The sequence below is a fragment of the Muntiacus reevesi genome, chromosome 1 (genome assembly GCF_963930625.1).
Source record: "Muntiacus reevesi chromosome 1, mMunRee1.1, whole genome shotgun sequence".
NCBI classification, from domain to species: Eukaryota; Metazoa; Chordata; class Mammalia; order Artiodactyla; family Cervidae; genus Muntiacus; species Muntiacus reevesi.
In genome coordinates, this window is record NC_089249.1 from 180,844,584 (window position 1) to 180,916,672 (window position 72,089).

At 43.5% G+C, this 72,089-nt stretch overlaps 1 pseudogene; it reads left to right on the forward strand.

Moving 5' to 3' along the window:
- The first annotated feature begins 30,962 nt into the window (after positions 1-30,962).
- On the forward strand, positions 30,963-31,729 carry LOC136155703 (small ribosomal subunit protein eS4, X isoform-like; annotated as a pseudogene).
- The last annotated feature ends 40,360 nt before the right edge of the window (positions 31,730-72,089 follow it).

A 72,089-nucleotide genomic window follows, 5' to 3' on the forward strand; every position in this document is an offset into this window, starting at 1 on the left:
TTATGTTGAGGTATGTTCCTTCTATTCCTGCTTTCTGGAGGGTTTTAATCATAAATGAGTGTTGAATTTTGTCAAAGGCTTTCTCTGCATCTATTGAGATAATCATATGGTTTTTATCTTCCAATTTGTTAATGAGGTGTATTACGTTGATTGATTTGTGGATATTAAAGAATCCTTGCATTCCTGGGATAAAGCCCACTTGGTCATGGTGTATGATTTTTTTAATATATTGTTGGATTCTGTTTGCTAGAATCTTGTTAAGGATTTTTGCATCTATGTTCATCAGTGATATTGGCTTGTAGTTTTCTTTTTTTGTGGCATCTTTGTCTGGTTTTGGAATTAGGGTGATGGTGGCCTCATAGAATGAGTTTGGAAGTTTACCTTCATCTGCAATTTTCTGGAAGAGTTTGAGTAAGATAGGTGTTAGCTCTTCTCTAAATTTTTGGTAGAATTCAGCTGTGAAGCCATCTGGTCCTGGGCTTTTGTTTGCTGGAAGATTTTTGATTACAGTTTCGATTTCCTTGCTTGTGATGGTTCTGTTAAGATCTTCTATTTCTTCCTGGTTCAGTTTTGGAAAGTTATACTTTTCTAAGAATTTGTCCATTTCATCCAAGTTGTCCATTTTATTGGCATAGAGCTGCTGGTAGTAGTCTCTTATGATCCTTTGGATTTCAGTGTTGTCTGTTGTGATCTCACCCTTTTCATTTCTTATTTTGTTAATTTGGTTCTTCTCTCTTTGTTTCTTAATGAGTCTTGCTAATGGTTTGTCAATTTTGTTTATTTTTTCAAAAAACAAGCTTTTAGCTTTGTTGATTTTTGCTATGGTCTCTTTAGTTTCTTTTGCATTTATTTCTGCCCTAATTTTTAAGATTTCTTTCCTTCTGCTAAAAGCAGCAAGGGAGAAACAACAAATAACACACAAAGAGATTCCTATAAGGATAACAGCTGATCTATCAATAGAAACCCTCCAGGCCAGAAGGGAATGGCAGGACATACTGAAAGTAATGAAAGAGAATAACCTACAACCTAGATTACTGTACCCAGCAAGGATCTCATTCAGATATGAAGGAGAATTCAAAAGCTTTACAGACAAGCAAAAGCTGAGAGAATTCAGCACCACCAAACCAGCTCTTCAACAAATGCTAAAGGATCTTCTCTAGACAGGAAATGCAGAAAGGTTGTATAAACGTGAACCCAAAACAACAAAGTAAATGGCAACGGCTCCACACCTATCAATAACTACCTTAAATGTAAATGGGTTGAATGCCCCAACCAAAAGACAAAGATTGGCTGAATGGATACAAAAACAAGACCCCTATATATGCTGTCTACAAGAGACCCACCTCAAAACCAGAGACACATACAGACTAAAAGTGAAGGGCTGGAAAAAAATATTTCACGCAAACGGAGACCAAAAGAAAGCAGGAGTCGCAATACTCATATCAGATAAAATAGACTTTCAAATAAAGGATGTGAAAAGAGACAAAGAAGGACACTACATAATGATCAAAGGATCAATCCAAGAAGAAGATATAACAATTATAAATATATATGCACCCAACATAGGAGCACCGCAATATGTACGGCAAACGCTAACGTGTATGAAAGAGGAAATTAATAGTAACACAATAATAGTGGGAGATTTTAGTACCCCACTCACAACTATGGATAGATCAACTAAACAGAAAGTCAATAAGGAAACACAAACCTTAAATGATACAATGGACCAGCTAGACCTAACTGATATCTATAGGACATTTCACCCCAAAACAATCAACTTCACCTTTTTCTCAAGTGCACACAGAACCTTCTCCAGAATAGATCACATCCTGGGCCATAAATCTGGTCTTGGAAAATTCAAAAAAAATGAAATCATTCCAGTCATCTTTTCTGACCACAGTGCAGTAAGATTAGATCTCAATTACAGGAAAAAAATTGTTAAAAATTCCAACATATGGAGGCTAAATAACACACTTCTGAATAACCAACAAATCATAGGAGAAATCAAAAAAGAAATCAAAATATGTATAGAAATGAATGAAAATGAAAACACAACAACCCCAAACCTATGGGACACTATAAAAGCAGTGCTAAGGGGAAGGTTCATAGCATTACAGGCTTACATCAAGAAACAAGAAAAAAGTCAAATAAATAACCTAACTATACACCTAAAGCAATTAGAGAAGGAAGAAATGAAACTTTTAATTAAATGTATTTCTAGCAAGTATGGATAGCTGGTTTCTAAAATGGAAGAGTTGAGAAGCAGCAAATTTGTGTGTGTGTGTGTGTGTGTGTGTGTGTGTGTGTGTGAGTATGCCTGTGAGGTATGAGTATATAGGCCTGGGACATGCTACCCCAACCCATACCCTCCCCTCTCCCCACAACCCTGTTATCCTCATATTGGATTCAGGGAGTGGCACTGGGTCCTTCGATTCCTCTGTGCCTTCCCCAGGATCCTGCCAATAGTAGCTCATCTGAGAATATCTATAGAGTAAATGAGTCAATGAACACATATGTTAATAATTACAGCAAAAAGGGGAAAGTAGCAGTCTGATATGTGAGAAAGAAAATAAAAGGAAAAAATCCAATAAAGCAGATGCCGCCGCTGCTGCTAAGTCGCTTCAGTCGTGTCTGACTCTGTGCGACCCCATAGACGGCAGCCCACCAGGCTCCGCCGTCCCTGGGAGTCTCCAGGCAGGAACACTGGAGTGGGTTGCCATTTCCTTCTCCAATGCAGGTAAGTGAAAAGTGAAAGTGAAATCGCTCAGTCGTGTCCGACTCTTCGAGACCCCACGGACTGCAGCCTACTAGGCTCTTCCGTCCATGGGATTTTCCAGGCAAGAGTACTGGAGCGGGTTGCAATTGCCCCCTCCAAAAAGCAGATGAGAGAAATGCAAAGGCCATTACAACATGAGGCCGCTTGGAGCAGAAGTCAAACATTCTATACAGCTGGAAGGATCCCAAGATAGGCCTCGTTAAGCATTGGATTGATGGTCAGATGGAAGCCATATTTCATTGCCTCCTCCGTCTCTCCTGCCTCTTTCATTTGGTTCTCAGACATGCTCACTTCTTCCTTATGGTCTGAAAATGCCAGCAGTTTCTTGTTATCTGGCTGCTGATCGTGCTGTTCCTTCTATGTGGCATATCCTGCCTTGCTGACCTTGTAAATCCTCCTTTAAGATCCAGTCAAATGCCCTCTCCATTGTAGAATACGGCTCCCACTCCCTGTTCATTCTTCCCCTGGGGCCCCGCCACGAACTTATGCCTACTGCAGCAACTTAGACTTCTAGCCAGGCATTTCCACAACTCATTGCAATTGTCTGGTTTTGTGTCCCCCTCCCAGGAGTTCTTCAAGGGCAAGGGCAACATCTTACTCTTTTTGTAGAAATGCAACAAGTTTGTTGAAGCAAATTGAAGTTTGGCTATTCAAAGTGTCAAATCTTTCAGACATTTGGCTAGTGAGAGAACCATGCCCCAAGTATCCAATGTATTTGAAGTTTTCTTTCAAAGGTTTAGGACATAAGATCCGTAAAGAACAGGCTTACACCGTTTGAAGGGAATTTGTCCAACATTAGACCAAGATGCCTTACAGGAAAGAACTATATTTCAATAGAAGGAACTTCCTGAACTGTTAAACTGCGCATGCTGGAAGCCCAAGGTCACTCACGTCAGTTTTATTTTCTTCCTCTCTCATTCCCTGGCTTTTAAGAGTCATCCATTGTCGTTAAGTTTAAAGTAGTTTCCAACCTTCACGCAGTTGAGTTCAGTCAGTGTTTACTGGGTCCTGAGTCGGGCCTGCTCTGGATGTTGAGCCTAGAGGTGTGGGAGGCCAGCCTCTGGCAAAGGGCTGCTCACCCTCAGCTGGGGAGCTGGAGCTGTGGTGGGCAGCGGTGGGTGAGCACACACTGGCTCAGGGTAGCCTTCGAAGGCCGAGTTGTCTGGGCCTCTGAAGTCTGGGAGGCCGTGGTGGTTGCTGGCTGCAGGAGGCAGCATGGTGTGGGTGCGGTGCAGAAGCTGGACTCAGGAAGTCACAGGTTCAAAGCCTGGCTCCCAGGCTGCTGGCTGGTTGAGGCGACTGCTCTCTGCTCTGCCTCGGTGTCATCCTCTCTAAAGAGAGTGAATGTGGCGGAGAACTTAGCACAGGGCTGGCACCAGGCCGGGCTCAGCACACACGGCTGTGCTTGTTATGCAGCTCTCCGGGATGACGTCACCTGGAGGTGGCCTGAAGCTCACTGTAGCCTGAACGGAGGCCACGTGCTCGGCCCGGCTCCGTGGCCCTGCGCAGCCCCTCGCCTCCCACCCTCAAGCCAAGCCCTGGTGCCAGGGCTCTGGGGCAGGGTCAGTCCTGCTGGGACCCAGGCCTTCACCCTAAAGCGAATGGCAGTCTCTGAGTGTGTCCGTGCTTTGGGCCCTCTGGTGTTCAGGCTTCGGGGAGGCTGTGAGAGGATCTACTTAGGCCTTCAGAGAGGGTGAGGAGGAGGCCAGGCTGGAGGAGTTTCTGGGGCCCGGCTTAGTGTATGTCACAGCCAAGACTTCCCTCTCCGAGATGCCATCAGGAACCCCCAGGGCTTCTGCCTCATCCCTGGCCACGCTTGCTCAGAGGCCCTGGCTGGCTTCTCCCCTTCTGGAGTCCCTGCAGTGCTCAGACCCGACTGGAGGGGAGCGCCTGCTGTCCTTGCCAGCTAGGGTCTCAGGCTTCCTGTGGGTGAGCCTGATGCTGCAACCCTCCTGCGTGTTGGGGCTTCGGAGTCTGTGGTCTTCCCAAGATAGGTCTCTGAGGGTGGCTGTCAGTGATGGAGAAACTTTTTTTCTTTTTTTTTTTATTTTACAGATGGAAGCACTAATTAAGACATTTGAATGTCTTCCATATTCCTAATTCTTTGTTCTTTTCCTTTATGTAATAGAGAAGATCCTGCTTAGCTCATTACCAGCTGGTCTAGTAAACATCTAGAGACTATAAGGATATTTTATTTTAATTGCCTGAGCCTCAGGATTATGGAAACAAGATGGTGGGGGGAAGGGCTCTGCAATGAGGCTGGAAAGAAATGCTCTTCAAGAAGTAGTCCCTTGGAAGCAAGTGGTCAGGTTACTTTGTTGGAATGATTTAGAGGTTTTGACCTGGACCCAGGAAAGATTGAGACCAACTTGAAGGAACACATGGGTGGAGCCTGAGCTGGGGCCCAGTTGATGGAAGGCAGGTTTGAGCCAGTCAATTCAACACATTTCTCCTTAATAAATGTGGCAAAACTACATGAAAATATGTCTTATTTTCTAGGTTGCATGAATCAAAGTCTGGCAAGGGGCCTGAGAGGCGAGAGCTGTTTGCTCTGTGACAGACATGCACACAGCCTCTGTGCCGGCGCCGGGTCTCACTTGCACAGGGAACGTGGCCTGCTTTTCAGAACAGGGCTCCCAAGGCAGTCAGAGGAGCCGGGGAGGGAGTGGATGCTGACCCTCAGGCCAGCAGAGGAAGGGCGGGTTCCGTGGCAGGAGTAAGGCTGCCCGCTGAGAGGAGCCGTGGATGGAGGGTTACAGGCAGGCCTGGCCCAGCTCAGCTACATGGATCCCATCAGGGTGAGGTCTTGAGGCCACCTGTCCTGGGCCCAGGGCTTGCCCTACCAATATGTCCAAGAGGCACAGCTTTTCCAATGCAGGCTGAGGGGGGCATGCAGAGGCCCAGCGAGAGGGCAGAGGCCAGCAGCTTCCCCCGTTTCCTCCTCGCCAGCCACTCCCAGTCTGACCCCCTTGCTGGGAGAGCTGCCTCTGGCAGCAGCCTGCTCTCCTAACATCCAAGAGGAGTGAGGCTGTCCTACCTCCCTTGGTCCAGCAGCAAGAGCCAACCCCATGACCCGGTGTTTGGAAGGTTCTGGTACCTCTCTGACCAACCCTGACATGTTGGACACCCTTAGGATGTCACTACCCAGAGGGGAAGCAGGCTCAGCAACTCCTGGGCCCCTCTGTTGCATCCCCGTCTCACCGGCTATGAGTGCTCCCTGGAGACACCCAGCCCTCTGCACCCAGCCCCGTAGCTCCAGGAGGGAGGTAGGGCTGGGACTCCTGCCCACACTGCCGTGGGGTCGGGGCTGGCTCCTGCATGGGAGAAGCCAGAGGTGCTATGAGCTGTCCCACTCCACTCCCCACTGGTGGCATTGCTCTCTGCTTAGCTGGCTGTGGAGTGCAGGCTTGGCCTTATTAAAAACTGGCCAACCATAAATGCCAATTCCTTGCTCTTAACTCACAGCGTAGTGTTTATAGCAGAGAGAAACTCATTAGGGCCAAGCACTTCCCAGGCTGAGGAAGTGCAGGTCTCATTATGGAGGCCAGATCTGTCTTGGTGGTTCTAATGAGCTGTGAAAACCACTCAGGACCAGGAGGATTAGCAGAAAAGGTGTCTTCAAATTCCCGTAGGAGAGTTTTCTGCCTAGTTTTGGAGTCTGCAGGCCACGGCATTTTATGGGAAGGGAGCTAAGAAACCTGGCCCTACCTTTCTGTACATCTGCATTGAGCCTTGGGGACAAAATTCTCCCACAGAGGAGTGCCACTACCCTGGGTTTCCCAGCTTTTGGTAGGGAAGGAGAGATGAGGTGGGTGGGGATGCGGGCCAGGCAGGGGGGCTGCCAGGTCCTCAGAATAAGGTGGAGCACTCCAACATTGGGATGAGGAATGGTACTTGGGTAGGGATATGGCTGGGGGCCATTAGGAGTGCAGACACTGCCTGCCTGGCCAGACTAGGGCTCTGGTCAGCTCCTGGGTCAAGGTCAAGGAGGTGGGTCCAGAGGGAGAGAGTTCCCAAACGGCAGAGTGTGACATCTGTGTCAGCTTATTCTCAGAGACCTGTCGCTGATGACCTTAAGGGGGAAATGTGAGCCAGTAACAGGAGAGGCTGGTGTAGCCAAGCCACGTCTTCTCCTTTGTTAGCATGGCTCAGTTACCTGGTCCTTCTCAGCCCCTTGAACCTGAACTCTCTGCAGCTTCTTCAGGGATACGCTCCCCATGTTGGACCTTGGGAGCTCTGGCTCCTGCTCCTGCCTTACTCAACCCAGTGGGTGGAGAGGGCCTCTTGCTTAGAACTTCAGGAAATGTCCCAATCAACGAGACTCATCCCCTAACTGGGGCCACTGGCCATGCCCTCCCTCATCTGGGGGCCAAGCTCAGTCACACTATTGATTCTCATCTGGAAGGGAGGGGACCGTGCACACTGGTGAACCAACCCAAAGTGACCCTTTAGTGAAACACTGAAGTCCATGCAGGACATCTGGTTCTCCCCCTACAGCCTGCAGGTAGGGGCCCACAGGACCTGGGTAACCAGGCATGCAGGGGGCGGGTCTCATTCCTGGGAGGCAGGCAGCTATGTTCCAAATGCGGGTGGCCTCCTCCCTTACCCGGGGCAATGGTCTGTACCCCTTGGCCCAGGTCAGCATGGACAGGTGTCTATGGGTCTTGTGACCAGAAGGCCGTGTGCTCCCCCATGTATAAGTGACGGCCAGTCTCCAACTCATAGACCCATCTGTGACCTCTTGTTTCTCAGCTCATAGACCCTCCACGGAATCTCTCAGCTCACAGACCCTCTGCAGAGTTTTTCCCTTTATTCTCCTGGTGTCCCTGACATAGTATCCTACTGTGTTCCTTTCCACTCTGCTGACTGCTCCTTCTCAGTCTCCCTTTCTACCTCTTCTTCCTTTATGCAGCTTTAAAATGAGCCTAGTCCTTGGTTCTCTTTAAACCATCCCCAGGCAAAGCTGTCCAGGTGTGACAGTAAGACAGTAAGACCGTCTATAGGCTGATGACCCTTTGAGCTTTGGACTCACCCACTGGACATCTCAACTGGTCCCAAACTGGAACTTGCTTTCCCCTGTCCCATCTGCTCCTCTTCCTGTCCTCCCCTCCAGTTGCTCCCTCTGGGCCCTTCCCCTCTGTGAGCTGGCTGGAGCTGCCCGCCTGGAGCCGAGTGCTGCAGTGTTCCTAGGTATGCACAGACATGGCCCCAGACAGACCTGCCCTGGGGTGGAGCTTTCCAGGCTCATCCCTCCTAGCTTCTATCACCTTACTAGCACCTCCAACAGGCCACTGAGGTAGGGGATTCTGAATGCAAGCAGCTGAAACAGGAAAAGAATCCAGAGGGCTGGGGGCTTCTTGGTACCCAAGTGAGGACATATTGACTTGTCAGTGCTGGCTCTTCCCCTTGGTCCTGTCACAGAGGTTGCCAGAGTTTACCAGGAAGTCACCGTGGACACTTGTGCAACTGCCCACATCCAGCCAATCCCATGTTCTGTTTATCTTACCTTTTGGATGGATCTCAGACTCACCCTTTTATCTCCTCTCCTTGTGACCTCTGGGCCAAGTCATCATTCTGTCTCTCCTGGATTCTGCAGTGGCCTCCAACTCATCTCCCTGTGTCTTCTTCAGTCTGCTTTCCACTTAGCAGTGAGCACAGTCCCTGGCACCTGGTGGCCCTCACTTGGTGTTTATGCCTCAGAGGACAACACTGCTCTCTGTAAGGTCAGCAGGACCAAGCGGATGAGCTTTGCTGCTCGAGGTGTATATCATGCCCCTAGATGGTGGGGATTATTGTTACTATTTTTGGCTAGGAGGAAAAAGAACAGCTCTTTGTTATTAAAACCAGAGAGGAACTGCTGGTTTGTCAGAGCAGCAGGAATTCCAATGAGGACACTTGGTGTGTGATCCACAGGTCTACCATGTTTGTGGCTGGTGATTGTAATGATATCAGCACATGTCTTGTCCTATGCTGTTTTAACTTTAAATTTTGAAATAATTAACAGGAAGTTGCAAAAATTGTAAATCCTCGTGGGATTGTCTCAGCTTCCCCCAATGGTAACGTCTTATATAACTGCAGTGCAATCTCAAAACCAAGGAACTGACGTTGGTATAACACTGTTAACTAGACTACAGACCTTATTCAGTTCTGACTACTAAACACCGAATAAAGTCTGTAGTTTTTACTATACCTTGCAATAATCTGTGTGTGTGTGTGTAGCTCAGTAAACACCACCAGAGTATCACCACTGTCAAGACACAGAACTATGAGACGCCAGTAGCTGTAGTCTCGGGCATACAACACAAGTCACTGAAGGAATTTTCTCCATGTTAGCATTACCAAGAGAAGACCAGAAGCTACAGAGTTCATGGAAATGAAGACAGGTTCCCATGCAGAGAGTCGTCTGTTAAAATAACTGCTAACTTTGCCTGAGAATGAGATACTCATTTTCATGCTGTTTTTCAGATAATCATATTCTCTTCCTTCAGCTGCATCATTTGATGCATAGCCAGAGGATGTGTGTATGAAAGAGAAGAAAAATACATGGTAAAAATATCTTTATTATAATTATTGTGGGGGAAAATGCTTTACAAAAAAAATAATAATAGTGAATACCTAGTAGTGTTTACTCGGAGAAGGCAATGGCACCCCTCTCCAGTACTCTTGCCTGGAAAATCCCATGGACGGAGGAGCCTGGTGGGCTGCAGTCCATGGGGTTGCGAAGAGTCGGACATGACTGAGCGACTTCACTTTCACTTTTCACTTTTATGTATTGGAGAAGGAAATGGCAACCCACTCCAGTGTTCTTGCCTGGAGACCCCAGATGGGGTCGCACAGAGTCAGACACGACTGAAGTGACTTAGCAGCAGCAGCAGTAGTGTTCACTGTGTATTCAGGCACAGTAAAGTATAAAACACCCGTCATCACGAAAGAGCTCCCTTGCATCACCTCTCAGTACTCACACCCCTGACTCACCTCTCCGTTTGTGTCCCCAGTAACTACTGGTCTGCCCTCCTTCTCTATGGTTCTGTCATTTGGGAATGTTATATAAATGGAATCATATAGTGTGTACATTTTGAGATTAACTTTTTTTGCACTTAGCATGATTATCTTGAGACCTATCAGGCTGTTGCACAGGTCAATAGTTTATTCCTTTCATGACTGAATAATGTTCCTTTGTATGGATGTATCAGAATTCATTCAATCATTGAAAATAAAAGGTTCTATGGACCAGAAAGAAAACTGAGTGCTGAAGAATTGATGTTTTTGAACTGCGGTGTTGGAGAAGACTCTTTGAGAGTCCCCTGGACTCAAGGAGATCCAGCCAGTCAATGCTAAAGGAAATCACTTCTGAATATTCATTGGAAGGACTGACGCTGAAGCTGAAACTCTAATACTTTGGCCATCTGATGTGAAGAACTGACTCATTGGAAAAGTCCCTAATGCTGGGAAAGATTGAAGGCAGGAGCAGAAGGGGACAACAGAGGATGAGGAGGTTGGATGGCATCACCAGCTCGATGGACATGAGTTTGAGCAAGCTCCACGAATTGGTGATGGATAGGGAAGCCTGGCGTGCTGCAGTCCATAGGGTCACAAAGAGTTGGACACAACTGAGTGACTAAACTCAATTGATGACTATTTATGTACAGATTTTTGTGCAAACATAAGTTTTCATTTCTCCAATATAAATGTCCAAGTATGCAAGGGCTGGGTTTTTGCTAAGTGCATGTTTAGTTTTGTGAGTAACTGACAATTTTCCAGTGGTTGTACCATTTTACATTCTCACCAGCAATGGATGAGAGATCCATTTCTCTGCTTTTTGTTAGCATTTGGTATTATCACTGTTTTTAATGTAGTGTTAATACGTATAGAGTGATGTCTCACTCTGATTTTAACTTACATTTCCTCAATGGATAGTGGTGCTGAACATTTTTTTTTTTTCATACTCTCACTTGCCATCTCTGTCTTTGGCAAAATATCTATTCATGTTTTTTACCCATTTTGTGATTGGGTTGTTTGTTCTTTTACTGTTGAGATTTTTTGTAGTGAAATATACATACCAATAAGCAATAAACTTTTCTTCTTTCTTTTGATATTTTTTGCAGAGATATAAGTTGATACACACCCAGAAATGTGTGTAACATGCTCATATCAGGGATTATTTAGGGTGAGTATTGGTAGCTGATATAATAAATAACTCCCAGTTTGAGAGTTAGACACAATGAACATTTATTTCTTACTCACACAAAGCCAGAAGGGTGTTGTGTGATTCTTTTTAACAGATTTTGCCAAAAGGTGACTGTGGAATCTGGGTACCTTCCATCCCAAGACTCTGTTAGCTGGATCACATGGCCTCCAAGGTAGCTGTGGAGAAGCAGAGAGAAGGGAAATACACGGGAGGTTTTATTTTTTATGACCAGTTCTAGAGGTTGTGTACATTCCTCCAACTTATAACTCATTGGCTCAGTCTCACCTGATCGCTAACCAGCTTCCTGTGAGACTGGGCCTGTTCTTCCTGTGTGTCCCAGAAGACATGGAAGGGTGGGTGCGCATTGGGCCCATTCCCGTCATTATTGAGGCATAAGACGGCACATTGTGGGACACACCTTCTTGTTCAGGTGATACATGACTCACAGTTCTAAGGCGACTGAGGCATCAAGTCTTGGGTGAAAGAGGTTATCCTGATCCATCTACCACTTTTTTTAAAAAAGTGCTTTTATCCATATAAGTTTATATTTTATTTTACCTTTAAAGCATTTATTTTATATTGGAGTAGAGTTAATTTATAATTTTATTTTCAAATGTACAGCAAAGTGATTCAGCTGTACATGTATCTATTCTTTTTCAAATTCTTTTCATGTATAAGTTTTTACAGAGTGTTGAATAGAGTTTCTTGTGCCATACAGTAGGTCCTCATTGATTAGATATGTAATATATATCTTATGCACAGTAGTGTATATATGTTAATCTCAGGCTACTAATTTATCCCTTTCTCCACCTTCCCCTTTTGTAATCATAAATTTGTTTTCTAAGTCTGTGAGTCTGTTTCTGTTTTGTAAATAAGTTCATTTGTATCATTTCTTAAAGATCCCACATGTAAGTGATAGCATATGATATTTGATTTTGTCTGACTTACTTCATTTAGTGTGATAATCTTGAGGTGCATTCATGTTGCTGAAATGGCTTTATCTCATTCTTTTTAATGGCAGAATAATATTCCATTGTATATATGTACCTCATTCATTCATCTGTCAGTGGATATTGAGTTACTTACGTGTCCTGGCTTTTGTAAATGAACATAGGGGTGCGTGTACCTTTTCAAATTATATCTTTTCCCCAAGATACGTGCCCAGGAGTGAGGTTGCTGGATAATGTGTGTGCATGTGTGCTGTTTCTTCAGCCTTGTCCGACTCTGTACAACCCTACGGACTATAGCCCACAGGGTCTTCTGTCCATGGAATACTGGAGTGGGTTTCCATGCCCTCCTCCCGGGGATCTTCCCAACCCAGGGATCAAACCCACATCTCTTATGTCTCATGCATAGGCTGGCAGATTCTTTAGCCCTAACACCACCCGGGAATCCCTTGCTGGATCACATGGTAGCTCTACTTTTAGTTTCTTAAGAAACCTCCCTATCGTTCTCCATAGTAGCTATAATGACTTACATCCCCACCAACAGTGTAGGAGGGTTCCCTTTTCTCCACATCCTCTCCAACATTTATTGTTTGTATATTTTTTTGATGATGGCCATCCTCACTGGTGTAAGGTGATAACTCATTTTGGCTTGCATTTCTCTAGTAATTAGCGATTCTAAGCATGTTTTTATGTGCTTTTTGGTCATCTTAAAGTCTTTTTTGGAAAAGTGTCTATTTAGATCTTCTGCCCATTTTCTGAATGGGTTGTTTATTTTTTTGACATAGAGCTGCATGAGCTGTTTATATATTTTGGAGATTAATCCCTTATTGATGGCATAATTTGCAAATATTTTCTGCCATTCTGCGAGTCACCTTTTCATTTTGTTTCTGGTTTCCTGTGTTGTGCAAAAGCTTTCACATTTAATTAGATTCCATTTGTTTATTTTTTCATTACTCTGTGAGATGGATCCAAAAATAAATGCTTCAACTTATGTCAAAGAGTGTTCTGCCTATGTTTTCCTCTAAGAGTTTAGGTTTTGAATTTATTTTGAGTTTATTTTTGTATATGATGTTAGGGAATGTTCTAATTTCATTCTTTTACATAAGGCTGTTCATTTTCCCTAGTCCCACTTATTGAAGAAACTATCTTTTCTCCATTTTATACTCTTATCTCCTTTGTTGTAGATTAATTGACCATGGATGCCAGGGTTTATTTCTAGGCTTTCTATCCTGTTCTGTTGATCTAGAAGTCTGTCCTTGTGCCAGTTCTGTACTGTTTTGTTTACTGTAATTTTATAATATAGTCTGAAGTAAGGGAGCCTGATTTCTCCAGCTCTGCTTTTCTTTCTCAGGATTGCTTTGGCTATTTGGGATCTTTTGTTTTCATACAAGTTAAAAGTTTTTTTGTTCTAGTTCTGTGAAAAAATGCATGGGCAGTTTGATAAAGACTCCATTGAATCTGTAGATGTCCTTGGAAAGTATAGTCATTTGACAATATTAATTCTTCCAATACAACAACATGGTGTATCTTTCCACCTATTTATATCATATTTAATTATTTTCATCAGTGTTATATAGTATTCACAGTACAGGTCTTTTGTACCCATAAGTAGACTTATTCCTAGGTATTTTATTCTTTTTGATGCAGTGGTAAATGGAACTGTTTCCTTAATTTCTCTTTTTGATCTTTTATTGTTAATGTATAGGGATGCGAGATATTACTGAGTATTAATTTTATATCCTGCAACCTTACCAAATTTATTGATGAGTTCTATAGTTTTCTGGCAGTGTCTTTAAGATTTTCTATGTGTACTATCATGTCATCTGCAAACAGTGACAATTTTACTTCTCTTCCAATTTGGATTCCTTTTATTTCAGTTTATTCTCTGATTGCCTTGGCTAGCACTTCCAAACCTATGTTGAAAGTGGACATCCTTGTCTTGTTCCTGATTTAGAGGACATGCTTTCAGTTTTTCACTGCTGCATATGATGTTAGCTGTAGGTTTGCTGTATGTGTCCTTTGTTATATTGAGGTATATTCCTGAGGTATAAGCTTTTTCTGAAGAGTTTTTTTTTTAAATCATAAACGGGTGTTGAATTTTGTCAAAAGTTTTTTCTGCATATATTGAGATGATCATATGGTTTTTATTCTTCAATTTGTTGATGAGGTTTATCACACTGATTGATTTGCAGATATTGAAAAATGCTCATATCCCTGGGATAAATCACACTTAAATCATAAGTCATGGTTTGTGATTTTTTTAACATATTGTTGGATTTGGTTTGCTAGTATTTTGTTGAGGATTTTTGTGTCTATATTTATCAGTGATGTTGGCCTTTTATTTTGTGTGTGTGTGTACGTGATATTTTTGTCTGGTTTTGTTATCAGGGTGATGGTGGACTTATAGAATGAGTTAGGGAGTCTTCCTTCCTCTGCAATTTTTAGAAAAAGTTTCAAAAGGATAGATGTTAGCTCTTCTTTAAATGTTGGATAGAATTTGCCTTGGAAGCCATATGGTCCTGGTCTTTTGTTTATTGAGAGTTGTAAAATCACAGTTTCAATTTCAATGTTTTTCAATATTTCAATATTTTTTTATTTTATTTTATTTTTTATTTGTATTTTTTATTTCTTTCTGATTCAGTCTTGGGAGAGTGTACGTTTCTAAGAATTTGTCCTTTTTTTCTAGGTTGTCCATTTTATTGCCATATAGTTGTTTATAGCAGTCTCTTATGATCTTTTATATTTCTGTGGTGTTTGTTGTAACTTTTCCTTTTTCATTTTTAATTTTATTGGTTTGAGCCCTCTCTCTTTTTTTCTTGATGAGTTTGGTGAAGGGTTTATGAGTTTTATTTATCTTTTCAAAGAGCCTGCTTTTAGTTTCATTGATCTTTCCTGTTGCTTTTTCTTCATCTCGATTTCATTCATTTCTGCTATGATCTTTATGATTTCTTTCCTTCTAGTAATTTTAGATTTTGTTTGTTCTTTTTTCTCTAGTTGCTTTAGGTGTGATGTTAGGTTTATTTGACATTTTTTGACATTTTGCTTCCCAGGGTAAGATTATATAGCTGTAAACTTCCTTTTTAGATATTATCTCTTCAAATGTTTTCTCAAGTCCTTTCTCTCTCTCTTTTCTTCTCCTGGGACCCCTGTAATGTGAATGTTGGTGCATTTAGTGTTGTTCCAGAGGTTTCTTCAGTTCAGTTCAGTCGCTCAGTTGTGTCTGATTCTTTGCCACCCCATGGAGCGCAGCACACCAGGCTTCCCTGTCCATCACCAACACCTGTAGCTTGCTCAAACTCATGTCCGTCGAGTTGATAATGCCATCCAACCATCTCATCCTCTGTCATAACCTTCTCCTCCTGCCTTCAGTCTTTCCCAGCATTAGGGTCTTTTCCAATGAGTCAGTTCTTCACATCAGATGGTCAAATTATTGGAGCTTCAGCGTCAGTCCTTCCAATGAATATTCAGGACTGATTTCCTTTAGGATGAACTGGCTTGATCTCCTTGCTGTCCACGGGACTCTCAAGAGTCTTCTCCAACACCACAGTTCAAAAGCACCAATTCTTTGGTGCTCAGCTTTCTTTATAGTCCAACTCTCACATCCACACATGACTATTGGAAAAACTAAAGCTTTGACTAGACAGACCTTTGTTGGCAAAATAATGTCTCTGCTTTTTAATATGCTATCTAATTTGGTCATAGCTTTTCTTCTAAGGAGCAAGCGTCTCTTAAATTGCCTTAATTTCTTTTCCTTCTTTTTCTTTATTCTGTTCTGTGACTGTGATTTCCCCCATTCTATCTTCCAGGTCACTTATACATTTTTCTACCTCAGTTATTCACTATTGATTCCTTCTAGTGTGTTTTTCATTTCAGTTACTGTATTATTCACCTCTGTTCATCTTTTTATTTTTTCTAGGTGTTTGTTAATGTTTCTTGCATCTTCTCAATCATTGCCTCCATTCTTTTCCTGAGACCCTGGATCATCTTCACTACCATTATTCTGAATTCTTTTTTTGTATATTGCCCATCTCCACTTCACTTAGTTGTTTTTCTGGATTTTATCTTATTTTTTCATCTGGGGCATATTCCTCTGTAATTTCATTTAAAAAAAATTTAATTTGCTATGATATAGTTTCTGTTCCAAGGCTGCAGGATTGTAGTTCTTCCTTCTGCTGCCTGCCCTCTAGTGAATGAGGCTGTCTAAGAGGCTTGTGCAAGCTTCTTGATGGGAGGGACTGTTGGTAGGTGGAGCTGAGTCTTATCCGTCTTGTGGGCAGGGCAGTGCTCAGGAAAATTTTTATCTACTTGCTTGATAATGCGTTCCCGCCATGTTGGTTGTTTAACCTGAGGTGAGGCAGCACTGAAGCCTATAAGCGCTGGTTGGGCTCACAGTGGCCCTTGGGAGGGCCCAAGTTAGTGAGTGTGCTTCCGAACTATTTCCGCCAGTGTCTTTGTTCCCACCGTGAGCTGCAGCTCCCCCACCTTGGTAGGAGGCCCCCTAGTGCTAAAAGATAGGCCTGGCCCCATCTCTTATGGGGTCATTGCTTTTTTCCCCTGACCTAGTACACATGAGACTTTATGTATTTTCCAAGAATGGAGTTTCTGTTTCCCCAAGTCCTGTGGAAGTCCTGCAGTCAAAGCCTTCTGGCCTTCAAAGCCAGATTCTCTGGGCACTCCATCTGTGGCTGGACCCCTAGGCTGGGAAGCCTGACTTGGGGCTCAGAACTCTCAATTCTGTGGGATAATTTCTGTGGTATAATCGTTTTCTGGTTTGTGGGTTGCCCGTCTGGTGGTATGGGGATTGATTTTATCGTGATATCATGATAACACCAGGCTGTTGTGGCTTCTTTTTTGTTTTTGGACGCAGGGTAATATTTTTTTTTTTGGGGGGGGTAAGTTCCAGCATTTTGGGCTAGTGGTTGTTCAGCAGTTGTGATTTTGGTGCTTCTGTAAGAAGGGGGTGAGCTCACATCCCTTGACCCCATCATCTTGAGACCAGTCCTCTTAAAGAGTCTGGGAAGAGTATTTGTAGTTGCAGGTTTCCCCCTTTCATCAGCTTAAATGTATTGCGCCACTCCCTTCTAGCCTACAGAGTTTCTGCTGAGAAATCAGTTGATAATCTTACAGGAATTCCTTTGTAGGTTATGTGTTGCTTTTAATATCTTTTCTTTGCTTTTAATTTTTGCCAGTTTGATTACTGTGTGCCTTGGGGTGTTCCTCCTTGGGTTTATCTGGACTGGGACTCTCTATGCTTCCTATACTTGGGTGACTGTTTCCCACATTATGGAAAATTTCAGCTATTGCCTCTTCAGATATTTTCTCTGGTCCTCTCCCTCTCTCTCTTTCTTTTCCTATAACTCCTAAAATTTGAATGTTGGTACATTTAACGTTGTACCAAAGGTCCCTTACACTGTCTTCATTTCTTTTCATTCTTTTTTCTTTATTTTGTTCTGCAGCAGTAATTTCCACTATTCTGTCTTCTGGCTCTCTTACCCATTCTTCTGCCTCATTTATTTTGCCATTGATTCCTTCCAGTGTATTTTTAATTTCAGTTATTGTGTTGCTTGACTCTATTTACTCTTTATGTCTTCTTTGTCAAACATGTCTTCTATCTGTGCCTCCACTCTTTTTTCCAAAATCTTGGATCTTCTTCACTATCATTACTCTGAATTCTTTTTCAATACTGATGTATTGCCTGTTTCTACTCACTTAGTTGTTCTTCTGGGGTTTTATCTTGTTCCTTCTTCTGGGACATGTTACTCTGCTGTCTCATTTCATTTAACTTTCTCTGTTTGCAGTCTCTCTTCCACAGGCTGCAGGATTGTATTTCCTCTTGCTTCTTATGTTTGCTCCCAGTGGGTGAAGCTGATCTAAGGGTGTTCTGCAGGCTTCCTGGTGGGAGGGACTCATGCTTGCTCACTGGGATGGAGCTGGGTTGTGTCCCTCTGATGGGCAGGGCTGTGTTAAGGAGTTCATTTAGAGGTGGTTGTGGACTCAGGAATATTTTAGGAAGCCTGTTTTCTGATGGGTGGGGCTCTGGTGCTGCTCTGCTGATTGCTTGGCCTGAGGCACTCCAGCACTGAGGATATTTTTTGTCACCAGATTTTGCTGTCAAAATGGCAGCCACCAGGAGAGTTCACACTGATGAATATTCCCTAGTACGTTTTCCACCTGTGTCCTCGTCCCCACGGTGTCATAGCTGCCCCTGCACCCCATGAGGCCCTCCAAGACCAGCAGACAGGTCTGGTCCAGGCTCCTATGAAGTCAGTGCTTTTCTTCCAGTTCCTAGTGTGCATGAAACCTTGTATGCACCCTCCAAGAGCGGCGTTCCTTTCCCCTCCAGTCCTGTGTAACTCCTGTGATCAACCTCACTGGCCTGGGGGATCCTCTTCCCAATGCCAGACCCCTAGACTGGAAGAACCTGATGTGGGGCACAGAATTCTAACTCCTTTGAGGAGAACCTCTGTGATATATTTATTTTCCAGTTTCTGGGTTGACCTCCTGGCTGGTATGCGATTTGATTGTATCATAAATGTGTTCCTCCTACCTCTCATTGAGGCTTCTTTGTCTGTGAACATAGTATATCTTTTTTGGTAGGTTCCAGTATTTTTTCTTTTTTTTTTTGATGACTGTTCAGCAGTTAGTTGTGGTTGTGATGTTTACACGAGAGGAGGTGATCTCTTTTACTCTGCCATCTTGTCTTTAACCTCCACTTCTTGTTGTACTAGTTCCCAGAGAGGATGACGGGCCTGGAAAAGGGCCTTTATTGAACCAAATAAGGAGTTGGGAAGATGGTCATCGGTGTCATTGTTTTCTTCCTTTTTCTGGTATCTATATCCAATAAAGAGCCTTAAAAATGCATCTGTTCCTAAGAACATATAATGCAACCATCCAACTTGTGTGGGATCAGAAGGGTTGGGGAGTGCTGTTCCTCATTCCACTGATTCTCTAGCTCGGTTTGCAAACTAGTAGCACATAAGTGTCATGTAGTTAACACGTATGCTTTATGTGTCCTATTTGTGTGTTTATATACCTGTAACTCCAGAAATAGCAAAATTAGAACCACCAGATTAGTAAAATTGTATTTAGTAAGCATTTATTGTGCATATAAGAGCAGTTTGTGAACCTGGGTCTCTCTAACAATGGAATGAGGCACAGAGGTATGTTATATGACAGTTTACATAGTGAAATGCAGAGGGTGCTTATGATTTATGACGATTTGTTATATAACTTACAGTTTTCTGCCAATTGTGGGTGACAGTCTAAGTTTCATTCATGCGCTTCAGGGTGAAGAGTCTGCCTGTAATGCGAGAGACCCAGGTTCAATCTCTGGGTCGGGAAGATCCCCTGGAGAAGGAAATGGCATCCCACTCCAGTATTCTTGCCTGGAAAATCCCATGGACAGGAGCCTGCCAATCCAAGGGGTCTCAAAGTTTCGGACACGACTGAGTGACTAACACTTCACTATACTCTTCAGAGACATTATAAGAAGTGGCCCAGTTTGTTTTTACCTATTGTCTAGAATAAGATTAATGTTTTTTTCTGCTCAGGAAATTTACAAGTTTGCTTTGCATTTTGTATTTTACTTTGTATCTATCTACCTACAATTATTATTTATTTGTTTATACACCCGTGTAATTGCCATCTCAATCAAAAGAGAACATTTCCATTATCCCAAGAAGTTTCCACATATCACTTCCCAACTAAACTGAGTTAAACTCCATTTTTCCAAGGCAAGAACTGTTCTGACATCTACATCACAGCTTAGTTTCGCTATCTTAGAGCTTCATGTAAATGGATTACAGATACTTTTTTTCCCTGACTTCTTTCACTCATCATGATGTTTATCATCTGTGTTGTTGCATGTATCAGTGTTTTGATTCACTTAATTGCTGAGTACTATTTCATTGTATGAATAAATGCAATTTATTTGTTTACTTGATGATAAACATTTGGATTGTTTCCAGTTTTGGGCTATTTTCAATCAAGCTTCTATACAATGTTCTATGCGAGTCTTTAAAAAGAATCGAACCTCCATACTATTTTCCATAGCGACTGCACCAATTTGCATTCTCATCAAGAGTGTATGAGTGTTCCCTCCTTTCCACACCTTCTCTAGCATTTATTGTTTGTGAATTTTGATGATAGCCATCCTGACAAATGTAAGGTGATACCTCACTGTAGATTTGATTTACATTTCTTTAATAATTAGTGATGTTAAACATCACTTCATGTGCTTTTTGGCCATCTGTATGTCTTCTTTGGAGAAATATCTATTTAGATCTTCTGCCCATTTTTTGATTGGGCTTTTTAAAAAAATTCTTTTTTAATTGAAGGATAATTGCTTTACAGAGTTTTGTTGTTTTCTGTCAAACCTCAACATGAATCAGCCATAGGTATACATATATCCCCTCCCTTTAGAACCTCCCTCCCGTATCCCTCCCCATCCCACCCTTGTAGATTGATACAGAGACCCTGTTTGAGTTTCCTGAGCCATACAGCAAATTCCCGTTGGCTATCTATTTTACATATAGTAATGTAAGTTTCCACGTTACTCTTTCCATACATCTCACCCTGTCCTCCCCTCTCCCCATGTCAATAAATCTATTCTTTATGTCTGTGTATCCATTCCCGCCCTGTAAATAAATTCTTCTAGATTCCGTATATATATGTTAGAATACAGTATTTATCTTTCTCTTTCTGGCTTACTTCACTCTGTATAACAGACTCTAGGTTCATCCACCTCATTAGAACTGACTCAAATGTGTTCCTTTTTATAGCTGAGTAATATTCCATTGTATATATGTATCACAGCTTCTTTATCCATTCATCTGTCCACCGACATCTAGGTTGCTTCCATATTCTAGCTATTGTAAATAGTGCTGCAATGAAAAATGGGATACATGTATCCTTTTCAATTTTGGTTTCTTCAGGTTATATGCCTAGGAGTGGGATTGCTGGGTGGTTTTATTCCTAGTTTTCTAAGGGATCTCCATACTGTATGTTCCCACCAAGAGTGCAAGAGCATTCCCTTTTCTCCACACCCTCTCCAGCATTTATTGTTTGTAGACTTTTTGATGATGGCCATTCTGACTGGTGTGAGGTGATATCTTATTGTAGTTTTGATTTGCATTTCTCTAATAATGAGCGATGTTAAGCATCTTTTCATGTGTTTGTTAGCCATCTGTATGTCTCTTTTGGAGAAATGTCTGTCTAGGTCTTTTCCCCACTTTTTGTTTGGGCTGTTTGTTTTTCTGGTATTGAGTTGTATGAGCTGCTTGTATGTTTTGAAAATTAATCCTTTGTCAGTTGTCTCATTTGCTATTATTTTCTCCCATTCTGAGGGTTGTCCTTTCACCATGTTTATAGTTTCCTTTGCTGTGCAAAAGCTTTTAAGTTTAATCAGATCCCACTTGTTTACTTTTGTTTTTATTTCCATTACTCTAGGAGGTGGGTCATAGAGGATCTTGCTTTCATTTATGTCACTGAGTGTTCTGCCTATGCTTTCCTCTAAGAGTTTTATAGTTTCTGGTTTTAAATTTAGGTCTTTAATCCATTTGAGTTTATCTTTGTGTATGGCATTAGGAGATGTTCTAATTTCATTCTTTTACATGTGGCTGTCCAGTTTTCCCAGCACCATTTATTGAAGAGGCTGTCTTTGCCCCATTGTATATCCTTGCCTCCTTTGTGAAAAATAAGGTACCTATTGTTTGACTTTTTTTTTTTTTCTGACACAGAGTTGCATGAGCTGTTTGTATTTTGGAGATTAATCCTTTGTTGGTTGCATTGTTTGCTCATATTTTCTCCCATTCTGTGGACTGTCTTCAATTTGTTTATGGTTTCCTTTGCTGTGTAAAAGCTTGCAAGTTTAATTAGGTCCTACTTCCTTGTTTTTGGTTTTATTTCTTTTGCGTGGGAGACTGACTTAAGAAAACATGCTATGATTTATGTCAGATAACGTTCTGTGTATGTTCTCTTCTAGGAGTTTTATGGTGTTACATCTTATATGTAAGTCTGTAAGCCATTTTGAGTTTATTTTTGAGTATGGTGGGAAAATATGTTCTAACTTCATTGATTTATGGTGGTTGTCCATCTTTCCCAACACGACGTGCCTATCTTTCATTCATTGTATAGTCTTTCCTCTTTTGTCAAAGATTAATAAATTGTAGGTGTGTGAATTTATTTTGGGGCTCTCTATTCTGTTTCCCCTTCATGGATCACAGCCTTGTTGTGGTGAAGGGGCTTGTGTAACTCAGTGAACCTGAGTCGTGGTGTGTGGGGCCACCCATGATGGACAGGTCATAGTGAAGAGTTCTGACAAAACATGGTTCACTGGAGGAGGGAATGGCAAACCACTTCAGTATTCTTGCTGTGAGAACCCCATGAACAGTATGAAAAGGCAAAAAGATATGACACTGGAAGGTGAGCCCCCTAGGTTGGAAGGTGTCCAATATGTTACTGGGAAGAGTAGGGGGCAATTACTAATAGCTCCAGAAAGAATGAAGTGGCCGGGCCAAAGTGGAAATGATGCTCAGTTGTGGATGTGTCTGGTGGTGACAGTAATGTCTGATGCTATAAAGAACAATATTCCATAGGAGCCTGCAATGCTAGGCCCATGAATTAAGGTAAACTGGACATGGTTAAGAGGAGATGGCAGGAGTGAACACTGACATCTTAGGAATCAGTAAACGAAGATGGATGGGAATGGGTGAATTTAATTCAGATGAGCATTAAATCTACTACTGCGGACAAGAATCCTATAGAAGAATTGGAGTATCCCTCATAGTCACCAAAAAGTTCCAAAATGCAGTACTTGGGTGCAATCTCAAAAAGGACAGAATGATTTTGGCTCATTTCCAAGGGAAACACTTCAACATCACAGTAATCCAAGTCTGTGCCCCAACCACTGATGCCAAAGAAGCTGATGTTGACTGGTTCTATGAAGACCTACAAGACCTTCTAGAACTAACACGAAAAATAGATGCCCTTCTCATCATAGGGGATTGGAATGCAAAAGTAGGGGGTCAAGAGGTACCTGGAGTAACACACAAGTATGGCCTTGGAGTACAAAATGAAGCAGGGCAAAGGCTAACAGAGTTTTGTGAAGAGAGCACTCTGGCCGTAGCAAACACAGAGATGGTGTTACACAGGGGCGTCATCAGATGGTCAATACTGAAATCAGATTGACTACATTCTTTGCAGTTGAAGATGGAGAAACTATACAGTCAACAAAATCAAGAACTGGAGCTGACTGTGGCTCAGATCATGAGCTCCTTGTTGCAAAATTCAGGCTTAAATTGAAGAGAGTAGGGAAAACCACTAGCACTTCCCTGGTGGATCAGTGGTAAAGAACACACCTGCCAAAGCGGGGGACACAGGTTCAATCCCTGGGTGGAGAAGATCCCCTGGAGAAGGAAATGACAACCCACTCCAGTATTCTTGCCTGGGAAATCCCATGGAGAGAGGTGCCTGGTGAGCTACAGTCCATGATGGGGTCACAAAAGAGTTGGACAGACCTTGGCAACTAAACAACAACAATAAAGGGAAAACTGCTAGGCCATTCAGGTATGACCTAAATCAAATATCTCAAAGGAGAAAAGGACCCAACTGAATGTAGAGTTCCAGAGAATAAGTGAACAATGCTAAGAAATAAAGGAAAACAATAGAATGAGAACAACTAGAGATCTCTTCAAGAAAACTGGAGATACGAAGGGAACATTTCATTCAAAGATGAGCACAATAGAGGAAAGAAATGTCAAAGACCTAACAGAAATAGAAGGGATTAAGAAGAGGTGGCAAGAACACACAGGAGAACTATACAAAAAAGATCTTAATGACCCATATAACCACAATGCTGTGATCACTTACCTAGAGCCAGACATTTGGTGTGTGAAGTCAAGTAGGTCTTAGGAAGCATTACTACAAACAAAGCTAGTGGAGGTGATGGAATTCCAGCTGAACTATTTCAGATTCTAAAAGATGATGCTGTTAAAGTGCTGTACTCAGTATGGCCACAGGACTGGAAAATATGTTTTCATTCCAATCCTAAAGAAAGGAAATGCCAAAGAATGTTCAGACTACTGTATGATTGTGCTCATTTCCACATGCTAGTAAATTTATGCTAAAAATTCTTCAAGATAGGCTCCAGCAGTATGTGAACCAAGAATTTTCAGATGTACAAGTTGGATTTCAAAAAGAAGAGGAACTAGAAATCAAATTGCCAACATTTGCTGGATCATAGAGAAAACAAGGAAATTCCAGAAAAACATCTACTTCTGCTTCATTACTATACAAAAGTCGCTGACCATGTGGATCATGACAAACTGTGGAAAATTCTTCAAGAAATGGGAATACCAGATCACCTTACTTACCTTCTGAGAAACCTGTATGTACATCAAGAAGCAGCAGTTAGAACCAGACATGGAACTACAGACTGGGTTCCAAATTTGGAAAGGAGTACATCAAGGCTGTATATTGTTACCCTGCTTATTTATCAAATTCAGAGTACATCTTGCAAAATGCCAGACTGGATTAATCACAAGTTGAAATCAAGAGTGCTAGGAGAAATATCAGCTACCTCAAATATTCAGATGATACCACTCCAATGGCCAGTTGTTAAGAGGAACTAAAGAGCCTCTTGATGATGGTGAAAGAAAATAGTGAAAAAGCTGACTTGAAATTCAGTATTCAAAAAACTAAGATCATGGCATCGGGTCCCTTTCCTTCATGTCAAATAGATGGGGAAAAAGTGGAAACATTTTTTATTTATAAAATTTAAAAAAACCAGATTTTATTTTTTTGGGCTCCAAAATCATTGTGGACATGACTGCAACCATGAATTAGAAGATGCTTGCTCCTTGGAAGCAAAGCTATGACAAACATAGACCATATTAAAAAGCAGAGACATCACTTTGCTGACAAAAAGTCTGCATAATCAAAGCTATGGCTTTTACAGTAGTCATGTACAGATGTGAGTTGGACTGTAGAGTTGGCTGAGCGCTGAAAAATAGATGCCTTCCAGTGCTGGAGCTGCAGAAGACTCTTGAGAGTTCCTTGGGCTGCAAGGAGATCAGACCAGTCAATCCTAAAGGAAATCAACCCTAAATATTCATTGGAAGGATTGATGCTGAAGCTGAAACTCCTGTATTTTGGCCATCTGATGCCCAGGGTCAACTCATTGGAGAAGAGCCTGTTGCTGGGCAAGTGTGAAGCCAAAAGGAGAAGGCGATGGCCGAAGATGAGATGGTTAGATAGCACAATTGTCTCAATGGATGTGGATCTGAGCAATCTCTGGGAGGCAGTGGAGGACAGAGGAACCTGGCATGCAAGGAGTTGAACATGACTTAGCAACTGAACAGCAATTCTGTTGATTCGGTTTTTTTTTTTTTTTTTTTGGTTTGTTTTTGTGCCAATACCATACAGTCTTGATTACTTTAGCTTTGTGGTATTGTCTGAAGTGTGTGGAAGGGTTATGCTTTCAGCTTTGTTCTTTTTCTTCAGGATTTTTTGGAAATTCTGGGTCTTTCATGGTTCCAATAAATTTTAGGATTATTTGTTCTGGTTCTGTGAAAAATGTCATGGGTAATTTGTAGGAATTGCATTAAATCTGTAGATGCCTTTGGGTAGTATTGCTAAACTGTATTAATTCTTCCAGTCTAAGAGCATGGGATATTTTTCCTTGAATCAGCTTTGATTTCTTCTATCACTGTTCTATATTTTTCTGTGTGTAAGTCTTTCACTCCCTTGGTTAGGTTTGTTACTAAGTATTTTATTTTTTTGATACAGTTTTAAATGCTTTTTAACTTTCTCTTTCTGATATTTCATTGTTAGTGTAAAGAAATGCAACCGACTTATGTATATTAATCTTGTGTCATGCTACCTGCATTGACAAGCCTAGTAGTTTTTATAGAGTCTTCAGGGTGTTCTATACAGTATGTCATCTTATCTGCATATAGTAACAACTTTACCTTTTCCCTTTTGATTTAGACATATTTTATTTCTTTTTATTGTATGGTTGCTGTGGCTAGGACTTCCAATACTGTGTTGAATAGAAGTGGTGAGAGTGGGCATTCTTATCTTTTCCCAGAATTTAGTGAGAAAACTTTCACCTTTGTGATTTAGTATTATGTCAGCTATGAGTTTGCCATAAATGATTTTTATTATGTTGAAATATGTTCCCTCTATGCCCACTTCGGTGAGAGTTTTTTTCATGAACTGGTGTTGAACTTTATCAAATAATTCTCCTTGCATCTATTGAGATGATCGTGTTGTTTTTTGTCTTTTCTTTTGTTGATGTGTTGTATCATGTTGATTTATTTGCATATGTTAAAATATCCTTATGACCCTGGCTATTTGGATATCCAAGGTGGATTAAGGTGAATCCAACTTGATCATGGTGTGTGATCCTTTTGATATGTTGTTGGAGTCAGTTTACTAATATTTTGTTGAGGATTTTTGCATCTATATTCATCAAAGATACTGGCCTGTAATTTTTTTTTTGTCCTTGTATGGTTTTGATATCAGGGTGATGGTGGCTTCATAGTATGACTTTGGGAGTTCTCCCCCCTTTTCAATCTTTTGGAAGAGTTTGAGAAAGATAGGTATAAGTTCTTCTTTGTGTGTTGGGTAGAATTCCCCAGTGAAATCATCTGGTCTTGTTTTCAGGGAGTTTTATTTATTTATTTATTTATTTTTATTTTATTAGTTGGAGGCTAATTACTTCACAACATTTCAGTGGGTTTTGTCATACATTGACATGAATCAGCCATAGAGTTACACGTATTCCCCATCCCGATCCCCCCTCCCACCTCCCTCTCCACCCGACTCCTCTGGGTCCTCCCAGTGCACCAGGCCCGAGCACTCGTCTCATGCATCAGGGAGTTTTAAAATTACAGATTATATTTCTCTTCTGGTGATCAGTCTGTTGAAATTATGTGTTTTTCTTGTTTCAGTTTTGACAGGTTGCATGTTTCTAGAAACTTGTCCATTGCTTCTGGATTTTCCATTTTGTTGGCATATAACCATTCAGAATATTGTCTCATGGTATTTCACATTTCTGTAGTATTGGTTGTTTATTTTTCTCCTGTTTTATTTCTTATTTTGTTTATTTGGGTCCTCACAGTGTGAACCTGGCCAGAAGTTTGTTGATTTTGGGTCTTGGTTTTATTGATTTTTCCCCCTATCTTTTAACCTCTATTTTATTTTATTTTATTTTATATATATTTTTTATTTTTCAGTGGGTTTTGTCATACATTGATATGAATCAGCCATAGAGTTACACGTATTCCCCATCCCGGTCCGCCATCCCACCTCCCTCTCCACCCAATTCCTCTGGGTCTTCCCAGCCCACCAGGCCCAAGCACTTGACTCACGCCTCCCACCTGGGCTGGTGGTCTGTTTCACCACAGATAATATACATGCTGTTCTTTCGAAACATCCCACCCTCACCTTCTCCCACAGAGTTCAAAAGTCTGTTCTGTACTTCTGCATCTCTTCTTCTGCCCTGCATATAGGGCCATCGTTACCATCTTTCTAAATTCTGTATATATGTGTTAGTATACTGTAATGTTCTTTATCTTTCTGGCTTACTTCACTCTGTATAATGGGCTCCAGTTTCACCCATCTCATTAGAACTGATTGAAATGAATTCTTTTTAACGGCTGAATAATATTCCATGGTGTATATGTACCACAGCTTCCTTATCCATTCATCTGCTGATGGGCATCTAGGTTGCTTCCATGTCCTGGCTATTATAAACAGTGCTGCGATGAACATTGGGGTGCACGTGTCTCTTTCAGATCTGGTTTCCTTGGTGTGTATGCCCAGAAGTGGTATTGCTGGGTCATATGGCAGTTCTATTTCCAGTTTTTAAAGAAATCTCCACACTGTTTTCCATAGTGACTGTACTAGTTTGCATTCCCACCAACAGTGTAAGAGGGTTCCCTTTTCTCCACACCCTCTCCAGCATTTATTGCTTGTAGACTTTTGGATGGCAGCCATCCTGACTGGCGTGTAATGGTACCTCATTGTGGTTTTGATTTGCATTTCTCTGATAATGAGTGATGTTGAGCATCTTTTCATGTGTTTGTTAGCCATCTATATGTCTTCTTTGGAGAAATGTCTGTTTAGTTCTTTGGCCCATTTTTTGATTGGGTCATTTATTTTTCTGGAATTGAGCTTCAGGAGTTGCTTGTATATTTTTGAGATTAATCCTTTGTCTGTTTCCTCATTTGCTATTATTTTCTCCCAATCTGAGGGCTGTCTTTTCACCTTACTTATAGTTTCCTTTGTTGTGCAAAAGCTTTTAATTTTCATTAGGTCCCATTTGTTTATTTTTGCTTTTATTTCCAATATTCTGGGAGGTGGGTCATAGAAGATCTTGCTGTGATTTATGTCGGAGAGTGTTTTGCCTATGTTCTCTTCTAGGAGTTTTATAGTTTCTGGTCTTACATTTAGATCTTTAATCCATTTTGAGTTTATTTTTGTGTATGGCTTAACCTCTATTTTATTTATTTCATCTCTGATCTTTATTATTTCCTTCCTTCTGCTGACTTTATGTTTTATTCATTCTTCTTTTTCTAGTTCTTTTAAGTGCTAAGTTAGGTTGTTTATTGAGATTTTTCTTTTCCTTTTTTTATTTGAGGAAGGGCTGTATTGCTATGAACTTCTCACTTAGAACTGCTCTTGCTGCATGCCATAGACTTTGTATGGTTGTGTTTTCAGTGTTGGGTGCTTTGGTAGCATTAAAAAATTTTTCTCTTGATTTCATTATTGATACTGGTTTTTCTGTATCTTGTTGCTGGTCTTCATGCAATTCAATATTTTCTAGTTTCTCTTTCTGTGGTTGATTTTTAGTTTCATGCCATTGTAGTTGGAAAAGATGCTTAAAATAATCACTATCCTCTTAAATTTGTTACAGCTTGTTTTGTGTCCTAGTATGTCATCTATCCTAGAGAATGTTACATGTGCACTTGAAAAGAATGTAAATTCTGTTTCTCTTGGATGTAGTTTCCTATAGATATTAAGCCTAACTATTCTATTATGGCAGTTAGGATCTCTGTTGCCATACTGATTTTCTATCTTGAAGACCTGTCCATTGATGAAAGTGAGATGTTCTACTATCATTGCATTCCCATCAGTTATTTCTTTATGTCTGTTATTTCTATATGACTATATTTTTAAAAATATACTTGTGTGCTCCTATATTGGGTACATATACATTAATGAGTGTTAGATCCTCTTTTTGTATTGATCCTTTTATCATGTTGTAGTGTCTTCATTTATGGTCTTTGTTTTAAATTCTATTTTATTTGATATGAATATTGATGTCCTTACTTTCTTGCTATTTTCCATTTGCATTTTCTATCCATTCACTTTAAATCCATGTGCGTCTTTCTCCCTAAAGTGAATCTCCTGTAGGCAGCATATTGTAGCTTCTTGTTTTGTTATCTAATCTGCGACTCCATGTCTTTTAATTGGAACACTTAAAGTAATTTAAAGTAATTATCAATAAGTACATATTTATTGTCATTTTAAAGCTTGTTTTCTAGTTGATTTTGTATTTCTCCTTAGTTCCTTCCTTCTTCTTGCTTTTCCTTTCGTGTTTTATTAAAAAATTAATTGAAGTATAGTTGATTTACAATGTGTGTTAGTCTCAAGCGTATAGCAATGTGATTCAGTTATACGTATACATATATGTGCATCACTTTGCCAACAAAAGTCCACACAGTGAAAGCTATGGTTTCACAGCCACAGTGGGATTGCCAGTAATTGTGTATATTGTTTTCCTTTTTAAAAAAAAATTTGTCTTTCTGGGAATTCCCTGGTCCAGTGATTAGGACTCCATGCTTCCACTGTTGGGGACCTACATTCAATCCCTCATCAGGGAACTAAGGTCCTACAAGTCATGTAGCATGGCTAAATTAATAAATTTGCCTTTCTGTCTGTTGTTCTGATTGGGTGATTTCCATTATTCTCTCTTCTAGATTACTTGTTTGTTCTTCTGCTTTATTTAGTTTGGTATTTTTTCCCTTTAGCTCAGTTTTACCTTGATAATTGAGTGGTTTAATTTTGAGCAGTCTTTATAGTTTCCTGGTTTCCCTGGTGGCTCAGTCAGTAAAGAATCTGCTTGCCTGTTTCATGTTGATGTTTGACAAAAATCCAGCAAAATTCTGTAAAGCAATTATCCTTCAATTAAAAAAAAAAAAAAAAGAATCTGTCTGCAATGCAGGAGACCCTAGTTCTTTGTCACAGTGATTTGCATTTCTAACAGCAGTCTTTCTTAACTCCTTATCACTTGTTATCTTCATTTTGAACTTGAGGTTTGAGGCCCAGGCATTCCTTCCCAATAAAGTCTCTTGTTTTGTCATTACGTATGTCTCCTCAGACAATTCATTTCTGAGTATTAGGCAAGAGCCCAGTCTTGGGCCCTGGAAGGGGTTTCCCTTCCTGCAATAGTTGATCACTGAACAACAGTCCTTGAAGTGGAAAATCTGAGTATAACTTTACAGATGTCCCTCTGTGTCCATCGTTCTGTATTGGCAGAATCAACCAACTGTGGATTATGTAGTTCTGTAGTCTGTATTTATTGAAAAAAAAAATCTGCCTATCTGCTCAGTCCAAATCTGGGTTGTTCAAGGGTCAACTGCAAGTTGAATTTGAAGATCAGTTTGAGGAAGCTTGATAGCTTAACATTATTGAATCTTCTGATTCATGAATGTGGTATGTATTTCTATTAGTATCAGTCTCCTTTCATTTCTTTCTTTTGATGGGGAGATCTAATTATCTTTATTCAACAACTCAGTAGTCAGACAGCATCCAATCTAGTAAATAGAGGGATGCTCAAGGAGTTGCTTAAAATGGAAGGTTTTTATAGGTAGAAGGAAAATAGGGAAGAAGGTAGTAGCAAAAGAAAAGAAAGGATTTTTTTAAAGTCAGGCCATCTTCGCTTGGAGGGAAGGAAGCAGAAGAGGTCTTTATCATATAGACTACTGAAATTTCAGGTTACATATTTAAAATTTACTCTCCTAGCTCGTTTATGCCCAGTGCAGTCATGGCTCATGGTCTCAAGAAGCACCTGAAGTGTGTAACAGCTCCAAATCATTGGATGCCAGATAAACTAACTGGTGTGTTTGCTTCTCATCCATTTACTGGTCCCCATGAGCTAAGGGAATGTCTTCTCCTAGTAATTTTCCTAAGGAACAGACTTAAGTATGCTTTGACAGGAGAAGAAATAAAGAAGATTTGTATGCAATGTTTCATTTAGATTGATGGCAAGGTCTGGACTGATATAACCTACTCTGCTGATTTTATGGATATCATTGGCATTAATAAGACTGGAGAGAATTTTCATCTTTTGCTGTTCATTGCATTACACCCAAAGAGGCCAGGTGTAAGTTGTACAAAGTGAGAAAGATCTTTGTGGGGCAAAAGGAATCCTGCATCTGATGACCCATGATGTTTGCACCATCAGCCACCTTGAGTCCCTCATCAAGGTGAATGACATAATTCAAATTGATTTGGTGACTGGCAAGATTACTGATTTCATCTAATTTGACACTGGTAACCTGTGCATGGTTTCTGGAGGTGCTAACCTGGAAAGAATGGATATGATCACCAACTGCGAGAGACACCCTGGTTCTTTTGTAGTTCATGTGAAAGATGCCAGTGGCAACAGCTTTGACACCGGATTTTCCAACATTTTCATTATTGACAAAGGCAACACCATGGATCTCTCTTCCCCATGGAAAGAGTATCCACCTTACCATTGCTGAGGAGAGAGACAAGAGACTCATAGCCAAACAGCAATGGATAAAGTGATCTCTAGATGACATGATTGGAAAAGTCTGTATTTAATTAAAGATAATGCCACACAAAGACAATAAAATTTCATATCCCTAGGAGATGTTGAAACTACAATGAGGTTGTGGTTTGATGTTCTGGGAGCAAATCAATCCATTTTGTATTTATTTTATTTTTAAAAATTTAAATTTAAATTTTTAAATTAATTTTTTAACTGGTGGAAAATTGCGTTACAATTTTGTGTTGGTTTCTGCTGTACAACAGTGAGGATCAGTTATAATTTTATATATATATATGTACACACACACACACACACACACACACACACACACACACACATCCCTTACCTCATGAACCTCCTTCTTACTCCATTCCCACCCCGTAGGTCATCACAGAGTGCCAGGCCAGACTCCCTGTGTTATTTAGCAACTACCCACTAACTATTTTACATGTGATAGTGTCAATGCTACTTTTTCAGCTTGTCCCACCCTTACCTTCTCCAACTGCATCCACAAGTTTGTTCTCTACTAAGTTCATCAGAACCATTTTCTAGATTCCATATACATACATTAATATACTATAGTTGTTTTTCTCTTACGTTACTCTGTATAATAGGCTCTAGGTTCATCTACCTTACTACAAATGACTCAGATTTGTTCCTTTTGTGGCCGAGTAATATTCTGTTGTACATTTATATGTACTACAACTTCTTTATCCATTCATCTGTCAGTGGACATCTAGGTTGCTTCCATGTCCTGGCCACTGTAAATATTGCTGCAATGAGCATTAGGGTACATGAGTCTTTCATTATTATGGTTTTCTCAGAGTATATGGTCAACAGTGGGATTGTTGGATCATGTGGTAGTATTATTCCTAGTTTTTAAAAGGACTCTCCATACTGTTTTCCATAATGATTATATCAGTTTGCATTCCCACTAATAGTATAGGAGGGTTCTCTTTTCTCCACATTCTTTCCAGGATTTATTGTTTGTAGATTTCTTGATGATGGCCTTTCTAACTGGTGTAAGGTGATATCTCATCATAGTTTTAATTATTAATGTTAATCTTTTCACATGTTATTGGCCATCTGTATGTCTTCTTTGGAGAAATGTCTGTTTAGGTCTTCTGCCCATTTTTTGATTGGGCTGTGTGTGTTTCTTATATTGTATGAGCTGCTTATATATTTTGGAGATTAACCCTTTGTCAGTTGCTTTGTTTGCAATTATTTTCTCCCATTCTGAAGGTTGTCTTTTCATCTTATTTATAGTTTCCTTTGTTGTGCAAAAGCCTTTAAGTTTAACTAGGTCCTATCTATTTATTTTTATTTTTATTTCCATTATTCTAGGTGTGTCAGAGAGAATCTTGCTACAATTTATGTCAAAAGGTATACTGCCTGTTTTCCTCTAAGAGCTTTATGGTTTCCAGCCTTACATTTATGTTTTTAACCCACTTTGAGTTTATTTTTGTGTATGGTGTTAGGAAGTGTTCTAATTTCATTTTTTAAAAAAACACATAGGTGTTTAGTTTTTCCATCACCACTTGTTGAAGAGACTATCTTTTCTGCATTGTATATTCTTGCCTCCTTTGTCAAAGATAAGGTGCCCATCGGTGCATGGGTTTATCTCTGGGCTTTCTGTCTTGTTCCATTGGTCTGTATGTCTGCTTTCGTGCCAGTGCCATACTGTCTTGATGACTGTGGCTTTGTAGTATAATTTGAAGTCAGGGAGTTTGTTTCCTCCAGCTCCATCTTTCTTTCTCAAGACTGCTTTGGCTATTCAGGATCTTTGTATTTCCATACAAATTGTGAATTTTTTTGTTCTAGTTGTGTGAAAAATGCCATTGGTGATTTGATAGGGATTGCATTGAATCTGTAGATTGCTTTGGGAAGCATAGTAATTTTGACAGTATTGATTCTTCCAATCTAAGAATATGGTATCTCTCTGTATTTGTGTTGTCTTTGATTTTTTTTCATCAGTGTCTTATAGTTTTCTGCATACAAGTCTTTTGTCTCTTTAAGTAGATTTATTCCTAGATGTTGTTCTTTTGTTGAAATGGCAAACGGGATTGTTCTCTTAATTTATCTTTCTGATATTTTTATTGTTAGTGTAAGGAATGTAAAGGATTTCTATTTTTTTCTTCTTAACAATGTCATATCTAAAAAAAAAAAATCAGCATGTCTCTAGCTTTAATGTGTGAAAGAAGGTCTTTAATTTCTGTTAGCAGTGTTTTATAATTTTCAGTGTGACAGTCTTTAGTATCTTTTGTTAGATGTGTTTCTACATATTTAATGTTTTTTCATGCTATTGTAAATTAAAATTTTTATATTCCAATTTTTATTGCTAGTATAAAAATGAAATTATTAATATTTCTGTTTTTGACCTTGTATCTGTGAGTTTGCTAAACTTGTTTTTTAATTTTAATAGTTTTTTGTAGACTCTTTAGGATTATCTATGTAGACCATCACATTTTCTATGAACAAAGACAGTTTTATTGACTTCCTTCCAATGTTTTTGCCTTTTATTCATTTTCCAGGCTTTATTGAAGTACACAGAATCCCCAGCAAAATGTTCAGTAGAAGCTGTGAGCATGGCATTCGGTATATCACTATGATGCTAACTGTATATCAGTATAACTGCTATATTAGTATGATGCTAACTAGCTTTTCATAAGCAACAGTTATCAAACTGAAGAAATTCACTTTTATTTCTAGTGTGCTGAGAATTTAGGTCATGAATTGATGTTAAGTTTTGTCATTTTTCCCCCTGCATCTAATAAAATAACTATATATGATTTTATTTATTTCATTAACAGGATGAATTATAGATTCACTTTTGAATCAACATTCAAAAACTTGCATTTCTTAGAATCTACTTGGCCATGATTTATTATCACTTTTATATGTTTCCAGGATTCTATTTACTGATATTCTATTGAGGACTTTTTTGCTTTTGCATATATGTGCTCAGTCACTCAGTCATGCCTGACTCTGTGACCCATGGACTGTAGTCTGCCAAGATTCTCTGTCCATGCGAATTTCCTCTGTCCAGCAAAAATACTGGAGTGGGTTGCCATTTCCTTCTCTAGGACATGTTCCCAAGCCAGGGACTGAACCAATGTCTCTTGTGTCTCCTGCGTTGGAAGCTGGATTCTTTATCACTGAGCCAACTGATAAGTGAGGAAGCCCACTAGGTATGTAAGATTGATTGCTTTCTTCCTTAAATATTTGATAGGACTTACCATTGAAATCTATTTCTTTGCGTTGATCACTGAGGAAGGCTTTCTTATCTCTCCTTGCTATTCTTTGGAATAGAATGGGAAAGACTAGAGACCTCATCAAGAAAATTAGAGATACCAAGGGAATATTTCATGCAAAGATGGGCACAATTAAGGACAGAAATGATATGGACCTAACAGAAGCAGAAGATATTAAGAAGAGGTAACAACAATACACAGAAGAACTATAGAAAAAGATCTTTATGACCCAGATAGCCACGATGGTGTGATCACTCACCTAGAGCCAGACATCCTGGAATGTGAAGTCAAGCGGGCCTTAGGAAGTATCACTACGAACAAAGCTAGGGGAGGTGATGGAATTCCAGTTGAGCTATTTCAAAAGACGATGTTGTGAAAGTGCTTCACTCAATATACCAGCAAATTTGGAAAACTCAGCAGTGGCCACAGGACTGGAAAAGGTCTGTTTTCATTCCAATCATAAAGAAAAGCAATCCCAAGAATGCTCAAACTACCGCACAGTTGTACTCATCTCACACGCTAGCAAGAAAATGCTCAAAATTCTCCAAGCCAGGCTTCAGAAATATGTGAACTGAGAACTTCCAGATACTCAAGCTGGATTTAGAAAAGGCAGAGGAACCAGAGATCAAATTGCCAACATCTGTTGGATCATTGAAAAAGCAAGAGAGCTCCAGAAACACATCTACTTCTGCTTTATTGACTACCCCAAAGCCTTTGAATGTGTGGATCACAAGAAACTGTGGAAAATCCTTCAAGGGATGAGAATACCAGATCACCTGACCTGCCTTCTGAGAAATCTGAATGCAGGTCAAGAAGCAACAGTTAGAACTGGACATGGAACAATGGACTGGTTCCAAATTGGGAAAGGAGTACATCAAGGCTGTATATTGTCACCCTGCTTATTTAACTTATATGCAGAGTACATCATATGAAATGCTGGGCTGGATGAAGCAAAAATCAAGATTGCTGGGAGAAGTATCAATAACCTCAGATATGCAGATAACACAACCGTTATGGCAGAAAGCAAAGAACTAAACAGCCTCTTGATGAAAGTGAAAGAAGAGAGTGAGAAAGTTGGCTTAAAAATCAACATTAAAAAAACTAAGATCATGGCATCCAGTCCCATCACAACATGGCAAATAGATGGGGAAACAATAAAAACAGTGACAGACTTTATTTTTTGGGGCTCCAAAATCACTGCAGATGGTGACTGCAGCCATGAAATTCAAAAGATACTTGCTCCTTGGAAGAAAAGCTATGACCAACCTAGACAGCATATTCAAAAGCAGAGACATTACTTTGACAACAAAGGTCTGTCTAGTCAAAGCTATGGTTTTTCCAGTAGTCATGTATGGATGTGAGAGTTGGACTATAAAGAAAGCTGAGCACCAAAGAACTGATGTTTTTGAACTATGGGGTTGGAGAAGACTCTGGAGAGTTTCTTGGACTGCAAGGAGATCCAACTAGTCCATCCTAAAGTCCATTCTATTAATCCTGAATATTCATTGGAAGGACTGATGCTGAAGCTGAAATTTCAATACTTTGGCCATCTGATGTGAAGAACTAACTCACTGGACAAGACCTTGATGCTGGGAAAGATTGAAGCCAGGAGGAGAAGGGGTCGACAGAGGATGAGATGGTTGGATGGCATCACTGACTTGATGGACATGAGTTTGAGCAAACTCCAGGAGTTGGTGATGGACAGGGAAGCCTGGCGTGCTGCAGTCCATGGTGTCACAAAGAGTCAGATGTGACTGAGTGACTGAACTGAGCTGAACCACTGAAATCATCTAGGCCTTCAGTTCTTTTTGTTTGGGGGGGGGGGGATGTTTTTGGTTATGGTTATTTAATAGATTTAGGTTGTGGTAGAGGATCTCCAAACTGGGATGCCATCCATTTATTACCCCTCTACGTGCATTCCTTTTCATTCATCTCCCTCTCTTGAGGCTGGTGTGATCTTAAGACTTACATTGACAAATAGAATATGGGAAAATGACAGTCAGTTTAAGTTCTGTCCCTCAGGAGCCCCAGCAGCTCATGCTTTCCCTCTTGAAGTCAGCCAAAATAGAGAAAATATGACTGCTCTGAGGCTGCATGGTTAAGAGGGAACTCAAGAGAAGAGATCATCTGAAGGAGCACTAGGTACCAGACATGTGAGTAATGCATTTGTGGGCTTTCCAGCGTGGTCCATCTGCCAACTGAAAGGGGCAGACTGAGTCATCCCAGCCAGTACCATGTGGATGGGAAGAAACACCCAACTGAAGTCAATTAATTTAGCAGCCACAAAATGGTTGTTGCTTTTCTTATTTTAAACTGCTAAGTTTTGTGACTGGCTATAAAGCAATAGGATAGTAAAAAATAGGGCTATTCATATTGTCTCTTTTTTCATGTGTATCACTTTTGGTAAATTTTGTTTCAAGCAACTTGCTATTTCATCTAAAACCTTGAGTTTACTATTATAAAGTTGTTAATAATAATTCCTTATACTTTGAATGTCTATTGGCTCTGTAGTGATGTCTTATCTTCTATTTTGGATATTTTTAAGTTTTTCTTTTTTTTCTTGATTAGTTTTGCTGGGTTCCTAAAATTTTTTATTAATCATTTCAAAGAGTTATCTTTTGGCTTTATTATTTTTTTATTTATTTGCTTGTTTTTATTTAATTGATTTTGGTTTTTATTATTTCTTTCCTTCTATTCATTGTGGGATTAATGTATTCTCCTTTTTAGACTGGTAAAGTGTAAATTTGAACTATCAATTTTTAATCTTTGTTTTTTTCTAGGCACTGCTTTAACTTCATTCCATAAAATTTGTTACTTTCTATTTTCATCATCATTCAGTTAAAATATTTTCTAATTTCCCTACTAATTTTTTGTCATGAGTTACTGGGTAAGGAAGATCCGCTGGAGAAGGGATAGGCTACCTATTCCAATACCCATGGGTTTCCCTTGTGGCTCAGCTGGTAAAGAATCTACTTGCAATGCGGGATACCTGGATTTGATCCCTGGGTTGGGAAGATCCTGCAGAGAAGGGAAAGCCTACCCACTCCAGTATTCTGGCTTAGAGAATTCCATGGGCTGTATAGTCTAAGGGGTCGCAAAGAGTCCGCCATGACTGAGCGACTTTCACTTTCATTTAGAAGAACACTGTTTACTTTTCAAATATTTAGGAGGATTTTCTAGATATCTATTGTTCTTGACTTTTGATTCCATTATGCTCAGAAAACATACTGTAAGATTTTAATCTTTTGCACTTTATTGAGACCTAGGACTAAGCGTATGGTCTATTTTGGTAAGTGTTCATGTGAACTTGAAAAAAATGTGTATTTTAAAATCATTCAGTGAGATATTCTGAAAATGTCAGTAAGATCAAGATGATTGTAATATGGTTCAGATCTTTTATATGACTACTATTTCTTTTTTTGTCTCCTCATTCTGTAAATTACTGAGGTAGAGTTGCCAAAATCTCCAATCATGATGGCAAGTTTTTTTTTTTTTGATTGGCAAGTTTTTAATTTTTCTCATTCTTTTACTCAGTTTTTGCTTTATGAATTTTGAAGTCCAGTTATTAGGTGCAAAGTTAAGATTTTAATGACTTCCTGCTGAGTTAGTTCAGTTCAGTTCAGTCACTGAGTCGTGTCTGATTCTTTGCGACCCCATGAACTGCAGCATGCCAGGCCTCCCTGTATATCACCAACTCCCAATGTTTACACAAGCTCATGCCCATTGAGTCGGTGATGCCATCCAGCCATCTCATCCTCTGTTGTCCCCTTATCCTCCTGCCCCCAATCCCTCCTAGCATCAGGGTCTTTTCCAATGAGTCAACTCTTCGCATGAGCTGGCCAAAGTACTGGAGTTTCAGCTTCAGCATCAGTCTTTCCAGTGAACACCCAGGACTGATCTCCTTGAGGATGGACTGGTTGGATATCCTTGCAGTCCAAGGGACTCTCAAGAGTCTTCTCCAACACCACAGTTCAAAAGCATCAATTTTTCGGTCTCAGCTTTCTTCACAGTCCAACTCTCACATCCATACAGGACCACTGGAAAAACCATAGCCTTGACCAGACGAACCTTTGTTGGCAAAGTAATGTCTCTGCTTTTTAATAGGCTATCTAGGTTGGTCATCACTTTCCTTCCAAGGAGTAAGTGTCTTTTAATTTCATGGCTGCAGTCACCATCTGCAGTGATTTTGGAGCCCCAAAAAATAAAGTCTGACACTGTTTCCACTGTCTCCTCATCTATTTCCCATGAGCTGATGGGAGCAGATGCCATGATCTTAGTTTTCTGAATATTGAGCTTTAAGTCAACTTCTTCACTCTCCTCTTTCACGTTCATCAAGAGGCTTTTTAGTTCCTCTTTACTTTCTGCCATAAGGGTGGTGTCATCTGCATATCTGAGGTTATTGATATTTCTCCCGGCAATCTTGATTCCAGCTTGTGCTGAATTAACTCTGAATTCCTGCTGAGTTAACGCTTGTGTTATTATGAAATGTCTCCCTTTATCTGTGGAAATGCTTTGCCTTGAAGTCTGCTTCGTTTTATTTTAATGTAACCATACCAGTTTTCTTATTTTTACCATTCTCATACTTTTCCACCCTTTTATCTTTAATCTGTGTCTTTATATTTCACATTTATATGGTTGGGCATTGTTTTTATCTTTTATTTGTTAAAATTTTTAGTTACACATTTGTTTTTGGCTGCCCTGGGTCTTCACTGCCCAGCAAGGCCCCCTCTCTGGCGGTGGTGTGTGTGGGCTTTCCTCGCGGTGGCTTCTCTTGCTACAGAGCACAGGCTCTAGGTGTGCAGGCTTCAGCAGTTGCAGCACATGGGCTCAGCAGTCACGGCATGGAGGCTCTAGAGTTGGGCTCAGTAGTTGTGGTGTGTGGACTTACTTGCCCTGCAACCTGCGAAATCGTCCCAGATTAGGGATTGAATCATGCATTGGCAGGCGGATTCTTATCCACTGGACAACCAGGGAGGTCTGGGCATCATTTTTACTGTAAAGTAAAATCAATAACTTCAATAAATAAATTAAAATAAATTTATTAAATTGATAAATTTATTTAATAAATTAATAAATTTATTTAAATTAAATTTAAATAAATTTATTAAAATAATTTAGAAATCTACTCTGACAATCATTTCCTTTTAATTACATTATTCAGTTCATTTTTACTAAATTGTATAGTGAGCTTTAAGTATGACATGTAATTATTTGTTTTATATTTGTCCCATCTGCTTTGTGTTCTTTGTCCTCTTTTGTGCCTTCTTTTGGATTAGTTGAATACTTTGTGTTCTTTTCATCTTCTTTATTGGTATCAAAGCTATTTTTCTTTTTATTTTCTATTAGTTCTTTAAGGATTATGTGTTATTAATTCATCACAGTCTAATTATAATTAATATTGTTTCACTTCCCACATTGTTATTCACACTTCACAAATATAAATAGTAGTATGTGGGGAGACAGCAAATTAGCCAAGATCGCGTGCATATTCAGGCTCTTTCACCCCACATTTTGTAAATAATGACCGTGTAACAGCTGAGATCATTTGTAGCACTGTGTACGCACGTCAAGATGTCCTTGCTTAGCTACGGGTTGGGGGCTGTACATACATGTGAGCTCCACCTAAAAAGTGGAGGCATTATTGCTTCTACATGGCTGTGTCTGTTGGGTCGGCCACGAGAGAACTGTGGTACGCGTGCTACGTCAGCCAGGAGGAATGCTGTTACGGCTGCTGTGTCAGCCGGGAGAGAGGTTGTGTTGTGTTAGGTTATGCTCCACCAGCCAGGAGAGAATAAATGTGTCTCCAGTTCCTAAGCTCCTCAAGCCTTCTTGCAGCCTCTTAGCTCGTGTCTTGCCTACCCTGGGTTCAGCAAACAGTGCGGACAGTGTGAACAGCAAGACAAATGGCATCACGAACAGGATGAAGAGCAATACAGAGTATAACTTCATTTTCCTCTCCATCCTTTGTGATGTAGCCATAATTTTAATTTACGTATATTATAAACTTCAATTTATAATGTTCCTATTTTCACTTTTAATGGGCATTTGTCTTTTAAGTAAATTAAGGGGAAATGTAGTGTTTTAAATTTACATATAACATTTTCAGTGTTTGCCATTTTTTCCAGTAGATCTGTTTCTATTTGGTATCATTTATCTTTAGCCTAAGAACTCTTTCAGTAGGTCTTATAGTGCATATCTGCTGGTTACCATTTCTTTCAACTTTAAAAAAATCTTAAATGTCTTTATTTTGCTCTCCTTTTAAAGAATATTTTTGTTGGATAAAAATTCTTAGAATACAATTTTTTCTTTCTTCATTTCAGTGCTATTCTGTGACCTTCTGGTCTCCATCGTTTCAATGAGAAGATAATTGTCTTTGTGTCATTCCTCTCATGTATTTATTTGGTCATTTTTCTCTTGTTGCTTTCAAAGTTTTCGTCTTTGGTTTTCAGCAGTTTGATGATAATGAACTTATTGTGTTTGTCATTGTATTTGTCCTGCTTGGGGTTCATTTAGTTTCTTGAATTGGCAAGTTAATGTTTTTCACTACATTTAAGAAAATTTCAACCACCGTTTTTTTTTTTTTTAATTGTTTCTTTCTTGTTCTTTCTTTGCTTTTCTCTGAGAGCTCAATTGGACTTATGTTAGACTATTTAAGATTGTCCCACAGGTCACTGGGACTTTGTTCATGTTTTTAAACTTTTAAAAAATCTTTTTTCTTCAGAGTGGAAATTGTTATGAATCTGTCTCTAGTTCACTTATTTTTTCTCTTGGCACCTTAAGTTTGCTTTTAAACCAATCTAGTAAATTTTTGATTTCTGATATTTTCTTTTCAGTTATAGAATTTCCATTTGCTTCTCTTTCATAATTTCTGTTTCTCTGTGGACTTCTCCTCATATGGTCACGCATTAGGACTATATTTTTCTTTAAGTTTTTAGCATAATTCTAATAGCTTTAAAGAAAATCCTTGTGCGTTGATTCCAATATCTGAATCATCTCAGAATCTGTTTCTAACTGCTTTTTAAAAAACATTATGAGTCATTTTTTTCATTTCTTTGCATGCTTAGTATTTTTTTTTTTTTTTACTGTATTCCCAAACATTGTAAATCATGCATTTTAAGGAATCTGGCTTATTTATTCTTCTTAAAAGAGTTTGAGTTTTGTTCTGGCAGACAATTAACAAGACAGTTTTAGGCTTTGCTAGGGCAAGGTTGTTGTGTTTATCTATTGCTATGTAATAAATTACCCCAAAACTTAGCAGTTAAAAACAACATTTATTATCACACCATTTCTGAAGATCAGGAATCTGGGAGTGACTTGGCTTCATGGCTCAGGAACTCTTTATGAGGTTGCAGTGAGCCATTATTTGGGGCTGCGGTCATCTAAGACTCCAACATAGTTGCAAAGCATGCTTTCAAGAGTACTCACGTGCTTATTGGCAGACCTGTTCTCATTTCTGGCTGTGACAGAGACCTCTGTCCTGCTTCATCTGAGCTTTTCCATGTGGGTCAGTGGGAACTAGACAAAGGTATGAATAATAGGAGGTGAGGATCACTGGGGAGGCTAGCTATTAGCTTTTGCAAAGGTCTAGAGTAACACTTATCCTAGGGTGGGATTTCTGAACCCTGACACTATTGGCGTTTTTAGGCTGGAAAATTCTTCATCGTGTGTGATTATCTTGTAAACTGTGAGATGTTTAGCAATATCCATGGCTCTGCACACTGGATGGAAGTAGTACTTCCCGTCCCTTGGAGAAGGAAGTGGCAACACACTCCAGTATCCTGGCCTGAAAAATCCCACGGATGGAGAAGCCTGGCGGGCTATACTCCACAGGGCGGCAATGGGTTAGACACGACTGAGCTACTAAGCACACAGTACCAGTATGTCTCATCATGACAGTGAAAAAAACATCTCCAGACTTTGCCAGATGTTCTTTGAGGGAAGAGAAAAAGCACCTCACCCTTCCAATCTGGAACCACTTCTTTAGGACATGAATCTCACTTGTGAGATGGTGGAATAAATATTATGTCTCAGATGAATGCCTTAATGAGGTCTCTTTCACCTGGTTGGACCAGAGCGCCAGTGTCTGCTAGTGTGGCATTTAGTACCTCGTCTCTGCTCTCAGCCGTGTCAGCTGCTTTCTGCTGGGTCTTTTGGTCTTTCTCTGTACATGAGAAGCCAAGCTCTCAGCCAGTTCCCTTCTCTGTTGCTCAAATCTTTGCATTTTAGGTGTTTCAATGGCTCGAAACTAACCTCTGCCTTCTCTACTCAGCATCTTTGCTCCCTCTGGTAGAAGATATCAGGGCTCCTTCTTTTTTGTGGCTAGGAAATTGTCCTAACCTGGGTCAGGCAGTGCTTGGGGCTCACCTGATGTGCTTCCTTCTCTTAGGGGTTGCAATCCTGAGCTGGCTATAATAGTACTTCACAGCATTTTCCTTTTGTATTTTGTTCCATTAAATCTGTTTAAGGCAGAATGGCAAGTGTGATGGCAATTATTCCGTCATGACTGAAGGTAGACTGTACCAACACAGTGTGGTTGTTGTTGTTTTTAAATGAACCAATGTTAGAAAATCAGAAGATTTTATTGCTCTGGAGAATCATATCTGTCTACTTGGAATTGACAAATGGCAGTGTTTGTCCAGACTGGTGGTTGCTGTTCATCTTCACATTATTGATGTTGGTTTTCTCATTTCTATGAATTCAAGTGTCTCCACCCATGCCTCTTACAAAAATGGAAAGATACGCTGAGTGGACAGTGTGGCTTTTCTAACACATGTCAAAACTCACTTGTCCATGCTTGAGTTGGTGACCCCTCTTCCTGAAATTTAAGGGGCGATGAGATCCAGGGGAAGAGACATTCTGGTGTCATCTGTTTTGTCCATAAATAAAGCTCAGAGGCTGTTTGATTCAAGCCAGCACATCCCCCATGAATTGACTGGGCTGGGGTTAGCCACAGGGCCACCACCAGGCAATTATATGGACAGACTTCCTGAGGGGTTGGCTCTGATGTGGTTGTCTGAGTCTACTCAGAAGCTATTCATTTTCCCAAGGGCTCTGGGAAAACACCCTTCAGTAGCAAGTTACTGAAGGAAAACTCAAAGGGAGAAGAACTGTGCTTTACACACAGAAGGGTCATCTTCTGATTCAGATCCCATCCCACCCTATTCTGATGAAGCAAGAACAGCCTCTATCCTAAATGGAGATCATGTGGTTTATTTCCTGAGGGGACTCTGTGCATAAAATCAGAACAACCATCATTGAATCCATAAAAGCAGGAAGAGCCTTGAACTGTGTTTAAGCTGGGTTTGCACACTGGAATGCCCAGAGGGGCCAGATATGCCACATAAATGAATCAAGCTAGATACTGAACAAAATAGAGTGGAGGGGTCTGTGGCCACTGGAGACCACCTTCTCTGGTTGAGCATTCCTTTTCCAGAAGCTTAAAAACATGGAGCCAGTGAAACAAAGCCACATGTGGGTTTGCCTATGGACTACAAGTTTACAGATCTGGTTCACATCCTTTATTGGTTCAGAGGAAGATGTGTGTACTCAGTTGCTCAGTCGTGTCTGACACGTTGCGACCCCATGGACTACAGCCTGCTAGGCTCCTCTGTCCATGGGATTCTCCAGGCAAGAACACTGGAGTGGGTTGCCATTCTCTTCTCCAGGGGATCTTCCCAACCCAGGGATTGAACCCAGGTCTCCTGCACTGTGGCCTCACTTTTTACTGATTGAGCCACCAGGGAAGACCCAGTGAAAGACACCATGCCAGTTTTCCCCGGGGGCATCACACATCTTTCAAGCTGGGGACAGTATGGAGGAGGCTAGTTTCAGTACCTTGGGCCACCTCTTGGGGTTTGGAGTTGGGCCCCAGTGCAAAGAGCCCAGTGTGGCCTTCATGATCTGAGCTTGATGGCTGCTCCGAGCTGCCTCCTGACTAAAGAGTCCCGCCCCTCACGCACCGTCTGTAGTGCCCTAGGAAATGCACTCTTCTGAGAACTTTTCCCTCTGGTTGGAGGTGTCTGGCGCTCAGAGAGTGCAGGGCTGTGCAGGGGAGGGAAGGAGCTCCAGGCCCGCCAGCCATTCACCCTGAACTGACGCTTTTCTTCGGGTCACCCTAGTGGGCCTGACCGTAGCCTGTTCAGCTGTGGCACACGCCAGTGCTGCAGTTCTGGGTCACCGTGGATGGGGCCAGGAGGAGCGGTCGCTCTGAAAGCCCTTCCCCATTCCTTGGCCACAGCAAGCGGCCCGCCCCCACCCTGCAGCCATCTCCTGTGCGTGCAGCCAGAAATGCGCTCTTGTCTCTCAAGTCTCACTTTAGTTCTTTACGTGCACAGGTGTCTCCACTTCTGCAAAGTGTCCCCAGCAGGGCTGGGATAGAGCTTGTGGCCAGGCTAGTTTTTCATCCTCCCCACCTGATTGGTTACCTTACGGTGTCTTCCTGGCTTCTCCAGATTTTTCTAGGTATTCATGAGAAAAATGTGCACAATTGTCTTTTATATACCATATAGCAAATATTTACTTTATGAGGAAAATGGTTTAGGTAGTCAATAGGCATGCCTGCTCAGTTGTGTCTGAATCTTTGAGACTCCAAGGACTATAACCCACCAGACTCTGCTGTCCATGGAATTTTCTAGGCAAGAATACTGGAGTGGGTTGCCATTTCCTACTCCACACTTAGTCAATAAACACTTATAAATACTATTATCAAAGCTGCATTTGAAAAAGTGATCATTAATTTCTTTAATAGATGGTGACATTGGCAAAAATAAATTAAATATTATATTTTTTAATAAAGTGCTGATCTTAATTATTTTACCAGGTTTAGAAAAACACTCCAATGCTTACATATGATTTTTTTAAAACTATCATAAAACTAGGAATAGATAGAAGCTTCTTTTGTAACAACTACTATATTTCAAAAGCCTGCAGCAGACAGGATACTTGGTGACAGCCTTTGCGCTATGAGCAAGGTTGTGTGATAAGGCCTATACCGTCCCCACTGTTGACACTGTATTTGGGGTTTTGGCACCAATACTCTCTGGAATGGAAATGATATAATACCTGTCAGAATTGGAAGGAAAGAGATTAAATCCTCATTACAAGGAGGGAATAACATTACATATATATTAAACTCAATCCAATCAACAGACCAAATAATAGAACCAACAAGTCACTTAAGCAAGTTTTCTGGATGCATAATCAGCTTACAGACACCAACAGCCTCCTGCTATATCAGCTGCTGCTGCTGCTGCTAAGTCGCTTCAGTCGTGTCCGACTCTGTGTGACCCCATAGATGGCAGCCCACCAGGCTCCACCATCCCTGGGATTCTCCAGGCAAGAACACTGGAGTGGCCTGCCATTTCCTTCTCCAATGCATGAAGGTGAAAAGTGAAAGTGAAGTCACTCAGTCGTGTCCGACTCTTTGTGACCCCGTGGACTGCAGCCTACCAGGCTCCTCTGCCCATGGGATTTTCCAGGCAAGAGTACTGGAGTGGGGTGCCATTGCCTTCTCCGGCTATATTAGCAACAACCATCTAAAAAGTAAGCCTCAGTGGCCATGTTGAGATGCTGGGAGGGTGGTACATCTGGATAAAGCATGGAACTCTCTCCCTACACATCCCCTGAAGTATTCCATTCAATTGTTCCTGAGTTGTGTCCTTTATAATAAACTAATAAACAGACTGAAGGGAAAGCCTGTAAATATTTTTTCTAAAACATGGAGTTCTGTTTTTATTGATTCAGTTTTGGAGTAGAAAATACAGAAGTCTCCTTGGTTTACACATAACTTTGTAAGAGAGTCAGTACTTAAAGGTATTGAAATTCCAGGTTTTGAAGCAACAGCAGAATTACCCCTAGACTACAAATTTATAGGGTTCTATTCACACAATCCAAAAACAGTTGGCTACTAGCCAAACTCTCCATTGGTCCTGTCAAACAATGAGACATTATCAATCAAACAAATTACCTTTACTGAGAAAGAACTGAGGAAACATATATGCAGCAAATGTATTGGAAAGATGCTGATATTAAAAAATGCCATAAAATGCTTTATAGGAACAAATTCTTAATGAAAAATGACCAAGAAATTTTAAAAAGTCACCATTTTCAATGGCAAAGAAAGCATCCTGAGGTCAACCTAACAAAGAATATAGAGTACTTTTCTGTATAAAAATGGAAACTTCCAGTATATGACATAAAAGGAGAGATTACTGTGTGTGTGGGTGAGATTTCTTACTGTTACAAGGCTCTCAAATCTCCCAGATTCATGTAGGCATTATATGCAATCCAGATCAAAATTTCAACTGGAATTATCGAGGAAGTCAACAAACTCATTGCCAAATGCATATGGAAGAATCAGAAAATAAGAAGAGGTAAGTCACTCCAAGCCAAACACATGTAGGTCTTTCCACTATTTCTCATGTGATAAGGTTTCCAGACTCTACATCATCTTAGACCTCCACTTTAGTATGAACTCCAGTTCATCAAATTTGTTCACAAATTGCTACTGTTGCTGTTGTTCAGTCATTTTGCAACCCCATGGGCTGCCCCATGCCAGGCTTCCTGTCCTTCAAGATCAAGAATCAAATTCAATCCCATTTTGGTCACCACCAGGTGGAGGAGGGCCATGAGCCTCAATCTAGGTGCCCTGCAGTGAAAGAAATGGCAGAAGCCTTGGAGTCTGGGTGATGTGGTGGGACGCCTTCCCCCCAGCTTGGATCCAGGGTCCATCTGCCTCTCAGTCTACATTCCAAGGAAGCAAATTCATCAACCTTAGCATTTTCATCCCTTCTTTTCTTTCACATTTAATCCTTTCCTGCTTTTTGTCTCCACATATTACTTGATTCTTTCCATCTTCTTTATTTTTGAAAGAGGCAGAAATATAAAAGCAAAAAAGGATGTGAATGAGAAAGGAATCTGAGCCAGTATGAAAACATTTTTCATTTCTTTTTTTATAAAAAAGAAATTAGGCAAATAGGGCGCTTCCAATTACTAAATAAACAATCAGTCTAGTTTGCTAATCAGACTTCTTCAAGGGCATCATGAAAGTCCAAATGGAAGAACACAGAATTCTTTGCATATGAGAAGAATACATCTGCCTACCACCCAGTGAAGCCAGGAAAAGTCAGGTGAGGGGAGGAACTTCTGGAGAATTCCTGGCTGAGAAAAACCCTGCTTGGGCAGAGCAAGGACTACTGAGGAGAGAGAAGGCTTGCAAGGTAACAGCACTTTCCTCAAGGTCCTCGGCCCTCTGCAGCACTTGTTGAACCAAGTGAAGATTGAGACACATTAATCAAGACATTCATGGTATCTTGAATAAAGAATTTGAGAATTAAGTCTAATAGGTCTCAACTATTGTAGACAAGTAATAAATCAGAATGTTTGTCAAAACAAAAAAACAAAAGAAGAGGTAGCTTGATCTTTCAAAATTTCTCTGTCACGGCATGTCCTGGAGGCTGTGGTCCTGGTCATGGGATAGACTGGGGTGTCAATAGCATGAAATAGAGAAATTGAAACAGACCTGGTGTACATGGAAATTTGGAATGTGGTACGGGTGGCATCACAAAGAAAGGGGGAAGGACAGGCTATTCAGTGGATGAGGCTGGGAAAATGGGCTTTAAACCTGGACTCTACTTCACCCCAATATCCTAGGTGGTCTCTGGATGGATTAAAGGCTGACAGAAGGAAAGTAAAGCTTCAAAGCCGGCAGAAGATTATGCAGGATAACATCTTTTGAGATCTAGAGCGGTGGGGAGACTTCTTTAAACAAAACTCACCACAGTGCAAATCAGAGGTGAAAAACTGATGCTTTTGGCTAAATCAAAGTTAAATATATCTGTTCAATGAAGAACTTCACAGCCCAAGTCAAGAGAGCGCAGCCTGGGAGGTGACATTTGTGATGCTCACAACTGCTAAGGGATTACTTTTTAGAATATAGAAAGGTCTTCTGCCAGTTTCTAAGAGAAAGACATGCAGCACAATAGAAAAATGGGAAAGGAGAGGAAAAGATAGTTCTTATCAGATGATGCCCAAATGGCCAACAAGTGTTTGAAGAGATTTGAACACACCAGGGGTCAAACAAACATGAGTGAAGGCAACAGTGAGATGCCACTGGATACCTAGCAGAGGGGCAACATCGAACAAGTGGATGATACCAACTATCAGTGGGATGTGTGCTGGGAGTTTCAGGAATGGTTGATTGGGGGTGTGCTTCTGGCAACAATTTCAGAGTTTTGTGAATGTGTCCTCTGACCCAGGAATCCTAGACACGTCCACAGGGATGCCTGAGGGGACATGCATAGCCATGTTTATTATGGTATTGTTTCTGATAGCAGAGTGCTGGAGATAGCTCCAGGTTCACAGCCAAAGGCACACGACAAGTTCAACGTGCTGAGCGCAAACTATTGTGTACGAAGCAACATGAAGGAACTCTGGACCAGTTATTCATACAGTTCCATAAACAGAGCTCAAAAACCGTGTTAAGAGAAGAAAGTAGGATTGGAGTGGAGTTTGTAGCTCAAAATTGTTTATGTAAGGCAACATGAGGAGGGTTCCATGCATACTTCACAGGGAAGCCTGCATCTTTAAGGTTGAATCAGACAGAGCATGTGCCTGTGGAGGGAGGCAGTGAGAAGAGTAGATGGAAAGAGGGGAAAAATTAAGTGGGGTAAAATTAATCAGGGGCTTGCCTGCATCTGTGTGAACAAAGTTGTGATCTGAGGAGTATGGTTTTAGCATAAATATCTGAAGCTGAAGTTCAAATATTAATAAATAAGGAAATGAATAGGCAAGCAATTTCCAGGTTTTAAAATAAATTTACAAGTCATCTATCCCTGTATGGAGGAACCACTAAATAAATGTTGGTGGGAAAATTGGATTTTAATCTGCTGCTGCTATTGCTGCTAAGTCACTTCAGTCGTGTCCGACTCTGTGCAACCCCATAGACCGCAGCCCACCAGGCTCCCCCATCCCTGGGATTCTTCAGGCAAGAATACTGAAGTGGGTTGCCAGTTCCTTCTCCAATGCGTGAAAGTGAAGTCGCTCAGTCGTGTCTGACTCTTAGCGACCCCATGGACCTACCAGGCTCCTCCATCCATGGGATTTTCCAGGCAAGAGTACTGGAGTGGGGTGCCATTGCCTTCTCCGGGATTCTAATCTAGGAAGAAAGGAAATCTTAACTCACTCATATCCCAGACATTATGATAAATTCATCATGATTTCAAATTTAAATTAACAAGTGATATGGCCGAGAGTTTGCATGTTGTCTCAACTCTGGAAGGAAGAAAACCATAAGTGACAGTGGTGATAATATGAAGATTTTAAATACTTACTCTGTGTTAGTAACTATGCACTGAATTTTACATAGATAGTTCTTTTTGTTGCTCATGGCCACCAGCTACTATTTCCATTTACAGATGATGCTCTTGACTAGGGAGGTAAGGATCTTGCCTGAAATTGTGGTACGAGGGCTTCATCAGCTTGGAATTCAGTCTACCATCCTCAGAGCCTGTGCCTTGACCCAGTGATGTGACGAGTGATGGGATAACAGCAAAACAAAAGCGCCTCTGCAAATTGAAATGGAACACAACCAAGATAAAAAGCAGCAACAGATGGGAAATAACAGGTTCCATAAAGACGATGGGAAAATTAATATGAATATAAGGGCTTGCTACAACTCATCCTCCAGGACACAGTGTCCAAAGCAAGTAGAACGGACATTTTATCTAAGTGGAAACTAAAGTGATAAACTAACGTCTCAAGAAGTTTCACTTTAAATCGTTAAAAAATGCCAACCAATAATGCTTTTTCACCTTTCCCAGTTATTGCTCTAAAAAATAAATATATGCCATAAAACTTTGTGCTGGTGAGATGTGGGGGACAGGTACATTCATGCACGCTGGTGGAAGCCAAACATGTACGCAGCTAACCTGGGGAGCAAACTCCCCTTGAAATGGAACCAAGCTGCAACAGTGTTTTCCTCCTTGGTTGGAGGACACTGTGCCCTCTCTGGAGGAAAATGCCGATTGGTCTCCGGCCGGTCTCACACCCTCTCAGCTCTCTCTCCAGTGATGGGTCTCTCACAGACTTCATCCCCAAATCAGCACGACCAGTTCAAGGCTGTGACTAAACTCTTAATTCGGCAGAATGGCCCAACTTCTGCCTTTCTCTGGCTGGGCTGGCTTCTGGCTGGAGTCCTGCGGCGGGAGCTCAGTGAGGTTGCCCGCTATGCTTCTTCTCCCGTGGCGCTTCTCACCCGACCTTGCCCATCAGGGTGGGCTAGCTGCCTGCTCCTGGCCTGGCCAGCGTTGGGCTGTCTCTCACCTGTGCTGTTCGACGGCTACTGAAAGGCTCCAGCTCCATGACCATGAGGCTACTGGGGTGGAAAGTCCCCTACGCCATGGGTCCCTCAGGAAGAGACAGAGCGCTTCCCCAGGAGGGGTGGGGCGGGGTGGGTGCTCAGGGGCCACTGCAGCTGCCTAGCAGGGGAGCCAGGTGCTTTTTCCTCCACTGGCCTCTTTTCTTGTCCTCACGGTTCCTGCAGATTCGTTGCATGCAGACTCCCCTTGAGCTCCACATCCCGTCAGCGTGGGGGTTCTGTGTCCCAACATATCTGGTCCCAGGAGCATCCTTGGCCCTGGGGCACTGGGAGGCGGGGTGATCCTAGTATAGCAATTCCCTCCGAAGTCTGCTTCCACGAACACAACACTGGTCCCTCTATCGGCTGGCACTGGCCCCCCCGAGGGGATCAGGCCTCAGTCTTCTGTGTCCAAAGCCTCCAAGTGACCCCACGAAAGTGCCCTCAGTAGACTAAAGGTGAACGGGGTGGCACACCACACCCCTCTACACTGGAGGGGGCTGCGTTCATACTATGAAACGGAAGCTACCAGATGCACCCCAGCTCTCCTTCAAAATCCTCTCTTAGCACTTGTGTGTTCTTCTCGTTGGTGAGGAGGTTAAGGAGGAATTGGGATGCAGGCTGAATCTTGGGGTGTCCCCCTAGTTGAATTCCGAAGTGCTTCAATCTGAGATTGACCGTTAATCAAGCTTACACAGTAGGGTACTACCACCAGAAGGTTCTGAGTATGCAAAGCTGCCTTTGTCTTGAGCATTCAAGGAAGCAGATGGGATAGGGGGCAGACATCTGCCCCAGAACCCCGGATGAGTTCATGGAGTTGATGGTATGTGTACCAGGGCAATGCCCAGGGTTGGGGTTCCTGAGGGTTCCACTGGGAATTTGTGTAAGTGACAGAAAATCCTACTTAAACTGGCTTAAGCTCTAAAGGGAATTTATTGGCTCATGTTACTGACAAGTCCAGAGAGGCTTGCAATGACATCACTAAGAACCAGCTCCAGTCCTCTGGGATTCTCTTGGCTCTGCTCCTTCTGAATGCTGGGTTCATCCTTAGCCTAGTTGCCTGTGGAAGCAGCTCCTAACCATCCACCTTCACACCACTCCCTCCCGGAACAGAGCTCCATCTCCTCCCAAGGCACCCATGGGTAGAGCAACTTTCCACTCCAGAACACTGAGGGTCACGCTGACTGGACCCACTAAGGCCAGGGACGTGGCTGGCTCTCTTAGGACCTAGTTTCCTGCTTCATCCCAGTCAGGGGCAGTTGGGAGAAGGTGACCAGCAGCGGGCCTGAGAAGCAGTGGGAAGCCTGCTCACGTTGCAGCAGAGTGACTTTTACATCGTGGCACTACTTCTCCATCTTACAGGCAGGTAACTGCTTCGCCTAAGGTCGCATCAAGAGTTAGTGAATGTGGACCCAGGTGTGAAGACCCAGTCCTTGGAGGACAGGAAGGCGTGTGGAGCTGGTGGTGGTGGGGAACCCAGGAAGAGTGGTCTAGGCTGGATAACAGACCTTGAAGATCAGGCTAAAGCAGTTGCCCTGAATCTTACAGGGCTTGGGTTTCAGTGAGGAACCTGGGACTGTTCCAGGTTTTGGAAAGAGTGCCAGGATTCTGGGCGAGTGGATAGGAGCTGGGGTGGGTGCTAAGACTCAGGGCTGTGGTGGCGCCTGGACACAGGTACCTGGGCTCTCTCCCTGCAGCTCCTGGTACTTCTGCCCACAGCAGCAGCTCTAGCCTGCCTAGCTCGGTTTGGATGTAGAGAATTTGCCCAGGTGCTGAGCTCTAGGGGTTCAACCACTGCTGCGCCCCTGACAGCCCACACATTACTGATGCTGGAATGTATGCCTATTCTCTCTTACTGATCAGGGGATGCTCTGTGTCCATCCCGCACCCTACTTCTGGGTCCTGTCTGCGTCCTATCCTGCTAGTCTACTCTGTGTGCTGCTCACCAGCCTGAGTAGATGAGGCATTTTTTCCAAAACAATCATATGAGATCTAGTATGTTTTTTCCTAAAACAATGGAGAAATTGTGGTTAAACTGAGGACATTCAATCCCTCTCCTGCATTCCTGACGAAAATCTACTCAGGGTGACATCCAAACCGCTTAGGCTAGCTGAGTCACCTCCCATTTCCAGCTTCACCCACAGCCCCGGGTGGCTTCATGGTGAAGGCTTTCAAAACTCAGCTCCCCTCCCTTGCCAGGTCACATGCTTTGACACCTGCCTGCCTTGGCACAGGTCCTCCACCAGAGAGGGACCCTGCAGGAACTGTGTGTTTGTTCTCTTCTGAAGTTGCAGACCGTTTTATGAAAACCAGGCTCCTTTGGGCACACCCCTTGCTCTGTAATGAAGGTCTCCTTTGGTCACATAGATGGGAAATGAGACATCTTCATGGTTCTGGGACCTAGTCACCAGCTGAAGTCCTCCCTTTCTAGACCAGCCTCTGCTGGGCTCTTTCCCCTTCGTCTCCAGCTCAAAGACTCTCAGAATCAAACTCTTACTGTAGCCAGGTAACCTTGGACCTAGGCCCTGCATGCCCAGATCCTCCTTTGTCTGCCATTGGGGTCTCCCTCAGGCCAGCCTCTTCGCCAAAGGTATGACTATCTCTTTTTTTCACATAAGGAATCAGGCTCAGAGACCTAAAGAGATCCTTAGAGACCAGATCTCCAGCCTGCAGAGTCATATGTGGGTCAGGGTCTGCCAGCCTCTGAACCTGATTCTGCCCTCCAAAACTGTCATTCCCCATGGCTTAGGTCATTCTTGGAAATCAAACAATAAATTGTAAAAACAAGATAAGGGAAACACTCTAGATGAAATGAACTGACAGCTTCCACGATGAAAGGCTGAGATAAAACAGGAAAATAACCACAGAATTTTTTCAAAGTTAAAATTACAGGAGTAAATAGCATTTGTTGTTGTTCAGTCAATAAGTTGTTTCTGACTCTTTGCAAACCCATGGACTGCAGTACACCAGGCTTCCCTGTCCTTCACCATCTCTTGGGGTTTGCTCAAACTCATGTCCACTGTGTGAGTGATGCCATCCAACCATCTCATCCTCTGTTGCCCCCTTCTCAATAAACAAGACAGAAGAAAGAGTAAAATAGGGAAATTAAAAATACATGATGCTGGGTGGGGAAGGGTGGGAGGGCCCAGGACAGTCCAGATGAGCCTGGGGTGGGCTCCTGCCATCTGCCTCCTCCCCCCGGGCAAGTGGCGGGCAGCCCCACTCAGCAGGGCACCAGTGGAAGGTCGTGCTGCTGATCAGCTCGCTGAGCTCTGGAATCAGGTACTCCAGCCATACAAGCTGATATTCAGCAGCAGCTCTGACCAAACAGGGAGGGGATGGCCTGGTATTTCCACTGGGTCTGGTTTAGTGCTCACCTCTGTAGCTGGTCTCTCTGCAGGATGGTGATTGATACCTTTCCGATTTAAGCAGTTGTATCTCCATGAAACATTTTGCACATGCATTTATTTACAGACTCAAATCTTAGTTGTTTGCATTTTAGATAGGCCTTCCTGCAATTTACCCTGATCTAAGAGGATTTACCACCTGCTTGGAAGGCAGCAGAACCCTGGGGCCCCACTTTGTGGTGTCTTGGGCCTGGACACCTTTCTCAGCCTTGCTTGCTGAGGGTCAGCCTCCGGCCCAGGAGGTGAGCCCAGGGGAGCCCTGAGTGGAGGCTGCAGGCTCAGTGGTTCCAGCTGGAACTGGCTGGACTCTGGCTTCTGAGAGCAGCATCTTCTCAGTAGCCTGCAGACAAGAGGATGCGCGTGTCGTTGCTGGGATACGGTGGAGGCCCGGGAAGAAAGGCTGGACTGCTCGCCAGCAAAGGCATTGATTTTTACCAAGGGGTTCTGCAGGTTCCTGTGTTTGGGCAGGCCTGGGGCTGGAGGGCTGAGGCTGGCTGCCAGGGGCTTCAGCTCTGAGCCAAACTTTGAAAGAGAAGGGTGTTGTGGGGGCCACAGTCCTTGAAGGGCAAGGACGATGTTAGCTTGAAAATGCCCACTTCCTCATCTAACACCTCTGTGCTGACATCAAGGAGGGGACCCGGCTTCTCGTGGAGGGGCTGACAAGGCGCATGCGCTGTGGGTGCTGAGGAGGTAGGGAAGACAAGCAGCTGCAGTGCTGGGAGCTGGGCAGCACGATGCTGGGCGCCCTGGGGGGACTGCCCCAGCCTCTCTGAGCCTCAGTCTTCTCACCTGTACCACAGAAAGGGCGTGTGCCTCAGAGGGCTGTGGGGAGAATTAAACGAGACAGGGGGAAGGCACTTAGAATATTGCCCACACCTAACAAGTGCTCGGCAAGTGTTATGGGTTGAATTGTGTCTCCAAAATTCATATGTTGCAATCCTAACTCCTAGCACATCGGCATGTGGCTGTATTTAGAGATAAGGCCTTTCAAGAGGTAGAAAAATTTAAATGGGGGTGTTAGGGTAGGCCCTGATCAAGTATGACCGGTGTCCTTATAAGAAGAAATTAGGACGCAGACACACTCGGGAAGGGTCACGTGAGGACACGTGCAGGAGACAGACACCCACAAGCCAGGAGAGAGGCCTCAGAGGAGCCGCCTTGGCCACACCTGGTCCTGGACTTCTAGCTTCCAGAACTGTGAGGAAATAGATTTCTGTTGTTTAAGCTACCTGATCTGGCCCTTTGTTAGAGCAGTCCTGCGAATACAAGCGTGAACTACAGACACATGTTGTTTTATTGTGCTGTGCTTTATTGCAACTTTGCAGATACTGCAGTCTCTACAAAGGGAAGGTTTGTGGCAACCCTGTGCTGTTGAATCACAGTTAGAAGTTTTTGGCAATAAAGTGTGTTTTTGGTTAAGGTATGTACATTTTAAAAATATGATGCTGTGGCACACAATAGACTATAGTGTAAAGGTAAGTATTATGTGCACTGGGAAACCAAAAAAAAAAAAATCCATAGGACTTGCTTTATTTCAGATTTTTGCTTTTTGGGGTGGTCTGGAACTGAACCCTCAGCATCTCTGAGGTCTGCCCATATTACTGTTATTTCCAAGCCCCAGCACTCAGCCCAGGGACACAGAGTAGGCATAGCAAAGTCTGGATGGAACCCTCGAGGGTACATGATCCTGTAAAGAGGCAGTGAGGTGAACAGCACTGCAGCCCTGGTGGGCCAAGGGCCCTCCTACAGTGGGGATGACAGGCTCCTGGGGGCATGGCCCCAACGAGGAGGAGGCGGTGGGGAGCAGGGCAGGTGGGGGGGAAGGGAAGGGGTGCAGGAGTCTTCTGCTGCTGCTGTCTGTGCTGCGGCACTGTGACCGTGTTCACCACACAGACAGCAGGGGCAGGCGTCTCCACTGGTGGCCTGCAGCTTCTCCCTCTGGGTGTGGCGGCAGCGTGTCCAGCTGGTCTGCTGTGGCCTGGGCACCGCTGCTGTTTCTGTGATTCTGCTCTGATGTGCAGCACGGAAGGGAGCAGGCTTGCCCAGTCCCCCTTGGGCACACAGGCAGGCCTTTTCTCATTCAAGTGAACATGAAGAGCTGCTGGATCACGAGGCATATGAATTGTTCACTTTAATTTTAATAGACTTTTTCTTTAGACTCATCTTGTTAACGGTATCCTAGAACTCAAGGCAGGGGCGCCAGTGCAGCCTCTGCGCTCGGCAGCTTGGTGGAGGTGGAACCCTGACATTCCCCCAGGCAAGTCACTGCAAGAAGGCACTGCAAAGGGGCTCCCGGCCCCTCCCCCATCTCTTCATGTAGTATCGGTGGTTGGGGACCCTGTGAGTGACAGACGCAGGAGGCCATGGCTTCCAGCATGTGAAGAGATGCTGGGAACTGGGGGAAAGGAACTGCTCAGCCTCCCTAACATCTGCAGAGACACCTCCATCACCTCTCTGGCTTGTGATCACTCCCTTCTAGCTGGTACCAGGCTTATGATCATCACCCTGGGTGAGGACCAATCAAGAACAGGGCTGGCCACTGCTTTCCATAATGTCCGTTGTATGTCAGACCTGGATTCGGAGACATGCCCCCTCCTCTCTCTCCATGTGAGGGATGCTGAGGTGGGCATGCACTCCTTGCACCCAGGATGGACTTAAGACACCAGATGAGTTCAAGGAGATTCAGTAGACCAGCTGGCCCTGATGTATATTTGCTCAGCAGCACAGGGAGGACCATTTCCTGAGGTCTGGCGATGTCACTCTCAGTGCAGAGTGACACATGCTGGGAGGCAGTCTATCTGCACATCCCTGGTGAAGGGTGAGGGCCTGCATCTCTGTCCTGGTTTACAACGGCCTTTCCCCCTGTTGAACGGGTAAGACTGGGGTAGACACTAGAGGTGAGAACTCCAGGTGGAAGCAGCAGCCCAGGTAAGGCAGAGAGGCAGGGACACTTGAGGTGTCTTAAAAGCATAGGCACAGCGCTGGGGGCTGGGACTCGAGGCCAGTTGGAGGCGCAGAGGGAGGGCAGAGCGGCGGCCTGCAGGCCTCTCAGGGCAGGAAAGGGTCTGGGCTCAGCCCTGAGGGCAGAGGGAGTTAGGGAGAGGAGAGGGTGGGGCGGCCTCCGGGCTGCTGCCAGGAGCTGGTGAGGAGAGGGTGGGAGCAGCGGCCTGCCTGGAGCAGGCAGGGGGACCGGTAGGGGAGCAGGCTGAGAGGCCGTGCAGAGGCAGCCCCGGTGGGGTTGATAGACGGATGGCGAGCTCGAGGCAGTGGGGCTGAGGCTCTGACAAGGCAGTAGCCTTGTGCACCCCTATCCCAGAGGGCCACTCAGGGCTTGCTTCCTGGAAGGGCTGGCATCACTTCCACTGAGCCCAGCGTGGCCTGCTGGGAGGGGCTGGCAGCTCCAGCAAGCAGCTGGTGCTTTGCCCAGACTGACTGGTGCCCCACGAATGACAGGGTAGTCTCCCAGGTGGCACTACCAGTGCAGAAGACCCGTGTTTGGTCCCTGGGTCGGGAAGATCCCCTGGAGGAGGGCATGGCAACCCACTCCAGTACTCTTGCCTGCAGAATCCAATGGAGAGAGGAGCCTGGTGGGCTAGAGTCCATAATGTCACACAGAGTCGGACACGACTGAAGCAACTTAGCACGTGCGCACCACGAATGAGGCAGCCGTGAGTCTGCCCTGAAGAAGGGAGTGGGGTCCCCGTCAAGCCACCTTCTGTTTGTCCAGCCTTGGTCAAAGAGGGCTGAACCTGCTGCAGCTGCCTGCGGCTAGGTCTCTCGGATCCGCAGTAGGAGGCCTTGGGGAAACAGCCCTGAATCAGGCTCCTGGAGCCTGCAGCCTAGGGCGGCCCGGTGAAACACTGGAGGCTGGGAGGAGAAGCCATTTGGGGTGGGAAATGTGACTTTAGAGCCTGAGAATTGTTGGTGGCATATCAGTATTATCTTGGGAATTCTGTGTCAGGGGATTCAACAGGATCACTGCCTTGGTCATGGAAAGGGACCATCTTCCGGGCCTGAGTCCCCCCGGTACCTGGAATAGGCTGGCAGGGGAGAAGGTCATAAAGGTGGGCACTTTGTGCTGTAACTCTGCCCCACCCTTCGTTGAGGTCTGGTGTCACAAGCCCCCAGGTCACGTGGCCCTGCAGGGCAGTGGTGGGGGAGCTCAAGCCTGGTGGAGAGGGAGTAGCATTTCTTGGCTCCAGGCTCTAGCTAGTTTGCTGCATCAGGACCCGGGCCCTTGGATGCCTACTCTTGATAGTTCAAGAGAAGCTGCAAATCCAGATTTCTGTGTGAAATCCTTTTGTATTTATTTACCAGGGCTGCCATAACAAGCTACCATAGACTGGAGAACTTAAAACAATAGGAATGTATTTTTTCATGGTTCTGGAGGCTGGCAGGCCAAGATCCAGGTGGTGGCAGGCTTGGTTCTTCTGCAACCACTTTCCTTGTCTTGCAGGTATTTTTTTCACTGAGTCCTCACACGGTGACCCCTCTGAGTGTACCTTTTTGGAGTCTCTTAAGTGTATGAAAATTTCCTCTTCTTATAAAGACACAAGCAAGATAGGACTGGGGCCCATCCATATAACCTCATTTTACCTTGAAAAGTGAAAGTGAAACGAGAGTGGTAGTTGCTCAGTCGCGTCCAACTCAAGAATACTGGAGTGGGTTGCCTTGCCCTTCTCCAGGAGATCTTCCCGACCCAGGGATCAAACCGGGGTCTCTTATGTCTCTTCCATTAGCAGGTGGGTTCTTTACCACTGGTGCCACCTGGGAAGCCAGAGAAGGCTAAGTGAGAAAGTGAGAATGTGTCAGTTGTTCAGTTGTGTCTGACTCTTTGCGATCCCATGGACTGTAGCCCGCCAGGCTCCTCTGCCCATGGAATTCTCCAGGCAAGAATACTGGAGTGGGCTGCCTTTCCCTTCTCCAGGGGATCTTCCTGACTCAGGGATTGAACCTGGGTCTCCTGCATTGCAGGAAAATTCTTTACCAATGAGCCACCAGGGAAGGTACCCATTTTACCTTATGCCTCTTTTTTAAAGACACTGTCTCCAAATAGTCATTCCTGAGATACTGAGGTTCAGAACTCCTATGCATGAATTTCTGGGGGAACACAACTCATGCACAACATTCCCTAATGGTTAAATGTTGGTTTTCATTTAAAAAATTAAAAGCTCTGCAGGGGCAAACAAAGCAGCCCATGAACTGGATTTGGCTTGTGAATGGTCTGTTTGAGGCCTGTAATTTCAGGTCTGACCCCAGACCCACAGGAGCTCCCACGTGTGGTCTGGACATGTGCAGAGGTAACTTTAGCCCCACCCATGAGGTGGTGTGGATTTGAGCTCTGGGCTGTAGGCCTGGGAGGAAGAGATGGTGTCTGCAGATGGGGGATGAATATCCTGCCCCCACTGGTGAATGAGCTGAGGAAGGAAAGAGTTGGATGGGAAGGGAGATAAATTGAACACCCACTGTGTACTGATGCTGTGCCAACTACTGGAGATCCAGATGTGCGTCAGACACTCCTGTCCCAGCTGAGGGGCTGCTCTGGAGGCCTGTCCAGGGCGTGGTGGGCGCCCAGACGAGCAGGAGCCTAGTACGAACTTTGCCTGGGGCTGGGGTAAGAGCAGCTGAATCCTGGGACAGTGAGAAGCCTGGCTGGATGAAAGGCAGGACAGTGCAACTTCTAGTGTGATCTAACCCATCCAAGGTGGGCACCAACATCAGTCTCAGAGCCTCCTGATGTTCCAGGCTACGCTGCTGCAATGAGAGGCTGGAATAGACTTTCCCTGGGTCCCACAGGATCCTCTCACCTATCTCTGTGCCGGAGTGGACACTGGGAAGTGGAGAGGAGTGAGCAAGGCCAACGGAGTAGGCCGGGACAGGGCTGAGCATCTCCCGTCTCTGAGCACCCTACCTGTGAAACCTAGAGAGATGATCAGTTAGATCCAATACAGCAGTAACCGGCCTTTACTGATCAAGCTCACCTTAATTTTTGCTAGAAAACATTTGCGGGTTCCTCAAGAGCTCATGTAGCCTAAACAGTGTTTGCCTGAGCTGTTTCCCAAGAACTTGGAGTCAGCTGCGTCTAGTTCAAGCTCTAAGTTAAGACTGCTTAAGACCACTGACCCTCCAGCTGGGCCTGTGAGTGTCCACTCAGGGACCTTTTGACGTCAGAGGGTTAAACACTCCACCCTGTGTGTGCCCCGCTGCCATACTGCTTCTGAGCGCATGTCGCATGGAGAAGCGTGTTGCTAAGCTGAGCCTGCACAGAATCAGATTATCTCCACCTTCCCTTATCTCCAGTCACCTGTCACCTTTCACCTTTCTCCTCTCATGCCTCAGATCAGCCTGTTGCTTTATGCCATAAATTTCTGAGCCCCTAGCCTTGCAGTAGGTCAAGCTAAGATTTGTTTTCCTACCTCCTTGCTTGGCTGCCTCATAAATAAACTCTCTGCTGCAGACCTCGGGGTGTCAGCATTTGGCTTGTTGTATGTTGGGTAAACACACCTAGTTTGGTAACCCGGGTCTCAGGCCAGGCGAGGTCCAGAGCTGGGCCTAGCAAAGGCATGGGAAGGAGTCCCTGGCTCCAGTCAAAGGGCAGCGCCGCCCAGCAGCAGAGAAAGACGTGCATAGGGATCACTGCTCACCTGGCCTTTCCCAAGCCAGTGTCTGGCTAGCATGTGAGGATGGGAGACAAGGTTCAATCACCTCTCATGACTCAGGAGCTTAAACTGGACAATTCAGGCTATCAGAGTGAACTTCTTTTGTGATTTAACAGTCTCACTCTAAGTCAGAACTGTTAGGGTGGGACAGGGGCCACTTATACCCCTTTTCAATGGATCATGTAATTCGGGTGAAGTTGGCCTAGCCCTGGCTTAAAGGGTGCATCAGATGGCCCAGGCCTGGCCTCTCTTGACCTGGGGATGGATTCAGGAGTGGGTATCTGACCCCTTTTGTACCCATCGGATAGCTGGGACTCAATCTGAGCTCCTGGAGCAGCAAGGGTTTTCCCCCAGGTTTTGAGGCTGTGAGACCGTGAAGCTGGAACTGCAGCAGCCCTCCTGGCACCATGAAGAGACTTTTTGCCTGAGAAGGGAGCGACCCAAAAGAAACGGAGAACAAAGTTAGAGGGAAAAAACTGGGGTCTAGACATCACTTCATACGTCCAAGGTCAAATAATCCCTGCATTTTTAATTTTGTCCAACAATAAATTTCCTTTTTTGCCCAAGTCAGCCCAAGTCAGTTCCTGCACTTGGCTTATAGCCATGGCTGAGCCCCCAGTTCTTGTCAACCTCTGATCCTTCCTGTGTTTGCGTGGGGCCGCTCTTCTGTCCTGACACGGAGTGGGCTCCCTACTTACCTAGTGAATACTTGGTACCCAAGTATCTCTCTAACTTCCAGTCCCTGGGCTGGAACCAGCCTGTGGGTGAGAATTACAACCAACCTCTGAGAACTCTGCAGGAGGAAGACGTGTTGAGAGAGGCATATCAGAGCATTTCCCTTCAGGAAGGCAAGCTGAGTGTTGAACCTCCATGGAAACTTTAATTTAACTGGAAATTAAAAAAATCAAAACCAGAGTCTGGGGCATTTAGAATGTCTGTCTTCCTGGTTTAATTTCACTGGGATTGTATTATTGCTTTCGATAAAATGTTTCATTTTAAAGGACTGGTTTCATCAAAGCAGGGCTTTGCTTTACAGAGGCAGCTCCACTGATAAAAGATATTTTCGTTAGGAAAAAGTGACACCTGGCTTGGACTTAATTGTGGGTTCAGAGAACAGAAGGGAAATGTCTGTGCCCTTTGGCGATCCCTCAAGGTGTCTGAGGAGGCAATAAAGCTGAGATCTGGAGTAATCTCTTGGGCACACCATGCATGTTCACGCTGCTTGCCTTTGTCCATGCTGCTTGCTGCCTCTCCCTGGATGTCTTCCCTTTGCTCCTGGTGGGCAAGATCCCAGCTTGCTAACTTGACTCTGCCTGTTCTGGATGTGGTCTTAGCCAACTCCCGTGGTTTGCCAGGGCTGGTTGGTTGCAAATGGTGAAATGTGACATTATTTACAGATATGATTAAATTTGAGGACTTCCGATAAGGAGTTGTCCTGATTTATCTGGATGGGCTCTAAATACAAGCGCAAGTGTCCACATAACAGGGAGACCAAGGGAGGCTGGACATGCACACAGGCAACGAGCTCAAAGAGGCAGAGACCAGAGTGTTGCGGCCACAAGCCAAGAAATGCTGGCAGTCACGAGAAGCTGGGAAAGTCGAGCAATAGAATCGTCCCTAGAGTCTCTGGGGAGAGGTTGGCTCTGCTGATGCCTTGATTTTGGCCTCTGGAATTTTGGCCTACTGGGAGAGAATATATTTCTGTTATTCTGAGCCCCCTGTTTGGTGCTGATTTATTTGTAGCAGCCACAGGATACTAATACAGAAGTGAAAGCCATCTGAACAAACTAGGAATTCTGTGCTGAGCATGGTGTGTGTGTGGGGGGGTTGTAATTCATGAAACCCTGAGTGGAAAGAGCATTCCCTCGCCTGTGGGTTAGAAGCAGGGCCAGAGAGCTGCCCGGCAAGCTGACAGCCCTTTCCTTCCTTCCCTCCTGCTCCCCCTTACTCTCCCTGGCTCCCCCTTGCATTGCATGGTCCATTCTTCTCTGTCCAGAAGGAGAGGAAATTGGGAGGTTCACAGGGAAGAGATACTTGCTTTTCTTTTCACATGATTTGGAATTGTTTCACTCGTTACAACAACTAGTACTTTTATAATATGAATGATGTCAAATAAGGAAAACTGAATCTAAGCTGTGTTGGATTGCATCATTTCCCCAGCTCCTCACCCATCTCTTTATCCACCCCTTGTGCTACATCACTTTGCATCTTCTCCATCTAGAACGGAGTAGGTGTTCTGCCCCATTCATGTGGCATTCCTAGCCCATAGAACATGAGTGGAAATGAGCATGTGCTGGTTTGGAGCCCAGTCCACGGGGGTCATCATGCTTTCCTGCTTCTCCTCCTAGAAGCTCCTGACCTCCTCCATGAGACAGGCTTCCCCTGGACGCAGGGTGCACAAAGGGAGAGCAGAGCTGGGCATCTGAGCAAACATTATTGTTGTTCTGGGTTTCCAGGCTCTAAGGTGGTTTAGTATGCAACGTTACTACGGCACTGGGTAATGGCTACAGAAATTGATACCTTAAACAGAAACCTGCAATATGTGGTGTTGGCTTTGGAACAAGAAACTTATTGGAGGCTGAAAAAATGATGGCGTGTATTATGGAATGGTGGGATATTTGCTAAAAACTGTCACCTGAAATAACTTGGAGGACGGAAAGTGTACCTAATACACTGGTGGTTTTGGGCTGAGAGTGTCCAGGTAGAATGCTGCAGGCTGCAAAGAAGAGTCAGTTCTTCTTGACTGGTCAGGTCTCAGAAAGAATTAGAGTGAAGATAGAGTCTGGAAAATCTGGGACTTACTGGGTTGAAAAATGAAACTATTTTTAATCTCCATCTTCTCCATTCATTAAAGGATTCTCAAACATAGCCTGAGAGAAAAATCAAATCAAGGATATGGCTATTAAGATATAGCTTGGGGGTCTAGAGTGAATCAAAGGCATAGTACTTGCACTTGTGAAGGCCTCTGGAAGAACTAGATGCTGCTTAAAGTTACTGGAAAGATCAGTGATGTGGTCCTTTAAATTAGACCGAGCTGCCCATAGTACTTGTAAGTGCAGAGACAGACGTGTCTTCAAATGAAGTGGGAATATGGCTTTTGGCACATTAAATCAAATACATAGGAACTCCACAAGTTTTGAGAGAGCTGTATTGACAAAAACCCCCCCCAGTTCAGTTCTGTTCCGTCACGTCCGACTCTTCATGATCCCATGGACTGTAGCACACCAGGCTTCCCTGTCCATCACTAACTCCCAGAGTTTACTTAGACTCATGTCGACTGAGTTGGTGATACCACCCAACCATTACATCTTCTGTTATCCCCTTCTCCTCCTGCCTTCAATCTTTCCCAGCATCAGGGTCTTTTCTAATGAGTCAATTTTTCACATCAGGTAGCCAAAGTATTGGAGCTTCAGCATCAGCTCTTCCAAACATATTCAGGGTTGATTTCCTTTAGGATTGACTGGTTTGATCTCCTTTCAGTCCAAGGGACTCTCAAGAATCTTCTCCAACACCACAGTTCAAAAACAACAATTCTTCAGCACTCAGCTTTCTTTATGGTCCAACTCTCATATCTACACATGACTACTGGAAAAGCCAAAGCTATGACTATACAGACCTTTGTTGGTAAAGTAGTGTCTCTGCTTTTTAATATGCTGTCTAGGTTGGTCATAGTTTTTCTTCCAAGGAGCAAGCATCTTTAAATTTCATGGCTGAAGTCACCATCTGCAGTGATTTTGGAGCCCAAGAAAATAGTCTTTCACTGTTTCCACTGTTTCCCCATCTATTTGCCATGAGTGATGGGATTGGATGCCATGATGTTAGTTTTTTGCATGTTGAGTTTTAAGCCAACTTTTTCACTCTCCTCCTTCTCTTTTATCAAGAGGCTCTTTAGTTCTTCTTCACTTTCTGCCATAAGGGTGATGTCAACTGTATATCTGAGGTTACTGATATCTTTCCCTGCGATGTTGATTCCAGCTTGTACTTCATCCAGTCCAGCATTTCATATGATGTTCTCTGCAAATAAGTTAAATAAGCAGGGTGACAATATACAACCTTGATGTACTCCTTTCCCAGTTTGGAACCAGTCCATTGTTCCATGTCCAGTTCTAACTGTTGCTTCTTGACTTGCATACAGATTTCTCAGGAGGCAGGTAAGGTGGTCTGGTATTCCCATCTCTTTCAGAATTTGCCACAGTTTGTTGTGATCCACATAGTCAAAGGCTTTGGCATAGTCAATAAGGCAGAAATAGATGTTTTTCTGGAACTCTCTTGCTTTTTCGATGATCCAGTGGATGTTGAGAATTTGATCTCTGGTTCCTCTGCCTTTTCTAAATCCAGCTTGAACATCTAGAAGTTCTCAGTTTACATATTGTTGAAGCCTAACTTGGAGAATTTTGATCATTACTTTGCTATTGTGTGAGATGAGTGCAACTGTGCAGTTTTGAACATTCTTTGGCATTGCTTTTCCTTGGGATTAGAATGAAAACAGACCTTTTCCAGTCCTGTGGCCACTGCTGAGTTTTCCAAATTTGCTGGCATATTGAGTGCAGCACTTTCACAGCATGATCTTTCAGGATTTGAAATAGCTCAACTAGAATTCCATCACTTCCACTAACTTTGTTCATAGTGATGCTTCCTAAGGCCCACTTGACTTCACATTCCAGGATGTCTGGCTCTAGGTGAGTGATCACATCATTGTGGTTATCTGGGTCATGAGATTGTTTTTTCTATAGTTCTTCTGTGTATTGTTGCCACCTCTCCTTAATATACTCTGCTTCTTATAGGTCCATACCATTTCTGTTCTTTATTGTTCCCATGAAATATTTGCATGAAATATTCCCTTGGTATCTCTAATTTTTTGAAAGATCTCTAGTATTTCTCATTCCATTGTTTTCCTCTATTTCTTTGCATTGTTCACTTAGGAAGGCTTTCTTATCTCTCTTTGCTATTCTTTGGAACTCTGCATTCAGATGGGTCTATCTTTGCTTTCGCTTCTCTTCTTTTCTCAGTTATTTGTAAGCCCTCGTCAGACAATCATTTGGCTTTTTTGCATTTCTTTTTCTTCGGGATGGTTTTGATCACTGCCTCCTGTACAATGTCACGAACCTCCATCCATAGTTCTTCGGGCACTCTGTCTATCAGATCTAATCCCTTGAATCTATTTGTCACTGCCACTGTACAATCATAAGGGATCTGGTTTAGGTCATACCTGAATGATCTACTGGTTTTCCCTACTTTTTTCAACTTAAGTCTGAATTTGGCATTAAGGAGTTCATGATCTGAGCCACAGTCAGCTCCTGGTCTTGTTTTTGCTGACTGTATAGAGCTTCTCCATCTTCGGCTGCAAAGAATATAATTAATCTGATTTCGGTATTGAGCATCTGGTGATGCCCATGTGTAGAGTCTTCTCTTGTGTTGTTGGAAGAGGATATTTGCTATGAGCAGTACATTCTCTTGACAAATTCTGTTAGCCTTTGTCCTGCTTCATTTTGTACTCAAAGGACAAATTTGCCTGTTACTCCAGGTATCTCTTGACTTCCTACTTTTGCATTCCACTCCCCTATGATAAAAAGGACATCTTTTTGGAGTGTTAATTCTAGAAGGTCTTGTAGGTCTTCATAGAACCGTTCAACTTCAGCCTCTTTTGTATTAGTGGTTGGAGCATAGACTTGGATTACTGTGATATTGAATGCCCTGCCAATCTGGGCCAAAAGCCATGGAAACTGTTCAAGATGGAAAAAAACTTCTGGGCCACTAATTTGTTATGGGTAAGATGCAGGTTGAGAAAGCATTCAGCTTCCATGAAAGCCATATTTTAGAGTATCCTTCTCAGAAGTAACCAAAAAGAATGATGTGAGCAAGAAGTGACCAAGAAGAATGATGTGACAAGAAAGAAGTGACCAAGGAGAATGATGGAGAAGGAAAGATATTGTAAAGAGTAGAGCCAAGAACCACAGCTCCAGGGAGTAGACTTGGAGCCTAATTCCACAATACTTCCTGCTCCAGGGTAGAAGCTCCTGGCAATGTTTTTCCAACAGGATGTAAGAATTGTTGTGGGCTAGTGGGCCAGTGGGGCTTCCCTGGCAGCTCAGATGGTAAAGAAGTCACCTGCAATGCAGGAGATCGGAGTTCGATCCCCGAGTCAGGAAGATCCCCTGGAGAAGAAAATGATACCCACTCCAGTATTCTTGTCTGGAGAATCCCATGGACAGAGGAGCCTGATGGGCTACTGTCCATAGGACAGTGAAGCGTTGGACATGACTGAGTGACCAACACATGCACAGGAGTGGATCAGTGGGCTTCCCTGTGGCTCAGATGGCAAAGATTCTGCCTGTAATGCAGGAGACCCAGGCTTGACCCCTGGGTCTGGAAGATCCCATGGAGAAAGGAATGGCAACCCAATCCAGTATCCTTGGCTGGAGAATCCCATGGGAAGCGGAGCCTGGAGGGCTACGATCCACGGGGTCGCAAAGAGTCAGACATGACTGAGCAGCTAGCACTTTTACTCACAGTGACTGTTTGGGGCCTCCTGTCCTTCTTTTTTTCTTTAAATCAGGGTAAGCTTGCTTTATCCTGCTGTGTCAGTGTCTACTGTCCAGCAAGGTGAGTCCGTGACATGCATGTGTATGTGCACTCTTTTCCAGATTCTCTCCCCATTTAGGTCCTTGCAGAGCATGGAGCAGAGTCCCCTGTGCTGTACGGTGGGTTCTCACTTGTTGCACGCTTTAAACGGAGTACTGTGTATTTATCAATCACCGTCTCCCTGTTCATCCCACCCTGCCTCCTCCCATTTGAGTGGGGGTGTTTATTGCATGACGTGTCCCTGTTCCATCATGGCTAGTGTGGCCTGTGTGTGAGGTGTTGGTGGGGGAGTGGTGCAAACAACTTCTCCTTTTGTTCTCTAGGTCCTGGGAGCAAGGGGAGCTGCATTGAGATCTGACTTAGAATACAAGATTCTCAACTTCAAGCTTGACACCGCGACTGGGTGTTTTGAGTGAGAATGAGTGTATTTTGTAAGTGGGAGGGTAACTGCGTCCAAGAGGGCACTTTGCGGTAGATTTTATTGTTGTTCCCAATTCGTTACCTATCCTGCAGTAGTTTCTTAGGACTACCATGACAGATAACCACAACACTGGGTGGCTTTACGTGACAGAGACTCACTGGAGGCCAGAAATCTGCAATCAAGGTGTCAGTGAGGTTAATTACTTCTGCGAGGGAGAATCTGCTCTGTGACTCTCTCCTATCTCCTCCTAGCCAGAAATCCTTGGTATTTCTTTCTTTCTTTTTTAACAGAATTTTTTGAACCTTTTTTTTTTTTTTTTTTTAATAAATATATCTTTATTTATTTATTTTGGCTGTACTGAGTCTCCGCAGCTGTGTGGGCTCTTTAGTTGTCGGGGGACAGGGGCTGCTTTCTAGCTGAAGTGCGCTTCTCATTGCAGTGGCTCTTCTTGTTACAGAGCACAGGCTCCAGGGTGCATGGGCTTCAGCAGTTGTGGCTTCCGGGCTCTAGAGCACAGGTTCAGTAGTTGTGGTGCTTGGTTGATCTGTGACATGTGGGGTCCCCTGGATCAGGGATCAAACTCACGTCTCCTGCTTTGGCAGGCAGATTCTTCACCACGGAGCCACCAGAGAAGCCCGGCATTTCTTGAGTTGTAGACACATCCCTCCAATTTTTGCCTCCAACTGTCACACGGCATTCTCCCTGAGTGTCTCCACTTCCCTTCTTATAAGGACATTAGTTGCATTGGATTAGGGGTGCACTCTGATCCAGTATGACTTCATCTTAACTAATCACTTCTGCAAAGACCCCATTTCCAAATAAGATCCCTTTCTGAGGTTCTGGGCAGACATGCATTTTTCGGGGCAGCACTGCTCAGTCCGCTACATGTCCTGTATCCACATTCTTTGCCCCGTGACTGCAGCTTGTCTCTCCAGGATGCAGAGTTATCTGCCCCATTCATAGGGTTGATCTGTTTGTCTCATGTGGCCAAGGGTAGGGGCGTGAGATAAACTGCGGGGCAGTTTGGAGCCCAGGTCTTAGAGGCATCGTGTACTCATGCTTACCCTTTTAGAAGCCTCTGATCTCCTCCAGGAGATGAGCTTCCCATTAGAGCTGCTGTCCCTGCATCCTGGTTCACACATGAGCTGCCCCAGCTGTCCCCAGACCTGCCCTGGCCAAGCTCTAGAGCTGTAAGCCCACAGGTAACTCTTGTTGTCTTTCCCCAAAAGAAGACAAGAATCTAGATTTCAAATCCTTAATCTCCTAATTGTTATGTGTGTTTCTGACTCAATTAAAAATGTCACTGTGCTGTCCCAACCGAACACTCCTGTGAATAGAATTCTGCCTGTAATCTTCCAGCTTGTGGTCTGGGGTGCAGATCGGCCGGGCCCAGGGATCCCTCTGCTCAGCTGCTTCCTGTCAGAGGCACCATCCTGGGAAGATCCTTGCTCCGGGAGATGAGGGTCCTTCCGTGTGACACAGAACCCAGTGGGCCCTGCAGCAGCTGAGGGTTTCCATCAGGAGGGCATACAGAGACCATCTCTGCCGGTGGTCGTGCACAGGACGACCAGGCCACGGAGGGGGCCTGTCATCTTGATGCCCTTCTGCCCTTTCCAAGGCATCTCAGATGATGCTGTTTTAAGAATATTCGGCAAGAAGATGCCCACAGCGTTTCTTTTACAAAAATGGTGACTTCTTAGGGATTGCTCTAAAAAACCAAACCAAACCAAATGAAACCACACCAAACCGAAATAATTCATGAAGAATAGGGAAATCAAACACCACCAGGTTGAAACTGATTTTACTGGATGAACTTCTCACTTTAAATTGAGTCCAAGTTCATTTTCTCTCCCAGACTTCTAGAAGGCAGTATTCAAAATGTTTACACTTGTTTCATCTGCCTTTGCTCAGCCCTGGTCCCCCCACCTCCTCTCGTTCACTTCACACTTACTGTTTCATTGCACACATATGCTCAACTTTATATTTACATGTATCTAATTTTTATATATGGCTTGTGAAATATGCCAGACGAAGAATGAAATAGTCCTGAAAACAGCTGGAAAATTATGCAACAGAGGAGATTGGGCACATGCACATTCTGTACTGCAAAGTTGCACAACAGACCAAGTTTGTTATAAGTGAAGCTGGGAGGCTTTTATTTTTTCTCCAGAGTGACAGCTTGCATGGTGGAGTAAGCCTTCTGCAGAAGGCATTTCCTCAGGCGCCTCAGACTCTCTGAGAGGGGAGAGGCAAGGCTGGAGCTCCCTGGGGAGCACAGAGGCTGCAGCCCAGGGGAGTTTGTCGAGGGGCTAGAGGCAACTCTTGGGGTCTGGTCAGGTCGAGGCCAGGGGCTGGGGTAGGCCAGGACATGGCAGAGCCCATAGGCCAGCCAAGGCTGGGGAGCCGGCAAGGCCAAGGTCCAGCAAAGCTGAGACCCAGTTTCTGGTGACAGGACAACTTTTGGAGGTGTCCATGTCTCTGCTGCCATCTGTTGGGAAATCCTGGTGGACAGATAGCCTTAGATGGATCTGGAGCCAAATGGTCCCTCACTGTCTGCTGCTCCCAGAGCTGAGTCTCTGTTTGCCCAGCAGCACCCTGGCTCTGCAATGCTCTGGTCTCTCTCGTGGCCCAAGAGGATGCAGGAGAGCAGGGCCTTGGCCCCTCAGCCCAGAGCTGGGTCACCCCTGGAGCCCCCAGGCCCTGTGACCCGGCTCCGCAGGTTAGAGTCAGTGAGAACCCAACTGAGCCCAAAGTCTCCACTGTCAACACCCAGCAGAGGGGAGGCTCTACTCTGCTCTTAACAAGATCCAAGAGTCTCAGGCAGCCTGAGGTGTAACAAGGCGGCTGATAATGTGATCTGTCTGCTCCACAATTGAAGATAACATTCTGGTCAGCAGTGACCTTCTGTCTGGGCTCCGTCTGGGAGCCTGTGTGGAACAGGGAGTTCTAGTGTATGCTGGAGGAGGGGCTCCTGAACAGGCCAGGAGGAGGACAAACGCCACGGCCCAACCCCACGTGGCAGGTGGGAGGGAAGAGCCTCTGGGGAGCTGCTGCCCAGCCCTTGGTACAGGGCCTGAACTTACCCAGAGACTGGGGCAGGGCAATTTGGCTCAATAATGGTGGAGAAAATCTGGGATCCTCTGCTGTGACAGGGGCCTTGGCTGCCTGGGCAAGCAGGCCAGGGCCTCCCACTGTCACCACAACCCCTAGGTAAGCTGGTACGTCCTGTTTACGGCCTTCATGGCCAGGGCAAGCCATGACACAGCAGAGCCCACAGGCCAGCCACGGCTGGGGATTAGTTGCAGTGCGGAGGGTTGCTAAGGCATCTGGGGCTCAGCTGAGAATCTGGTTGCTGCAGCCACTCAGAGCGGAGATGGGAATCGCCATGGGGGAACTGTGCCGCCCGGCTCATTCGGTCTCCTCTTTCCCATTTTCAGAAATGCAATTAGGGAGGCCAAGGCACTGCGTGGGCTCTGGAGCGAGTGTCTGGGTGTCTGGGTCTGTGGCTGTTTGGGACCGAGGTCAGCGTGCGCCTCTGCGCTCGTTTGTGCACACATGCACGTGGCATGGTGTGTGTGCGCATGTGTGCACATGTGCATGAGTGCACACAGGTGCAGATGAACATGCTCACCTCCCATTTCCTGGAACAGTCATCCCCAGACCTGGCACTCCCCAACCCCTGCTCCCCATGTACCCTCCACCC